The sequence below is a fragment of the Staurois parvus genome, unplaced genomic scaffold, assembly GCF_062004578.1.
Source record: "Staurois parvus isolate SC_StPar_1 unplaced genomic scaffold, SC_StPar_1.0 ptg000124l, whole genome shotgun sequence".
Lineage (NCBI taxonomy): Eukaryota > Metazoa > Chordata > Amphibia > Anura > Ranidae > Staurois > Staurois parvus.
Window position 1 is genome coordinate 1,979,310 of NW_028317920.1, and position 72,089 is coordinate 2,051,398.

Here is a 72,089-nt window from a genome sequence, read left to right on the forward strand (position 1 = left end):
CCCTTCCCTTCATAGGAACATGTTGAGACCAACCCTTTAAGGGCTCCTTCACACCAGTTGCAAGGCATAGCAAAAATCCAGTTCACATCAACGCATTGCCGCATTGGGCACTGAATTAAAAAAAAACTTCATACCGACACCCTTCCTGCTGAGTCAGGCAAATAACTTTGTAATCAGCAAAGCTCATGCTTCCTGATGATTGGATAGGTCTAGCTCTGACTCAGTAGGGGGACCTCTGCAGAGAGACCACTGCTTTCACACAGAGAGCTGGAGTCCTTCTCTACAGCATGCTGGCAGAGAACAGGCATTTCTACTTTTGCTTTCCAAGGCTCAGTTTATACTAGTTCAAGTGGAAGCCACGGCGGGACCTACACCTCATCCCGCAGCTGCAACCACACGCACATTAATCTTAATAGCACCCCGCCCACACTGGAAATCATACCTGCACTGGAAACCGCACTCCAATATGGGCTGCAATTTCTGGAAAGGTGCAGGGACTTTTTTTCTGCATTTTGTGAGGCACGGCATCCCATTGAAATGAATTAAATGAGCCCAGTTGGCTCTGAGGAAGAGGCAAGGCCTCAAATCGCATGAGCCGGTTGGATCTTTGCATGTTCTACCATGTGATGTGATGCAACGTGGATTGTAATTTGCAGTGTTATTATGACAAGTCTGTATACACCTGTTGGCTTGTATGTATAATACTTGAATAGAGAAGAGAGAGAGATGCGCCAGACTAAGTGCAGTAGGATAAAAACAGTTTATTGCACACAAGATATTAAAAACTCACAAGACGTGGGTATACATCAGGCATCAAGTATAAGAAGGAGGACGTCATCTGAACTGCACATCACAGGCGGATGGCTGCAGTGCCAGGGTGTATCCAATGGCTGATGTTCTAGGCGGATCCCAACAGAAGGAGCGAGGATGGCAGGCGCAGTGACCGGGAGTCGCGGTGCAGAAGGGAACCGTGCTCAGTGCGGGCGCTGCTGGTCTCTCACATCAGCATAGTTGATGGGGCCAGCTTGAGACGCATCCAAGATGGCCGCTTAGCGGAAGTGACGTCAAGACGTTGTTAGGAATCGTCCAAAGGGGGTGGTGACGCGTTTCTAGGCAACCAGCCTTTTCATCAGACCTGGTTGGCCACTAGAATGGGCCAATATATAGGGGAATGGAGGGGGCGTGGGGCGACTAAAAGGGGCAGGCTAATGGATCAGATAATACAAGCGGATTAGTAAACAATAATAAAACAACTTGTGAATAATAAACAGCTGCAACATGAGAAGTATATAGAGTATGTGGAAGAGGGAAAGGGGGAAGGGCCAAAGAAATGTCTGAGCAAGATAAGTATAATACTTACCAGGGTTTTAATAATAAAGTTTAGTTTTGAGGACAATGCACTAGGCTGGAGTGCCCTCCATTAAATTTTATGCTTTCTGTGTTCTTAGATGTCCCCAGAGAGGGCAGCAAGGCAAGGCATGTCCAGCAGAGCCAAGAGGGAAATATAGCCAACTCCATCTTTGGGGTCCACTTTCAAGCGCAGGAGACTGTATGGGGTTTATTTACTAAACCTGGAGAGTACAAAGTCAGGCTCACTTCTGCATAGAAACCAATCAGCTTCCAGGTTTCATTGCCAAAGCTTAATTGAACAAGCTGAGGTTAGAAGCTGATTGGTTTCTATCCAGACGTGAGCCTGACTTTGCACTCTCCAGGTTTAGTAAATAAACCCCTATGTGTTTACTCACTTTGGTTTCGGAACTTTCAAATGTATGAACCTAGTGTAAAGGAGAAGAATTGTAAGAATTTGCACATCTATTGTGTTAATGTACCTGGAATGTATTTAGCTGATTTAAGCTGAACGATCAGTTGAGCTTTAAGTAGAAACAAAAATGTATAAGAAATAATATTCTATAAAGTTCAACTTTGATTTTTTTTTTTTACACTTTTTTGGTAAAAGAAGCTTATATCTCATTCATATTCACAAAATTATAAAACGAACTTTAGCAATGGAGAATTTGAAATATTAATAATTTAATCATCATAAAACATACACAGAATTTATTTCACCTTGCCAATTTAATCTTTCTGGATTTAACGTACATTTGTTGAATATGAGGATTTGTTAAATGTTTAAAGAGGCACTATGCCCATGAAAATAATGTAGACTTAAAGGGACATTATATTGAAAAATTACCTTTCCTTCTTTTTCTTAATGAAGTTTTTTTTTTCCTTATGGATTTCTAGCCAAGTAAAAGTGAATTGGGGTCAATAACAAGTTGTCTTGCAGCTCAAAAGGCTTTCAACTACTAACCGTAACTAGAGAGAAATTTACTGTTTCTGCAGGTACTATCAGTAAATATGCAGTAGCTAAAAGAACCAACTGCAGGCAAAAGAAAAGGCAATACGAAAACTGGCAACGCAATAATTTAAGTCAATAGGATCACTTAATTGACCCTAATCTGAATTGTAAAAAAATAATACATGCAGATAGATTTAGCAAGTTCATTACAAAGCTTCTGGATAGGTTTGCTGCTTTGTTAGGCAATTATTTGCTGTACAATATGTCTCAATCTTATGTACTGATCTTCAGCAGTCTCAGACAAGATGAGAAGATGAGAAGAGGTTCACTAATCTGTGCATCTAATAAATGTTGAACAATTTCAGAATAATGTTCCTCAATGTAAAATTTCAAAGACTTTAAGCCCCAGTTCACATTGGATCTGACTTCACTGAAATTGCGCGACTTCACTTGAAATCGCACGATTTCAAAGTTGGATGGCGACTTCGGGTGCAACTTGATAGACATCTGTGTGACTTCATGTACAGAAGTCTATGCAAGTTGCACCCCAAATCAGCAAAAGTAGTGCAGGAACGGTCAAATCGTAAGACAAGTCGCATCCGTGTGAACCGTGGCTCGATATATCATCATCTACAGCACATAATATCATCAAAAGATTTTGAGAATCTGGAGAAATCTCTGTGCTAGGCCAAAACATAATGTTGAATGCCCGTGATCTTCTGACCCTCAGAGAGCACTGTATTAACCACTTCTAGTCCGGGCACTTTTACCTCCTTCCTGTCCAGGCCAATTTTCAGCTTTCAACGCTATCACACTTTTAATGACAATTGCGCGGTCATGCAACACTGTACCCATATGAATTTTTTAGCATTTTTTTTGAGACAGATAAAGCTTTATTTTGGTGGTATTTATTCACCACTGGGATTTTTATTTTTTTGCTATGTAAATGAAAAAGTCCAAAAATTTTGAAAAAAAGTGTTTTTCTTATAAAATTTTGCAAATAAATAATATTTCATCATAAATCTTGGCCAAAATTTATTCCGTTATCTTTTTAGTAAAAAAAAAATAACCCAAATTAGTTTATAACTAAAAATGATAATTTTTAAATATTTTTTTTACATTTTTATTTTATTTTTTTATATTATTATTTATGTGGTTTTTTTAAACATACTGTCACCCTAGCAGAACAGTGTCACCATGGTGACACTGTACTACTTGTGGGGGGTGATGAAGATTTTTTTGGATTTTTTACACTGATTGCTTTTACACCCATAAAGGCTGTAAAAGCAATCATTTCTCCTTCTCTTTGGCTGCATTCTTGCAGCCTTTGAGAACTACTGTGTGAGCTGTGATTGGTCACAGCTTGTCACATGGTACAAGGCTGTTGTGATTAGCCTTGTACCATGTGACTTCTGTGATCATTCACAGATTTCACATGTAGTAAGCAATGATGTCAGAAGTGACATCTTGCTTACTACTCTGCATGTGATCACTGATTGGCCAATCAGTGATCACATGCTTGGGACCTCGCACATAGGTCCCGTCCGACGATCGGTGTTCCACTGTGTCCGGAGGACACAGCGGGCACCGGATCGCGGTGCTGTGCACTCCCAGGGAGCATGCACAAGCAGGGGGGTTTGGTTGAGGGGGGATTATGGTGTTGTTCTTCAAGGATTGGGCTTGGCCTCCTAGTTCCAGTGAAGGGAACTCTTAAGGTGTCAGCATACCAAGACATTTTGAACAATTTCATGCTCCCAACTTTCTGGGAACAGTTTGGGTATGGCCCCTTCCTGTTCCAACAGAAATGGCACTAGTGCACATGTGAGTTCGGGGTGGAGGAACCTGACTGGCCTGCAGAGAGACCTGACCTCAACCCGATAGAACATCTTTGGGATGAATTAGAGCGGAGACTGCAAGCCAGGCCTTCTCGTCCGACATCAGTGCCTGACTTCACAAATGTGCTTCTGGAAGAATGGTCCAACCTTCCCATAGACACCTTCCTAAACCTTGTGGACGGCCTTCCCAGAAGAGCTGAAGCTGTTATAGCTGCTAAGAGTGTGTCAACTCAATATTGAACCCTACGGACTAAGAGTGGGATGCCATTAAAGTTCATGTGCGTGTAAATACTTTTGGCAATATAGTATATATATATATATATATATATATACATATATACATTAAATGCAAAACTCCAGCAACTGGTCTCCTGAGTTCCCAGATGCTTACAGAGTGTTGTTAAATAGGAGGGAATGCTACACCACTGTTAATATGGCTCTGTCCCAACTTTTTGGCAATTGGAGCTGTAAATGCAAGATGTATTGAGCAGGTAGGTTGTTGTCTGTGTGTCTGGAAGTTTAAAATATCCATGCTTGACTAGAGTGTATTTTTAAACCAATGCAGGACAAAGCAACAGGTTCACTATAATGCCTTCCCCAGCAGTGCAAACTTCTTTTTTCTTTTGCTTGGCTCAGCCATTGGGTGGAAAGCACTGTGTAGGCTCTGAACAATCCAGTTTCAAATAGAAAAAGTCCCAGATGAGATCATATGGTCTGAAGGAAGAGGCTTTAAAGCGATGCCATTATTAGTCTTCTGTAAAAGAAGATTGCCAGTGCTCATCTATCCTGCTGCTCAGGCCCTGAGGAGTTCACAAGAAATCACCGCAGGGGAACCAACACTTCTGGGAGTGTTGATCCCCCCCACCCCCTCGTGCTCAATAGTACTTCTTGCTTACCTCCTTGTATCCTGTAGAGGAGCAGGAGGAACCAGTGGAAGCTATATCGGGGGCATGACATGTAGGTCAGCAAGAGGAATCAGTGAGAGTTGTGGGGGACATGATGTGGAGGTCAACAGGAGGAACCAGTGACAGTTGCAGAGGCCGTGGCATGGAGATCAGCGGGAAAAAACAATGAGAGCTGTGTGGGATGTGACATGGAGGTCAGCAGGAGAAACCAGTGAAAGCTGTGTGGGACCTGACGTGGAGATCTGCAGGAAAAAGCAATGATAGCTGTGGGGAATGTGACGTGGAGATAAGTAGCAGGACTTAGTGAGAACTGTGAGGGACATGACATGGATGGCAACAGAAGTAACCAGTCACAGCTGTGGGGGGCTTGACATGGAGATCATCAGGAGGAACCAATGAGAGATGTTGGGGGTAGGGGGGACAAGCACGATGTGTAGATCAACAGGAGGAACCAGTGAGAGCTGTAGTGGATGTGACATAGAAGTAAATGGGAGGAATCAGTGAGAGATGTGGGGGACATTACATGGAGGTCAATAGAAGGATCCAGGGAAACATGAGAGACATGACCAGGATGTTAACATGAAGAACCAGTGAGACGTGTGCAGGAAATGACATGGTAGTCAACAGTAGGAATCAGTGAGATCTGTGGGGGACATGATGTGGGGATCAACAGAAGGAACCAGTTAGGAGCTGCAAGGCATTCAATGCTACTGGAGCTGGTTTTCCTGGAAACTTCACATGAAGATTTCTCATGAATTGAGCAGCATTCTGACATCATGGGCAATGGAAAAGGTAGGTTTTCTTTTACAGGTATGGCTGTTTGAGGAGGTTTTGATTTAATGACAGGGTTGCTTTAAACTACACTGGCACAAACTCAATTCTGTGGGGAAACCCCATAAACCGATTCGACTTCGACTTTCCACAGGTGGCTGTACTTCTAATCCCCAGCAGATTGTTTCCCGATTTTCGGACTTCCTTTCGCACCTCTATGCTGCCCCAGATCCTTTCCCTGTGGCCCAGGCAGAGGCATTCTTTCAAGACCTCCATCTTCCTGGATTAACCGAGGCAGCACAGGCGGCCCTCAACGCTGGTGTCACCGTACCGGAAGTGCTCCAAGCGATCAAATCTTTACGGTCCACGGTGGCCCCAGGTCCCGACGGCTTCTCCGGTCTCTATTATAAAAAATTCTCAGCCCTATTGGCGCCCTTTTTAGCGGCCTATTTCAATGAGTTACGACAGGGCTCTTTGCCCTCTCCGGACGCACTTAGGGCACATATCTCTATGATTCCTAAGACGACCGACGATGTCCAGGAACCGCAAGCCTTCCGGCCCATTTCTCTTCTTAATGAAGACCTGAAGATATTGGGCAAGATCCTTAGTTTTCGCATCAATAAATATTTGTGTAGCCTGGTCCACCGGGACCAAGTAGGGTTCGTCCCCGGGAGGCAGGCGGGTGATAACGTCCGTAAGGTGGTCCATCTTATACATTTTCTGCAACAACGGAAAATCCCAGGATTCCTACTGTCCTTGGACTTATATAAAGCTTTTGATTCTCTATCTTGGGAATATCTGCGGCTTGTGCTGTCTCGTTGGGGTTTCGGGGATTCTATTCTCTCTTGGATTCAGGCCTTGTATTCCTTTCCTTCGGCTTCCGTTAAATACGCTGGGTATTTCTCAGATCCCTTTCCTGTTGAGCGAGGGACGAGGCAGGGTTGCCCGCTGTCCCCGGCGCTCTTTGTCCTGGCGCTCGAGCCACTGGCTTTAGCGCTCCGGACCGATTGCAATATATCGGGGGTTCCATACGCGGGACAGGAGTTTAAGCTGAGCCTCTTTGCGGACGATGCCCTCTTGACCCTTACTAATCCTCTGACGACGCTTCCTAACTTGCAACGAGTTCTTGAGCGCTTCTCCTTGATTTCGGGTCTACGTATCAACTTGGATAAAACCGTCGCTCTCAATATTACTTTGGCTTCAGATTTGGTTTCGCGCCTACAATCCCACTTCCCTTACCGGTGGGCTTCCTCTTTTCTGGAATACTTAGGCATTCGCTTGACCCCCACCTATGACTCCCTTTTTGCTGCAAATTATTATCCTTAGCTTAGCTCTTTATCTTCTCTTATGCATTCCTGGCAATTTCCGCACCTGTCTTGGATAGGACGGGTTCATTCAGTGAAAATGACCATCTTGCCGAAATTGTTATATTATTTTCGCACCCTCCCGGTGCGGGTTCCCCCTCACTTTCTTCGGTTGCTTCAGGCGAAGTTTATGCGTTTTATCTGGGCCGATAAACACCCCAGAGTCTCTAGAAATACGCTCTTTGCTCATAGACTCCAGGGTGGTCTTGGGGTACCCAATGTAGCTAAGTATTATCAGGCGAGCCAGATTGCCCCACTGTCTATGTTGCACGCTTCCTCCGATGTTCCTCTCTGGGTCCTGCTGGAACTACCTAATTGTGCCCCTATTGCACTGTCGACACTCCTATGGCTTCCCCCTGCCCTGCGCCCTATGGCGCTGAGTCCGATGTTGCTCCATGGCCTACAAGTCTGGGACTCGGTACGTTACTCCAGTGGCCTGATGTCACCCTTTTTGCCCTTGCTTCCAATCGTTAACAACCCTCTTTTCCCACCGGGTCTAGATCACCCGAGGGCATTTTCTTGGTGGGTGGCTCATGGTTTCTCACAGGTGCAACACTTTTTGACTTTTCGGTCCTTTCCCGCCTGGAATGTCCTTCGGGAGTCTCGGGATGTTCCCCCCGGCGGAATTTTTTCGGTACCTTCAATTGCGGCACTGGCTACTTTTGCTGAGAGCCACTTCTGCTTTCCCATATCAGAAATCTGCCTTTGAACGGCTTTGCCAGCAGCACCCGGGCGCCCCGGGCCTTATCTCCCTTCTTTACGCAGCTTTGAACAGACGCTCGTCTCACACTTCTCTTTCATATGTTGTTCAGTGGGAACGCGACCTGGGAGTGGCTGTGGATCCGGAGGACTGGAGTAGGGCCTGGTCACTCATAGCTAAATGTTCATTTAATACGACCACGCTGGAAGCAGCCTACAAGGTATTGTTCCGTTGGTACTGGGTTCCGGCCCGTCTGGCCCAGGCTAACCCTGCCTGTAGTGATCGATGTTTTCGGGGTTGTGGCCATCGTGGCGATGTACTGCATATCTGGTGGTCATGCCCGAGGTTGGTTCGTTTTTGGTCTCGTGTGTTTGGCCTCCTTTTCACTTTGTTCCATCTCTCCATACGCCGGGATGCTCGGTATGCTTTGCTTCATTGCCCCATACCGGGCCTCTTGGCTCGTCAGCAGCGGTTGGCTTCCTATTTGTTTTTATCGGCTACTAGGACAATTGCTCAGGCCTGGAAGAGTCCGTTTGTACTTTTCCAGGGGGTGCGGGATCGTATGACTACTATGATGCTCAACGAACAGATGTTGAGTATATGCAACGACTCTCAACATAAATTTTTGAAAGTATGGGAGCCGTGGTTGCAATACGCCTTTCCCATGCTCCCCCCGGCCAGTGTGGGGAGGTAATGGAGTTTGGTATTGGCGCTCGTGGACCCCTGCTCTTTGGTTTTTTTTGTTTTTTTTTCCCCTTTCTTCTCTGTTCTTCTTATCTCCTTTTCTGTTTGTTTTGATGTGACAGTGGACAACTGTCTTTAGTTGCGATAGTCAGAGTCTTACTGATGTTATTGTAACCTATGTGCCATTGATAGCCCCTGCGTGGGCATACGTTTTGCCTTATTGGAATTAGAGCGTTGTCTGCTCTATTATGCCTTTTTTATTGGTGCAATTGATAGCCCCTGCGTGGGTGTGTTTTGTTGCCTCTGTTTTATACTGTTTAAAATTAATAAAAACCATTGAAATACAAACTACACTGGCACAACACCAGATGAAGTCCAGTCTTTCAAAGGAAATGTGTTTTTTTTTTAATTAAAGCACACACATTTAAGGGTTGGTGAAAGAGAAATACCCTGGAACATTCATGTTGCTCTACACTCATATTCCAATAATTAACAGGAATTTTCCTGGGGAAGATTGGGTTTCAGCTGGAGTTTCTTTAGCTCTGGAAAATCCTATTTACTTCTTTGTTACTTATATGTATGTAATTATTAGTTGCATAGCATGAAAATGCAAGGGCCGCTTATCTGGAAGCTACCCTACATAAAGAAAATCTGAACAAAAAGGAAACTACCTGAAGAAAAAACCCCAACTTTCAGATGACTGAAGTCCAGTGACTGATGGGGGTTTATTTACTAAAGCTGGAGAGTCCAAAATCAGACTCCCTTCTGCATAGAAACCAATCAGCTTCTAATCTCAGCTTGTTCAATGAAGCTTTGGCAATGAAACCTGGAAGCTGATTGGTTTCTATGCAGAAGGGAGTCTGATTTTGGACTCTCCAGCTTTAGTAAATAAACCCCATGATGTCACCAGACCTAATTGCTACCTCCTGAGAAATCTGGGTTTTTAAAATGGAGAATACACTAATGCGTTAAGTTGGAGCACATTTTTTCTGCCTTTTAATCTTAGGCCCAACCTGAAAAGTTGAGGGTAAAATTCAGAGTGGGCCGACAAGCAATTCCTTGGATCCTTGAGAATGCTGTTGTCTGAAGTTACAGCCTTTCTCTCTTAGATCTTTCAGATTTAATACACTGTTTTTTTATGCCTTGAAAGCTGAAGTGTATGGAAATTTCAAAGTTAACCTTGCAGTGGGTTTCCCCCTACACTGCAAGGTTTAAATGTTCTTTTTGTCTAGGGTACCATTAAAGAGCAGTTTTACTTACCTTATTGCTCGTTTTCCAGCAGCTGGCACTCTCAAAATCTGTTATTTTATTTTATCTTTTAATGGGATATTATTTTTTTATCTTGCTATTTTTGGCTGAAGATCTGTTTTAAGAAATATGGGATTTCCTTGTTAGAACTTTGATGTCTAACAGTAGATCCCCTCACTGGCGCATCCATAAGCAGCCTTTAAAGCTTACCTCTGGAGCTTCTATCCTAACATTCGCTCTTTTGTTACCACAGCCCTAATTAAATGTTACTTGCTAAAATCTGTCAGGAGTGCTTCTGTAACGGTTTAAAAGTATGAAGAGAAAAAAAAACGCTTGAAACATTTAAAAACCTGGCTTTAACAAACGTCTTTCTTTCAGCGTTCATTAATTAATAACAGTATTTGGGATGCTTGGCTTCAGCAAATTACAGCACTTAAAATATCTACCCTTTCAGTGTGAAAAATGAAAATACCCATCTACCTTGTCTTTCCACTAATGAAGATATTATTAATTAGTTTAGCAAAAACATAGATCTAACCATAATATGCAACAGTTATTAGAGATAATTAACTACGGATCATTGGTTTGAAACATCTAGTCCAAAATAATTTCTGAAGGGCACATTATTCTAGGAGATAAAATAATTACGTTTCTGAACCAAGCGTGTGTTCTGTCTTCACGTCTTTTGTTCTCCTTTTGTTTCTGTTAATTTCGGTATTTTGAAAAGCCACCTATATTTCCAGGGGACATTTAACTGAGAAGGAAATGAAATAGTACAGAGGTAAATAGGTAAATTGGAAAAAAAATAGACACATCAAGTTCTTCCTTGATCTACCCAAAATTCACCAGTAAGTGGACCATGATTTAGTGAGCTGCACCCATACATGCCTTAAAATGGTTGTAAACCTCTGAAATGAAACATGATCAGAGAAAATCCCTCTATAGTGTGTACTTGCCTCAATCCAATGCACCTTGTATGATTCTGTCTTCTCTCTTCTATCTGATTTTGTCATTTCTGACAAGTTATCCCACCACAAAATCTCAGGCGATGGCTCAAAAGATGGCCTAGCAGCACCAGGGTCGTTGATTTGAATCCCAATCATGGCACCACCTGCCTGGAGTTTGCATGTTCTTCCTGTGCCTGCGTGGGTTTCTTCCCACACTCTAAAGACATGCTGGTAGGTTAATTGTCCCTAGTATGTGTATGTATGAATGTAAGTTAGGGACCTCGATTGTACACCCCTTGAGGTTTAGGGACTGATATGAATGTACCATATATATATGTAAAGGACTGTGTAAATTGATGGTGCTAAGTACCTAAGGTAATTCAAAATATCAGTTGTGCATGTTTCCTCATGAGACTCTGTAGAGGGGGGTGTGTCCTTTCCCACCACTCAGGTCTCAGATTACACTAAACTCCCTGTGATCCATATTAAAAGCTTTGAGCGCCACTCAAAGCACTGCAAAATTTCCCTCTATAGTCCAAAGCACAGATTAGGTGCTGATGTTTTACCACTTCATGTCCGGACACTTTTACCCCCTTCCTGTCCAGGCCAATTTTCAGTTTTCAGCGCTATCACACTTTGAATGACAATTGCGTGGTTATGCAACACTGTACCCATATGAATTTTTTAGCATTTTTTTTGAGACAGATAAAATATTATTTTGGTGGTATTTATTCACCGCTGGGATTTTTATTGTTTTTTGCTATATAAATGAAAAAGTCCAAAAAAGTCCTCCCCCCCAGATGTACAGACCCTATTAAAGGGGCACTGGGGCTGGTTGGGAAGGGGTTAACGGAAGCCTGTATGGACAACAATATGGAGACTGCCACTGCCGACCTTCTTGGTACCTGCTTGGCTTTTCCTGACCTGAATACTTTAGAGCCCCTGACTAGCTGAGGGTTGGTTACTCAGAAGACGCTGGATCAGCATGACAACCAAACAACTAGCGTTTACAGAAAAAAAAAGATTAAGAACAGAAACCTCCTTACTTTCTTCAGTACAAGGTAAATCAAATTGTATTGTGTGTAATGGCTAGTTGTAAATAAAATGGTGCTCGTATGTTAAACAGATACCGATAGTCTTCCACTGCAGGAGATCTGTTGATAGGTATGTCACTTAACGTTTTAATAGATTATATGTTGGCAAAATATTCAGCAAGAGTATGGGATTTTTTTTCTAAAGCTACCTACTTTTGGTTTCAAAGCGTATTCAAATCTTTTGCAGTAAAATATAAGAAAACTGCACTATATTTCTCTTATGTGTTCCCATTCACACAGAATACCTAATAAATGTTTTGTTTTTTGTTTTTTTATGCAGCACTACCCCTTAGGGGCCATTGGATTTGAATGGGTTACCCTATGCTCTGCAAAGCAAAACAAAACAAAAAGCGCACCAACCTTGCGCATTACCTCAGTAACCAAATTTTATTAAATTCAAAATGATACTCACAAACAGCGAAATAATTCAAGCATGTAAGCCCTCAGAGGAACTTGAACATTAGGCAGCCTGCACGAGTTCCATCATAGGGTTAGACACTCAGAGTACAGCTGACGTGTTTTGAAGGGCATCCCTTCTTCATCAGAGCTCTGATGAAGAAGGGATGCCCTTCAAAATGCGTCAGTTGTACTCTGAGTGTCTAACCCTTTGCAGTACTGGTCGGGCTTCCCCAGCCTTGTTTGGAGCTGCACTACCCTATATGCACTGGTGGTCGAATTTTTCCAGTTCTGGTTCCATCTATCCGCCACCTATCTGGGTCTCAGAGCGCAGGAGAGTCTGTTTCTGGTTTAATTACCCTATGCTCTGCCAGGAAACACAAATTTTCACACTTTGCACACTAGAGTAAAAAAAAATCTTGGTTTTGTGATTTTATTAAGGGGTTAAAAACTTGGATGGGTTCTAGGAGTATATGGGATGCCCGAAGACCTTCAAGACAACCTTCTTAGCAACTATGTACAAAAATGTGGATAGCAATTATCTCTTTCCTTGAAGAGTCCTGAGTGGAGGAAAGGGAAACACCCATCTCTACACAATCTCATAGGGAAACATGCACAGGTGAGACTGTCAATCACAGGCTGTGCACTGTAGGCCCCCTCCACTTTATGCCAGGATTGCCTGGAGTTGGCATTACCTGTCAGAAGTGACTCATGCAGACCTCAGAGAAAGGATATGGCAGATAGAAATCACACTAGGTGCTTTGGATTGAGGCAAGTACACACTATACAAGAACATGCTTTGTTCATTTTTCTTTGCAGAGGGTTAAGACCACATTATTGCTGTATTCAAAGCAGAGCCGCATTCATTTCTCTCTTTTATATCTGCCTGGAGTTCAGCTTTAAAACAAGTATTGTACAGAGAACAGTTGTCCCCCTTGCCTACCTTTCCCTTGTGATATATGGCTCAAAGTTGCTTCTTGAATAATTTTTTAAGAAAAACAATATATTTTATGTGATTTATTCATACTTTAATATTAGGAAAAAATCAATAACGTATGTAATTGAAAAAAAAAAAACCCCACAGGTGCGATGGTAAATTGATTCAAAAGCAAAGATAAAAAAATACTTTATTCTTGTTGTCACAGATCTTGCCAAAACCTTGATAACTGCTCTAAGAACAAGGAAATAAGGAAGTAAAAGTTTAATAACACAGGTTAAACAACCTGTAATATTTTCTCACAATCCTATCTGCTTGCTGTGACATACACGCAAAATAAATCAGGACTGTTTAAATTTAATTGCTCTTAATAAATTGCAAAATTTTAGTGGCACTTTCCAGAGAAAATTGAAATGATATAATTGAAAATATAGTTTCTAGGTAATGTATTTTTTTTTTTTTTTTTTTAATGAAGGAGTTGCAGATAGATACAGTGAATGATAAGGTGTGCTTAAGCAGGATGAGGCTATATAATCATTCATTACACTTGGTAAAAGTTCACATAATATAGCTATATTTTATTGCACACAGTAGCTTAGAGCACTTAGTATGAATTAGATGTACTAAGTGCTGTGACATACACAAGAACACAAAGTTCAACTTTGGTTAACATTTTAAAATTAAACAATATTTTAGTATTATGCAATATATATATATATATATATACACACACACACTGTACATACACTATATTGCCAAAAGTATTGGAACACCCACTCCAAGTCATTTGATTCAAGTGGTTCCAATAACCTCCATGGCCACAGGTGTATAAAATCAAGCCCCTAGGCGTGCAGACTGCTTCTACAAACATTGGTGAAAGAATGGGTCACTCTCAGGAGCTCAGTGACTCCAAGCGTGGTCCCGTGATAGGTTGTCACCTGTGCAATAAGTCCATCTGTGACATTTCCTGGCTACTAAATATTCCACAGTCAACTGTTAGTGGGATTATAACAAAGTGGAAGCAACTGGGAACAACAGCATCTCAGCCACCAAGTGGTAGGCCACGTAAAATGACAGAGCGGGGTCAGCGCATGCTGAAGCCCACAGTGCGCAGAAGTCGCCAACTGTCTGCAGAGTCAATAGCTAAAGATCTCCAAACTTCATGTGGTCTTCAGATTAGCCCAACAGAGCATAGAGAGCTTCATTGAATGGGTTTCCATGGCCAAGCAGCTGCATCCAAGCCTTACATCACCAAGTGCAATGCAAAGTGTCGGATGCAGTGGTGTAAAGCATGCTGCCACTGGACTCTAGAGTAGTGGAGACGTGTTCTCTGGAGTGACCAATCACGCTTCTCTGTCTGGCAATCTGATGGACGTGTCTGGGTTTGGCGGTTGCCAGGAGAACGGTACTTACCTGTCTGCATTGTGCCAAGTGTAAAGTTTGGTGGAGGGGGGATTATGGTGTGGGGTTGTTTTTCAGGGTTTGGGCTTGGCCCCCTAGTTCCAATGAAGGGAACTTTTAAGGCGGCAGCATACTAAGACAGTTTGGACAATTTAATGCTCCCAACTTTTTGGGAACAGTTTGGGGATTGCCCCTTTCTGTTCCAACATGACTGCACACCAGTGCACAAAGCAAAGTAAATAAAGACATGGATGAGTGAGTTTGGGGTGGAGGAACTTGACTGGCCTGCACAGTTTGCTTGAAAGGGTATGTAGCAGTGTGCAGAGGGTTCTTCCAGAGTTTCTGGTGTTAATATGTGGTTACACCACTTTAGCACCTGATAGATAAATGCATGTACAAGTTACTGGGATTTGAGCACAGGTATATATTGTGTCTATGAGTAATAGGACACACTTGCCCCTTTCTACTGTGTGTAGTACCGACACGCTAGCATCCCTTTTTATACCTGGAAAATTAAAAGTCCTGGTTTGACTTAAATGACCCTCATATATTTATTTACTTATATTTGTAAAATAGATTTTAGAATAGGTTGCTTACGTCAACCTTTGCTTGTCAGTTGAACTATACTGTATATTAGAAGAAAATAACTAAAAAGTGACTTTTAATGAAATTGTTCAAAAATTTTAAATAAATAAAAATAATTAATAAAAATACAGAACACATCTGTGCAAATGTAGTAACCCCTCTGTTCTAATTCACAAGGTAAAAGTAAATTTAATAAACTACATATTATCTTTTCAAGGAAAGAAAAATGTTGTTTTCTAAATATTTTCTTTTATTTGTTTTATTTGCTTTTTTTTCTTATTTTTTAATTTATTAAAATTTTTTTGCATTTGTATTTGTATTTAACATTTTTACTCTATACATTTATTTGTACGTTAATGTAGCATAGTTGCAAAAAAAAAAAAAATTAACTTAACCACCTCCCTTCCGGCCCATGTATATAAACGGCCAGATGGTGGCAGTGCAGGGGCGGGTGGCCGTTTATAAATGGCCTCCCCGCTCCCTGCTTGTGCGCGCTCTCTGGGAGTGCGCAGCACCGCGATGCGGTGCCCGCTGTGTCCTCCGGACGCAGTGGAACACCGATCGTTGTACGGGACCTCTGTGCGAGGTCCCGATAATGTGATCACTGATTGGCCAATCAGTGATCACATGCAGGGTAGTAAGCAAGATGTCACTTGTGACTTCATTGCTTACTATGTGTGAAATCTGTGAATGATCACAGAGGCCACATGGTACAAGGCTATTCACAACATGTACCATGTGACAAGCTGTGACCAATTACAGCTCACACAGTATTTCTCAATGGCTGCAAGAATGCAGCCAGAGAGAAGGAGAAATGATTGCTTTTACAGCCTTTATGGGTGTAAAAGCAATCAGTGTTAAAAAAAAAAAAATCTTCATCACCCCCCACAAGTAGTGACACTGTACTGGTAGGGTGACAGTATGTTAAAAAAAAAACATAAATAATAATACAAAAAATGTAAATAAAAATGTAAAAAGATTTTTTTAAATTATAATTTTTGGTTATAAACTAATTTGGGTTATTTTTTTTCACTAAAAAGATAACTGAATACATTTTGTCCAAGATTTATGATGAAATATTATTTATTTGCAAAATGTTATAAGAAAAACACTTTTTTTTCAAAATTTTTGGACTTTTTCATTTATACAGCAAAAAAAAATAAAAATCCCAGTGGTGAATAAATACCACCAAAATAAAGCTTTATCTGATTAAAAAAAATGCTAAATAATTCATATGGGTACAGTGTTGCACGACCGCGCAATTGTCATTCAAAGTGTGATAGCGCTGAAAGCTGAAAATTGGCCTGGACAGGAAGGGGGTAAAAGTGTCCGGACTTGAAGTGGTTAAAGAAGAGCTCCAGTTATTAACATTTTGAAAATCCTTATCATTTCAGAGAAAAGTCTAATTGAATTTTCATGACCTCATCTCTGTAGTTCCAAAGATAACAGCATCTGCTCTGCCAAGGAGGCAGTGTAACAGCAGCGATTACATCATATCCTCTCCTCTCTACAGAAAAAAGGAAACTACAGTTCCCATCAACTACAGGTAATTGTAGTTAATATGGATGGGTACAAAAGGCCTGTATATGTTGAATGTGTCTGAGAGTCTTGGTCCACCCAAGTGGGATTGAATTAGATCACAGCTTCCTGGAGAAAGAACTATAGAAGGGATGAGCCAAGACCTGTGGCTGGGGGAATAGGATGCTTACAAACTGGAAAATAAAGAGAATTAATGGTTTGATTAAAAAATAAATAGGCTATTTCAGAGCAACTACTGAGTGGACCAGAAGATGGATGACATATTCAGTGAAGATAAGAAATCAGCAACAAGGGCATGTAAAGAAGTTTTTGCCCAGAGTTCTGCTTTAAGGCTACAGCAACAGGGAGAAGGAGACAATGCCCTCTGTTGCTCTACTTTCTAGTGTAATGCTGATATTATGCTGCGTTATACCCTCCAACCAACTAGGGGAGAGCAAAGTCAAACAAGCCCATAGAATCCTATGCAGACAATGGTAAATTATGGGAGTTGTAGCTCGAGACTGTAGCCATGCAATGGGCTGGTGAACACAACACTAGAGTTCCCAATTTACAATGAGCAGAAGGGGGAGGGGCAAGATGGCTTTTACTGAACTGCCCAGGAAAATTTCGGTCTCTTTGCGTCAGGGAGCACACATCTGTAAACAGGGTCAGCTGTTGCCAGGCCTGGAGAGATCTGTCAGGAGGTCTCAGAGAAGAGAGAAACAGATGCCCTTGTTGCACAATACAGACCGCTGTGATTAAGCCATGCCATTGCCGTAGAGGGACTGGAGAGACCTCTCACCCACAGCTTCCCACTGCTAGTCTTCGGAAGGACCTCAGAGGAGAGAGAGATTGTGTGGTGCCTCTTTTCTACTGCAAGTTCCAGTTGTATCGCAGGGACCAGTGAGAGGGCTCATCACCCACTATATGCCTTGTTAGCAGGACCTGAGATATTTGAGGCTGGACATTAGGCACACCACATTGCATCTGTGTCTTACACACTCTGCATTTATACCCCCCTCTTTTGGATATTGCTTCTGTGCCTTACCTGTATAATCTTTACCACCCTGCACTGCAAGCTGGTTTATTACAAATAAGTAGCCCCAATGATAGCTGGCAGAAGAACCACTTAAGGGACTGCCGCTCCCATTGAATCACCCTACACATTCCTCCTTTCCCTTTCCATTGCCACTAGCTTCCCATGGACAGTGTATACCAGTCATTCTAGGCCTAGCATAACTGCATTAATGCACTCTGGAAGTATAGTAATAATAACAAAGTAGTCCGATTCATAACCGGTGCCACATACCCAATATATATAAAATGGAAGGATAATTTGTTTTTGGGGATATTTTAGGCACCAATCTCAATGCCATATATAAAAATACAAAGGCTTTAGTAATCCAAAATGCTTAGCATGTGTTAAAGTGTTACTAAACCGACAACAGTACAATCAGTCTGTATATGCAGTAAAACATGCTTGTTATACTCACTGTGGAAACTAAGGGGTTAATCCTCCACATTGTGTAAAAAGGATGTTTGATCCTCTCTTCTCTAATCCTCCCCTTCTTCCAATGTCTCTCAAATATCTCCTGATAAAATAGAGGCTAGGGGCAAGCTACACATGCTCAGTTTGGTGTGTACAGCTAGAGAGTTTTTTTTTCCTTGGAAAAATGCATGTGTCAGCACAGGGCCAATCAGAATTTTCCAGACAGAGGGTCAGGGGTCCTGCTTGCTGCTACAGGAGAATGAAAACTCCTCCTACAAGCTGTAACCAGTGCTCTGCTAAACACTGATAGAAGTCACATGACTGCTGTAACTGCTTATGAGAAAAGGTATTTAGCAATTTATATTTACTAAAATAATTGCATTTCCATGTTCTGTGTACTGTGGGAGACCAGATATAATGAATGCAGGGCCCGGGGTTTAGTAACACTTTAAAGTTCCCTCACAATAGCTTTGTAGACAGTGCTGGGATAGGTATCAATTGTGAGAAAAAGACCTTATCCTTCTGAAGTGGGACCCAGAGTAGCAAGTAAGCCTTCGGCCATAAGAGGGTGTTGACTCACAAAATACGCGGTACCAGGACTTTATCACTTGTAAACACAGAAGTCTGGCTTCTCTGTTTTCAAGTGACAGCTTGTCTCCCAATGTTTCCCACAGATTGGATATCCTGAGTAGCTCCCCCTGAGTGCAGGATGGGGACAAAGGAGATGCAGGTGCCCGGGGTGCAGTGCTGATGTCAACACCTCCGCTGTATGATCTCCCTGCAAGTTAGAGCGGCGGAACAAACTATAGTGTGCAGGGAGGTACTAGAGCTGGCTGAGTGCATCAACTTAATACAGCAACAAAAGTAAGTAAATGGAAGACAATGGAACTTTTATGGAGGTTGGGAGAAGATGGGGGCAGTAGAGGGGGGGAAAGGGGAGGGGAGAGTGCATGCAGAGGTCAGAGCTGAAGAGGGGTGGAAATGAGATGCATGCAGAGATAAGCAGCTGTGGAAGAAGGCTGAACTCTGCACTCTCTGTGCCCACCCTTGAACTCTTCACTCTATATGCAGAGCCGTCTTTAATATTGATTGTATCCTGGGCAAGCATATTCTTGGGCCCCCCTCATGCAATTTTGCATTCCACCCCAACATCCCAAAAAACAAACATACACACACATAGACTTGTCTCAAAAAACTTTAATAATGTAAATATAAAGAACTGGTGCACACTCACTAATTGGTCCAGGCTCACTGACTGGTTGCTAAAGATTACATCATATCCTTACCGCTCACTGATTGGTTGCTAGACGTTACTATACATGATTACCACTCACCCATTGGTTGCTAGACATTACTGCTAACCCATTGGTTGCTAGAGGTTACTGCTTATAAATATCGCTCACTGATTGATTGCTAGAGGTTACAGCACATCATTACCACTCACTGATTGGTTGCTAGAGGTTACAGAGGTTGGGTGATCATAGGCAATGTACTGTATGTATAGGCAAAAGGAAGAGACCTAACAACGTTTCAGCATTAAAGACAAATATTCTGCCAAATGGCCAACATACTTACTTTGAGCCATGCCCACATCACTACTGGGTGAAAGAGAAGATAGCCAGCTGCAAATGGCGACATAGTGTCTCAGGTAACACAAGCCCTTTCTCTCCCCATGACGACAACCTCGACTCTACAGTGTTTAATACAATCAGTGAAGATTATATACTGGCTCCTTCAATGGAAGACAAAGAATTTATCAGAGTAATGGACAATGAGTTATTTCAAGACGGCTCCAATAACTGAGTAGCACCCCTACCTTTTCTTCTCCCAAGAGAGAGATTGCCCAACAACGTGCAGCAGGCCATCAGTAGATTCTCCTCCTTAAAGCGCAACTTAAGCAGGAAACCAGAGATGCAAAGGCACTTTGTGGACTTTATGCAAAATATATTTGACAGAGATCATGCAGAGCCTGTACCCCCCATTAAAGGAGGGAGAAGAATGCTGGTACCTTCCATCCTTTGGTGTGTATCACCCACGCAAACCAGACCAGGTCAGTTATCTTTGAATCCAGTGCTCAGCATAAATATGTTTCTCTTAACAACATGCTTCTTACTGGACCCAACTTGAAAAACAGTCTAATAGGAGTCCTGATCCGCTTCAGAGAAGACCCCATGGCAGTAATGGCTGACATTCAACAAATGTTTCACTGCTTCCTTATCAAAGAAGACAACAGAGACTACCTCAGGTTTCTATGGCGCAAAGACAATGACATCAACAAGGAAGTAATAGATTATCGAATGAAGGTACAGGTCTTATGTAACAGTCCTTTCCCTGCAGTGGCAACTTATGGACTAAGAAGAATGGCTCAGGCTGAAGAAAAGGAATATGGATCTGATGCCTGCCAATTTGTTGAAAGAAACCTCTATTTTGACGACGCACTCAAATCCTTTCCATCTGCTAAAGAAGCAATCAATCTTTTCACCAGAACAAAGGAAATGCTGTCTGTAGCAAATCGTAGACTTCACAAGATTATATCTAACAGCCAGGAATTTATGAATGCTACTATGCCACTAGTCTAAAAAAACTTGATTTAGGTACAGATGTGCCTTCCATACAATGAAGTTTGGGTTTGCTGTGGAACATCAATCAAGACACATTCACCTTCCAAGTGTCAACTTGTGACAAACCCTTCCCTAAGAGAGGAGTCTTGTTGGTGGTGAACAGCATCTATGATCCACTGGGTTTCATTGCTCCAGTGACCATTCAAGGTAAGATCCTGCTAAGACAGTTATTTACTAAGAACATAGACTGGGATACTCCTTTACCTAGTGAGAAGCAACACAAGTGGGAAAGGTGGAGATGTTCTTTCAGGTCATTAGAAAAACTTCAGATTTCACGTTGCTATGTTCCAATTTCCATTTCAACTGCTGATCATAGAGAGATTCATATTTGCTCCGATGCATCAGTTGAAGCTATTGCTGCAGTAGCCTATTTAAAGACCTCTGGAATTAATGGAGAATCACACTGTAGTTTTGTTCTAGGCAAGGCAAAACTCACTTCCAAACCTGCACATACCATACCAAGACTTGAATTCGTTGTGGCTGTGCTAGTGGTAGAAATTGCCAAAGTCATATGAAGTGATATGGACACTAGAATTGATTCTTTCACCTTTTATACAGACAGTAAGGTAGTACTTGGTTATATATACAACCGAACAAAACACTTTTACATGTACGTCAGCAACAGGGTAGAACATGTGAAGAGGTTCTCTCTACCAAGTCAATGGCATTACATTCCCACTGAACTCAACTCAGCTGACTGTGGGACCAGAACTGTGTCATCAGCAGTTCTTCAGAACAGCTTATGGCTTTCGCCTCCAAGGTTTTTGTGTGAGAACTCCTACTCACTCCTTACTGACGACACCTATGGACTAGTAAGTCCTGAAGATGATAAGGAAATAAGAACTGTGAACATCTCACTCCACACTTCCTTCTGAGTACAAAACGGAAACTGCGGTCAAACCATTTTGAGTGTTTTTCTACCTGGTCATCTGCTGACAGAGCTATTGTTTGCCTGATTCACATTGCTTGTTGCTTTGTAAAGAACTCTACATCAGTGTCATGGCTGGTACAATTGCTCTGGATGCTCCAAAGCAGAAGATATTGTACGATCAGAAGAGGTAATTATCCATTGTGTGCAACAAGAGGTGTATCAGGAGGCATTTGAGAGAATTGTCCAAAAATTGTCCAACTGAATTGTCCAAAAACTGAATTGTCCAAAAACCGTTCACTCTTCAATCTAAACCCTGTAGTTGATGCCAATCAGCTACTGAGAGTTGGTGGTTGTAAAGGGAAATCTAAGCCTAATCTCAAGGTTGGAGATCTCATTCTCCTAAAGGACAAGGAAGTTTGTCGGAATTAATGGCCTATGAGTCTTATTACTAAAGCTATGCCCAGTGATGATGACAAGGTCCAGAAGGTAGAGGTCAAGGTAACCTAGGGAGGATTAACACAAACGTTTTCTCGACCAATTACAGAGTTAGTACTTCCTTTGCCAGGTGACTGATTTATGCAACCACTCTGCCATGCTATTGGCATGGCAGGGAGTACATTGCTGCTAACCATAGTTTTTTTTTTTACTTGAAACATTGGTATTCTCTGAAGATGTCCCATGTTATATTACTACATGTTCTTCCATCCATTTGAACTTATGTTTATGTTTGCTTTTTGCATGTTTCTTGTTACAAGTTCCAAGACATTCATCAGAATTGGACTTATTGAATATATATTTTGAAGTTATGAAATCTAAAGATTTCAGACAGGGACTGTTGTGTTACATTATTTGATTTATTATTATTTCTCTGTGACCATCACTTTTTTATCATTGCTCTGTATCTTTAAGCTGTCTTTTCCTGCCTAAGCTGAGCTCTTTCTCTCACTGTACCTGTGTATACCCCTCTCCCTGTCTCTCTCTGTAGTCATTCCATACCTGTCTACCTGTATACATCTTTCCATGAGGCTTACGACGTTAATGTTTTTCTACCTATGATTATCCTCCATTAAACAGAACATTCAAATGGGTTTCCTCATCTGACTTCCTCAACATGTGAGTTAAACTGTCTGACCAGATGGAAGCGATAAATTCAACACCACGTTGTATAGCTGTATACATCCCTGGAGATAAAGTTTATGGCCTCATAGTTGAGTCAAAACAGTCTCCCCTCTCCCTGTCCTGCAGAACATCACACCTCTCTCCTCTCTCCCTGCAGACCATCACACCTGTCTCCTGTCTTCCTACCCTGCAGAACATTACATTTGTCCCCAGCCCTGAAGAGCATGACACCTTTCTTCCCTCTCCCAACCCTGCAGAACATCACACCTGTCTTCACCCTGCAGAACATCACACCTGTTTTCCCTCTCCGAGCCCTGCAGAGCATCACACCTGTCTCCCTCCTCCCAGCCCTGTAGAGCATCACATATGTCTCCCTCCACCCACCCCTGCCTCCCTCCTCCCAGCCCTGCAGAACATCACACCTGTCTGGTGCCTCCCAGCCCTGCAGAGCATCACACCTGTCTCCTTCCTCCCAGCCCTGCAGAGCATCACACCTGTCTCCCTCCTCCCACCCCTGCCTCCCTCCTCCCTGCCCTTCAGAGCATCACATCTGCCTACCTCCTCCCAGCCCTGCAGAGCATCACACCTGCCTCCCTCCTCCCAGCTCTGCAGAGCATCACACCCACCTACCTCCTCCCAGCCCTGCAGAGAATCACATGAGAACAGAGATATTTTGCAGGGCTGGGAGAGGGGAGACAAAGCACTGTCAGCAAGGAACTTATTTTGCTGCTGGTCCCCCATATCATGGAGCTTTTCAGACCCGCCTCCACATGGCTGGAAAAGCTCTCAGTCGGGGCTGTGTTCTTCAGCAGTGCTACCACCTTCTGCACCCACAGGACAAGGTAGGAATTGCAGCAAACGAGAAGTACAGGACAAGGCAGACTCCGGAGCAGGATTATGTTAACAGGCAGATCAGAGGATCGAGCTGGCCTCCACCTTGTCAGCCCGACCACGCTGACACACCGCATGTGCTCTCTGTAGCATGGTGCCAGAATTATACCCCCACCCATCCCTGCTCCAGACATTCCCAGGCAGCACTGGCTGAAGCGGCAACTGCTCTGGGCCCCACAACAATGACAGGGCCCAGGGCAGCTGTGCCTTTTGCCTCGCATTAAAGACAGCCCTGTCTGTATGCAGTGCACCCCTGAACTCTGCACTCTGTATGCAGTGCACCCCTGAACTCTGCATTATGTATGTAGCAAACCCCTGAACTCTGCACTCTGTATGCAGTACACCCCTGAACTCTGCACTCTGTATGCAGTGTACCCCTGAACTCTGCATTATGTATGTAGTGCACCCCTGAACTCTGCCCTGTGTATGCAGTGCACCTCTGAACTCTGCACTCTGTATGCAGTGCACTCCTGAACTATGCACTCTGTATGCAGTGCACTCTTGAACTCTGCATTATGTATGCAGTGCACCCCTGAACGCTGCACTGTATGCAGTGCACCCCTGAACTCTGCATTATGTATGCAGTGCACCCCTGAACGCTGCACTGTATGCAGTGCACCCCTGAACTCTGCATTATGTATGCAGTTCACCCCTGCACTCTGCATGTTGTGCACCCCTGAACTCTGCATTATGTATGTAGCGCACTCCAAAACATCACACTCTCTGTGTAACCCCCCCCCCAGCTCTATTGGCTTGACCTCAAGTGTCCCCAACTTTAAAAAACAAGTCATAAACAGAAACTCCTATGTGTTTTCATTGACTGGTTCCCTTTAACGTCTCTGGTTGTATTTAGCTCGACAGCTCTTGTTTTTAAAACAACCTGCACAAGCCAGCCTTTCCAATTAAATCAGAGTTCCTCTTTAATAAAAGAACAATTCAAATGTATGCAATAATTGCCCTTTAGGTTGGTGATAATTAAACATTTCAGAGGCTCACCTACACCGACCCGAAACGTCACCCGCCTACACCATCTCCGGTGCCCATCAGTGACCATGCCACATTTACGTTATCTCTATGTACAGAATTTTTCCACTTCTTGCGGCGATCACATTTCCTTTTTTATGTTAAATGCCAACAAAACAGGTTGTTTAATTGATTTGACCTTTTGCGGTATATATATGTATATATATATATTTTTTTTTTTTCAATTTTCAATTTTAGATTCATTATTCCATCTGGCGTGCTAATACGACATCTGGCAGACTGTACTTAACCAGCTGATCACTGTATAGTTATTTTTAAAAGTAATGTATGCTTAAGCAGATGTTACTTTTTTATTGCCGCGGATCAGAAACAGGGACTTGTATACGTGCTGTGTCTACTGAAGGAGCCTCTGCAATTCAAATGTTGACATCGAAAATTAGCAGCCAGAATGCTTACGATCCATCCTATTCTGTTGCGGCAATTTTTTTTGTGGCTTGTTAGGTAAACATCGGATTGGTTCATTTTCCCTCTCCAATGCACATAAATAATACATTAGCATTTCGTTTATAGAGCGATGAACATGTCTCAACGCTGGATTTGTCTTTATAAATACAACGGCTGTCAAGAAGAAAAAAAAAGGGATTTATTGAATAAATAATAGAGGCATTAAGAGAAGATGAAAAAGTATATGTACGTATTATGCAAAATGTAGTGTCTTTCAACAGGTCATTTCAGGTCATTAAACACTATTTACTGAATATTTTAATCTCCCGCGATAAAGAGTTTCACGGGAGAAGTATTATGCTTCCAATAGAAAAGTGTGTTTGTGTTGATTTTTTTCGTTGTTTGCATTTAATGTACTATATAGAGGTGGCGTCTCCTATTGTTTGCAAATATTGTGGTGAATGGGATGGATTTGCAGAGTGATGTAAGCGTTACTGAAAAAAGTCTTTAGCTCTGATTCACACTGATACGGTGCGGAATTCACAGCGTTTTCTGTGCGAATTCCGCAACGCATCATAATCGTACCCCGTGCGGGTGTGTATGTTATTATTATTATTATAATACAGTATTTATATAGCGCCAAAAAGTTTGTTCAGCGCTGTACATTATAGTGGGGGACAGTACATGAGACAATACAGTAACAATACAATACAAGAGGGGTTCGAGGGCCCTGCTCCTTGGAGCTTACAATCTAGGAGGGAGGGGATAGTGGTACAGGAGGAAGTGGCTGTGGGGGATGGAGTGGTAGGAGGAGTGGAGGAGATCGGCAGTTAGGTGAGGGCGGGGTAGGCTTCCCTGAAGAGGTGGGTTTTCAGGTTGCGCCAAAAGGTGAGGAGGGTAGGTGACAGTCTGATGGAATGGGGTAGGGAGTTCCAGAGGTTGGGGGAAGACCTGGAGAAGTCCTGGAGTCGGGCATGGGAGGAGGAGACCAGGGAACTGGAGAGTAGGAGGTCTTGTGAGGAGCGAAGAGTACGTGTTGGGTGGTATATGGAAATCAGGTCGGTGAGATAGTTTGGGGCAGTATTATGAATGGCTTTGTACGTCAATGTTAGTAGTTTGAATTTTATGCGTTGGGCAATTGGAAGCCAGTGGAGGGAATGACAGAGGGGGGTGGCAGAAGCAGAGCGGTTGGTAAGGTGGATGAGTCTGGCCGCTGAGTTCAGGATAGATTGAAGTGGGGATAGCCTGTGATGAGGTAGGCCGGTGAGGACGGAGTTGCAGTAGTCGAGTCGTGAGATAATAAGGGAGAGAACGAGTTGTTTAGTAGTGTCTGAGGTTAGGAAGGAACGTATTTTGGAGATGTTGCGGAGGTGGAGCCTGCATGAGTTTGCCAGCGCTTGGACATGGGGCTGGAAGGATAGATTGGAGTCTAGAGTGACACCTAGGACTTTGGCTTGCGAGGTGGGGCTGATGGTGGCGTTGGTCGTGATGGAGAGGTTGGGGGGGGGGGATCGCAGGCTGGGGGGAAAACTAGGAGCTCGGTTTTGGAAAGGTTTAATTTGAAGAAGTGGAGTGACATCCAGTCTGATATGTCGTTCAGTAGGCAGGTCATACGGGCGGAGACTGAACTTAACAACACCCTGAAAGCAGTCCTCAAAACACGGTGTGATGTACAGAATCGGATCGCATAAGTGTCTATATCCATTCGATCCGATTTTAGTGTGGACCAAAAAAAAGGTCCTGCACGTTTTTGGTGCGGGTGCGGTGCAATTAGAGCCATGCAAAATGTACGGCTCTGATTGCACTGCACACAAATCGCATGTGATTTGCACAGGAATGCAGTGTGGTTCCTGTACGAATCACATGCGATGTACCGTACAGCATATGTGAACCCGGGCTCAGGCTAGGTTCATATCTATGCGTGCCGGGTATGCGCACAAAATCGGGAGCGTTCCCGACATGCTGAGAACTGCACTGCACTTTAGCAAACACAGGGGTGGGTGGAATTAATTGTTAATTGCACCCCCGCATATCTGCAAACGTGCACGCTAAACTCATGATGCTGCAGGACCATGCATTTCGGTGCACTGCATATTTGGAAAAGACTCACCCTAGGTTCACACCTAGGCGTTTTTTTCAGCGTTTTGCAGAAATGCAGTACAGTCCATTTAACATGATTTCCTATGGGACATGTTCACATCTGCACATTTTCACCCGGTGCGTTTTTTGGAAAGGGGTCAGGGACTTTATTTGAATGCAAAAAGTTGTGTTTTTGGCTCTATAGATTTCAATGGCAACACTGCAGAAAGGCATGTAGTGCATTTTTCTGTGTTTTTGATGCTTTTTAAATCTGCCTAGCAAAAAAATTAAAAAATAAATGCATCAAAAACATGGCAAAAACGCAAATCAAAACGCAACGCAGAAACGCCTCAAACGCAACCTGCATATGTGAACCTAGCCTTAAGCTGGCCGTAGATGGATTGATCTTGGTTGGTTCAGCCCATTAATGGGCTGAGATTCGATCCATCAATGGGCAGGTTGGTTGTACTGAAGTCGATCCATCCAGCCTGTTGGATTTCTTTCATGCAATCACAGCCAGTGGCTATAGTCACCAGCAGTGATCATTGTATTCTGCTGGCAGGGAAGGATTATCTTCCTTCCTGATTACCTGATTGGTGTTTATGGGGGAATCAAGCAACTTTGTTTCCCTGCATGATCTATGGGCTGCTTCATGGACTTCTTTTCCATGTTTTTTGCATGTAGGGCAGTCCATTGAAATGATTGGATTGCCCTACATGTGATGCATGGGCATGTGGTAAAAACATATGGAGTGTGAACTAAGGCTTAGATGGGGAAGGGGGTCTTGTTTTATATCAGTTTAAAGATAACCAGTCAGCTTTGGACGTATATATGAACCTGGATATTCAGTTTTAGGGATCATTCATGCAGCAGCCATTGGGCAGTAAAACAGGCAGTTGAGTTATGATTTTACCATCCCCCCCAACCGCCTACATAAATAAAGAAATGAAACTGCTCAGGGCTGTACACGTGCCGTGGCCACAATGCACAGCATCACAGCCGTGGCATATGTACAGCCGTAAGTGGAAAAAATTCAGGAGGTCAGTATTTTCAACATGAAATCAAAATCAAGAACACGGGGACAGGACCTTAAACTAGTTGGAGGAAAGTTCAAAACTAATCTCAGAAAGTATTATTTTACTGAAAGAGTAGTTGATGCTTGGAATAAACTTCGAGCAGAGGTAGTGAGCCAGTCAACAGAAAATAGCTTTGGATCTATACAAAAAAGTTAACAAAAACAAACAAAAAAGCTAAACAAAACAAAAAAACAACAACCCCCCCCCCCCAAAAAAAAGAAAAGGGCATACTTGATGGACCACCCAATCTTTTTTTGCCATCACTTTTCTATGTTTCTAAAAACATGGGCAATCTCAAGAAGTTTACAGCCCATGGCACTGTAGGTTATCTCCCGAGACGCTGATAAAAGAGAAAAATTGATCAAAGTTTGTAACAAAGGATTGTTCGAATGGTGGATAAAGAACTTCGATCAACTTCCAGATAAATTCAAGCTGACCCTCAGGCACAGGGTACAACTGTGTCAGCTCGCGCTATATTCTTCTGAATAAAAAGGGACACTATGGTAGGAGACCCAGGAGAACCCCACTGCTGACACAGGAAAATAAAAGAGCCAGATTGGAGTGTTCCAAACTTAAATGACATGTCCTATTTGGCAGGTTATACTGCCACCGAAAGCAATGACTGCAATTCACGTGGTTGCAGCTCAGTGGGCGGGCACTTTTAGAAAGGCAATATATATCGCCTCCTTAAGGCCTGTCAAATGCCCTCTGAAAATGAATCCAACGTGGAATGCATTTCAGAGGGGAGGCAATATTAGCCACGGTGAGCAGGCCCTTAAACGTGAACTGCTAGCAAATAGAAAACATATTAATCAATGCAGCTGTGTATCAATTAACTGGCCATATGTACATATGTATGTCACAGCACAGAAGACGGGATCTATTGGAATCTGGAAGGGAGCCCCATATACAAGGCCTGCCCCAGAGGACTGAGTACAGGATATATTAGGACTCCCATAGGCATGCGCACATGGTGCACCAGATGTGCTTGGGCAGACCCTAATCACCCCATTTGCTGGATGTGCTTGGGCAGACCCTAATCACCCCATTTGCTGGATGTGCTTGGGCACACCCTAACCACCCCATTCGCTGGATGTGCTTCGGCACACCCTAATCACCCCGTTCCCTGGATGTGCTTGGGCACACCCTAATCACCCCGTTCCCTGGATGTGCTTGGGCACACCCTAATCACCCCGTTCCCTGGATGTGCTTGGGCACACCCTAATCACCCCGTTCCCTGGATGTGCTTGGGCACACCCTAATCACCCTGTTCCCTGGATGTGCTTGGGCACGCCTTAATCACCCCGTTCCCTGGATGTGCTTGGGCACACCCTAATCACCGCGTTCCCTGGATGTGCTTGGGCACACCCTAATCACCGCGTTCCCTGGATGTGCTTGGGCACGCCCTAATCACCCCGTTCGCTGGATGTGCTCGGGCATGCCCTAATCACCCCGTTCCCTGGATGTGTTTGGGCACGCCCTAATCACCCCGTTCCCTGGATGTGCTTGGGCACGCCCTAATCACCCCGTTCGCTGGATGTGCTTGGGCACGCCCTAATCACCCCGTTTCCTGGATGTGCTTGGGCACGCCCTAATCACCCCATTCGCTGGATGTGCTTGGGCACACCCTAATCACCCTGTTCGCATTACCATTATTGCTCTGTGTGCTGATGGGCAGATGGAAAAGATCTCCTACTGAGCGGCTCTGCTCATACGTGTGGAAGAATTTCTCCCTCACTTTGAATCTTCAGGCAGGGATATAATGTACCAGCGGGGCAGAGTGCCGTAAGGCTGATTGTGTATATATATATTTTTTTATATATATATATATATATATATATATATATATATATATATGCATGTGTGTTTGCTATAGGCTGTGCACACCTATGAGTGCTCCTTGTTACTCAAAAGTGCCCTACAGTGTAAATCCAGCATCAGTCAAATCATCAATTGTTACAGCTAGCAATCTAATGTTACATAGACAATAGCTCCAGATTTTGGTAACCAGCTGAATATTAGCATAAAGCCTGCAAGATATAAAAAAAAAAGAGAATCTGATTTTATAATGTACACCTGCATTGCATAGAGAAGAACAGAGACTCTGATTATGTCACTGGACCTAAAATAAGGCATGTAATGAAAATGTAAAAATGTGAAATGTACTATATAAAAATGTCATTAGCATGTTGGGGGGATGAGGGAAACCAAAATTTAGGCAGAATAAACTGTACCTTCAACAGCAGCATGTCCAGCATTCCTAATGTTTGAACGTGGAAAAGAGATGATTGGGTGGTAAAAAATAAATGTTTTTTCTTTGTTTCTTTTATTTAAATAAACAGCCAATCACAATTCATCTTTCACTTGCCTGATTACACATACCCAATTTGACTTGTTGCTGTGGGATATTGCACCTAGTTTATTATTCTTGCTCTTTGTGAACGCTTAATTGCATAAGCAAATGTTTGTATGATTTGTCTGTCAGGACCAGAGTGCTTTAATAAGTAACTTTGATGCATAAATGATAAGAAACATGCATCATATAAATAATAAATGAAATGATAATCCATAATAAACACATAACAGCAAGGCTTTAGCTTTATTCCATGGCAAGACTGAAAAATAAAGTATTTAAAACTGGTTGTTATACTGGAAATCTATTTAATGGTTTATGACACAGCGATGTAAAAGGCGTTGTCTGCATATTTTCTTAAAGCTGAACTCTGACAAAACAGTCAAATAGATAAAGGGTTCTGGATTTTTTTCATCCACTCTTCATCCATTTTTCATCAGTGTACATCCGTTTTTCATCAGTTTTCATCCATTTTTTTACCAGTTTACATCTGTTTTTCATTTTTTTTTTATCAGTTTACATCTGTTTTTCATCCGTTTTTTCATCAGTTTACATCCATTTTTCATCAGTTTACATCCATTTTCTCATCAGTTTACATCCACTTTTTTCATCCGTTTTTTTATCAGTTTATATCCGTTCTTCATCAGTTTACATCTGTTTTTCATTCTCTTTTTTTATCAGTTTACATCTTTTTGTATCAGTTTACATCTTTTTTTCATCAGTTTACACCCGTCTTTCATCCGTTTTTTCATCAGTTTACATCCATTTTTTATATCAGTTTACATCTGTTTTTCATCCATTTTTTCCATCAGTTTACAGCCGTTTTCCATCGTTTACATCCTTTTTTCATCAGTTTACATCTGTTTTTCATTCATTTTTTTTATCAGTTTACATCCATTTTTCATCAATTTACATCTGTTTTTCATCCATTTTTTTAATCAGTTTACATCCGTTCTTCATCAGTTTACATCGGTTTTTTATATCAGTTTACATCTGTTTTTCATCCGTTTTTACATCAGTTTACATCCATTTTTTATATCAGTTTACATCGGTTTTTCATCCGTTTTTTCACCAATTTACATCCGTTTTTTCATTAATTTTTTATTAGTTTACATCCATTTTTCATCAATTTACATCTGTTTTTCATCCGTTTTTTTAATCAGTTTACATACATTTTTCATCAGTTTACATACGTTTTTCAGCAGTTTACATACGTTTTTCATCAGTTTACATCTGTTTTTTCATCAGTTTACATCCATTTTTCATCCGTTTTAAATCACACTACATCCAATTTATTATCAGTTTACATCTTTTTTTTTTTTTTTTTTTTTTTTATCAGTTTACATCCGTTTTTCATCAGTTTGCATCCATTTTTCATCTGTACTTTCATCAGTTTACAACCGTTTTTCTTCCACTTTTTTATCTGTTTTATTATTAGTTTACATCCATTTTTCATCAATTTACATCTGTTTTTCATCCGTTTTTTTATCAGTTTACATCCGTTTTTTCATTACTTTAAATCCATTTTTCATCCGTTTTACATCAGTTTCCATCCGTTTTTCCATCAGTTTCCATCTGTTTTCCATCGTTTACATCCGTTTTTCATTAGTTTACATCTGTTTTTCGTTAGTTTTTTTTCAGTTTACATCAGTTTACATCCATTTTTCATCAATTTTAATCCGTTTTTTATCAGTTTACATCCGTTTTTTATCAGTTTACATCTGTTTATCATTAGTTTTTTCATGAGTTTACATCTGTTTTTTGTGAGTTTGCATCCAGTTCTTATCAGTTTGCATCCATTTTTCATGTTTTTTTTCATCAGTTTACATCCGTTTTTATCAGTGTACATCCATTTTTCATCTATTTACATCTGTTTTTCATCATTTTACATCCTTTTTTACATTATTTACCAATGCAAAAATAGACCGTATGTCCGTTTACATCTGTTTACATCTTTTTTAATCCGTTTACATCCATCTACATCCTTTTTTTCTTCCATTCCGTCTGGTGCCTGAAAGCCCTGCTTGCGCCATTGAATGAACCTTTTCCAGATTTTAACATGGATGTGCAATGGTCATTAGTGTGGCTAGCCCCCATGTACTGTGTGTAGGAAGTATAATGAAAGTTGTATTAAATCCAAAACCATAAATGTATTATATTGCAACTTGCCAATCATTAGATGTGGCAGCTGTATTAGTTTTCTTTTTATTAGCCCAGGTTCACACTGATGTGGTGCGGCACATCGCATGTGATTCACAGAGGAACTGCAACTTGTTTCTCTACATATCACATGCGATTTCTGTGCGGTGCAATTTGAGCCATACATACATACATCCGCACCAAAATAGTGCAGGGCCATTTTTTTTGTTCGCACCAGAATCAGACTGCATGGGTATTCACACCCATGCGATCTGATTCTGCACATTGCACCGCGTTTTGCGAACCGATTTTGGGGTGTTGATAACATACACACCCGTAGCGGTTCACATGAACGGGGTGCGAATATGATGTGGTGCTGAAATAACACAGAAACTGGTGCGAATTCTGCACCGCATCAGTGTGAACCCAGGCTTAGACTTTTTTCCCCTCTGATTTCACCTGGTGATCTGGCCAGTAACATACATTCTTTATTGGAGTTCCTCCACTTTGGGTGAAGTTGGGGGGGGGTGTTTGATTTGCTAGCAGATTTAAATAAATACATTATCAAACTTCAGCCAAACTCCACCTCACACTGCAGTTACAGCAAACGTTTTTTGGGGGAGAAATAGAAGCTGATCATTGTAAGTACCCTTTCAGTGGTAAACGACTTGTCTCAGCACTCTTAACTGATATGTTTTTTAGAAAACAACAGATGTATTGACTAAATCACCAGGTGAAAATAAGGGAAAGAAAGCTGAAAAAAAGAAAACTAATACAGCCATGACGTCTAAGAATTGATAAGCTACAATATATAGTATAAACTGTCTATGTTACACAAACAATAGCTCACCAGAATATTAGCATATAGTCTGCAGGATACAAAAAAGAGTATCTGATTTATATTCTACACTGTTGTAGTGTGGATTATAAAATATAAACCAGCATTTTATTAGTTGCTAAGCTCACAATGCAGTATTTCTGAATCTTACACTTCCTAGCATCCCATTGAACTTCTCTTATCAGTTTGGATAGATTTTGAGGCTGACTTGTAATGCAGGGCAGGTATAGCTATTCTGTCTCTGTTATACTCATGTAGTGCTACCCCTATAGGAGCTGCTGGTTAGGATGGGTCTTCTGTTCTTCACCTCAACTTCTTTAAGCACTTCAGCCCCTCTGCTACACTAAGTTGAGTGTACATAGCATGCAGTATCACTAAAGTAATACTTATCGCCAAGTAGTAGTACCATATTAAAGAAAACAGGCACCCAACCATGTAGTAAAGGCAAACATAATATATTTTGTCACCTGGTATGGTTGGTAAGGAAATAAGCAAATAAATGAATTGACATAAGTTAGAATACAGGGGGATTAGTAAAAAGGACTAGAGGTAAGATGACACTTGGTGTCAAGGTTAGCATAAACAGTAGCAAGGTCACTGCCAATATGCATTAATAACAACTATGCTAGGCCTAGACCGGCTGGATGTGTACTGTCCATAGAAATTAAGGAAATGGGAGATGGGAACCAAGGGGACTTGCAGGATGATTTTACAGAAGGGACAGTCCTTTATGTTGTTCTTCTGCCGGCTATCGTTGGGGTTCATTAAGACATGTTGATGCACTTAACGACAGTTTTAGTAGACCAGCATGTAGCATGAGTGTGGTAAAGATGCAGAAAAGGTGTGACAAAGATGCAGAAAAAGGTGCCGTATAGGTGTGGTGCAAGTGCAGTATAGGTGCAGTATACTTAATCTGCAGCCTCCAATAACTCAGTCCCTACTAGCAGTGTGAACAATGGGCAGTGAGCACTCTCACCAGTCCCTGTGGTGCAGCTGTGAACTTTCACTGTAGAAGGGGTCTCCAAAAATCTCTCCACAGAATGCCTCTGGTGATCTGTGGTGGAAAGTAGAGGGTGAGAAGATGTTTCATTCTCTCTGTGGCAACTGTGCAGATGTGATTGCTGTGGTCTGTGCTGTGCTGCCCCCAGTGTCTCTGACCCCAGGTCTCAGTCTCAGGCTCTGGTCACTCGTGCCATAGATGATCCTTGTGAATCAGGACCAATATGCACATCTCGGCTCCCACGCTGCAAAGAGGAAGAGGTTTCCAGTGCAGTTTGGTGAAATCTGTTCCACCACTCTCCTTCCTCCTCAATGTCCTATGGTAACTGTATTTTAAAGGTTAATAAATCCCATTCTGTGATTGATGTTTCAGGTTACAATTTCCATGATCCTCAGCATTCTGCATAGAAATCCATAGGCTTTCCTGGCTATAGTTCTCCCTCTACTAACTGGAGGGGATAGTGCAACACAACATTCAGAATAACAGCAGAAAATCAAAATAAACTGACTGTAAAGAGGGAAATTTCCCCTTCTACATGTTTCCGTAGTCCAGCACCTGGCTACATACTCACCAAGATAAATCTCACACTACAGGCTGCATTTTACATCCCATTCAAATCAACAAAGTCTGTGACTGGTGGAGAATTGGTTACATGACTTAGATAGGACTCCACCCAGATTTTTGTTTTTTCAAACACTCCATTAATTGTAATGGCATTCCTACAGCTTCAGGATTCTGCACATTTATTAATATGTCAATTTTTACATGGTTACATTGATTCAGTTTGGATCAATGTAATCATGTATGCACTGTACCTGTGGGATCCATGTGTAATTATACAAATCACTGCAGTAGGCACCACTATTACATTTATCTTCAATAGCTCCTGGGTTCTATGCTGAGCAGTTGCCCTGCTGTTTGCTGAATACAGGAGGTTGTCCACTCTGCATGGGCAACATTCAGAGAGCACTTTTCATTTTCTCAATGAATGCACAGTGTTTGCTGATGGGACAAGGTGGAGATTGTGATGATACCTCTGCACCTCTCCTCATCCAATCAGAAAAGGCTTTGCATTCATTGAGAAGGTGTTCCCTGAATGGTGCCCAAGCTGAGCCAGTGACCTTCTGCATTCACAATACAGCAGGGCATCCACACAATACAGGACCAGGAAGCTAATTGAGATCACTGGAAAAGCAGTGCTTCCTACATTGATTTCCAGCTTCTCTGAAAATCCTACAGATATAGCACATACATACTCATATTGGTCCAAGCCTGGCCAATGTAACTATGTCAAAATTGTCATACCTGGAATTCAACTTTAAGCATCTCACCAAATTATGAGCTCCAATTTCTTTGGAAGGCTTCTAGGTAAGCTGCTGCTACCCAAATGGCATAGGAAGCCCCCACAACTCCCCAGAGAATGTTTTTATGTTTGGTTTGGGTGTGTTTTGTTGTCACATAAAATGCTTTAAACAATAGGTTTGACAAAAAGGTATGGAAACAGAACCTTAAAAAACATAAAGATATGGAATTGGGTCTTTGTTGGGAATATCTTTGGGATACAGTATTTTATTGTTATTTGAGTCATTGATGTTTCCTAACATGTGATAGTAAAATACACCAAAAAAATGGTCCTCCAAAGAGAATGTGACCACCAATAACAATTCCCTATTGACTTAAAACTCAATAAAACTCAATAAAACTCAAATTTGAAAAATTCACTTGAAATCAAATTCTGTAAATTTGGGTTGAATTTGAATTGAATCCTTATTGGGATTCCACCAGAAGTCGTAATGTGAGGAGATTTTTCCTACCACTTGCTGTCCTGTTAGTTTTATTTGTCATGACGTGTTATGGATCCTTTCACCGCTTGATTGCTCTGTACAAAAAAAAAAAACAGTTTTATGGTCCCCTTACAAAAAAACAGCCTCATTTCACAGTCCTTTAAGTTGCAATACAGATTTGTTTGAAAAAAATATTAGATTTCAGTGGAATTATGCCACTAATAGAAGAAAGAAGCCTCGTTCTTTATTCCACTTGCCAAGCAAGTAAAAAAATAAATAAATCAGTAAGCTCAAGTATCGTTTTTCAAGGTTAAAAATTCTAGTAAAACCTACTATCATAGTCACTGACAGACATTTTGCCTCTCCAGAGTCCATTTTGTGTGAAAAACACCACATAACATCTGTTCATAAACAGGCCTTCTGTGAGAACACTGACACAGGTCTTGAGCCTCTACCAGCTCAATTCCCTCACCACACGCAGATGGCACGGCGTATTTATACAGCTGAATTCTTTGTAATACAAGGCCGGCTCTATCACTAGGTAACAGTGGAGCAACACACGCATGTTTTCCAAAGGGTTCATCTCTACTATCCTCCACTCAGTCTCTTCCATGACACTAAGACAAATGTAACTGTGGAACGACGCCTTGGAAAATGTCAGACCATTGCCTTCCACTGTCCCTTGAGAACGAAGCACTGTGTGTTTTCCATTATTGGAAAGGCAATGATAAGATCGCATTTAAAGAAACAAACTGGTTGAATGCACAGTCACTTTTTTTTTATAAAAGAGGCCCTGTTTCTTTTTACCAAACAGCATGAGTAGACTGTAGGCCAGAGCTCTCCAACCTTTTGACTTTCCTGGGCGACATTGGAAGAAGAGGAATTGTTTTGGGCCACATATAAACTACATTAACAATAAGGATAGCTGCTGAGCAGAAAAGGTCCGGCAGATAACACGTTAACAATCACTAATATAGATAATGTACCTAGCTGAGTAATAAAACTTTATTTTTTTGTAATTTTTTTTTTTATTATAAAAGTAAGAGAGCAACATAAAGCTAGTGCAATATTTGACACTGTTTTTGATAAACTAACACATCAATATCTAGTTCGATGGATGTAGCAGCAATTCTCAAGGTGCTCATCAGATATTTTGGTTCTAATTTTGCTCTTCATATGCTTCATCCTTCAAAAATAAGTGCTCACAAATATAGGTGCTGCCAAAAACAAATGACAGAAATAAGGCGTGATTGTAAACCGTTGACCTTCTGCATTCACAATTTGGGAAGATAAAACCTATAAAAGTTCAGTAAAATGACTGTCAAATTTTTCTTTGGCCACGTGTCCATAAAACCATTTTAACAAAAAATACCCCCCAAAAAAACAAAGTCAACATTTTTAAGTCAACAAAAATAATGAAGATCTCCTGCGCTACTATTACGTGATAAATTAGGTGAGTGGGAGCTGCTAGCACCTAACCATATACCATGTGGAAATAAAAACTAACGAAACCAAAATGATGCAGCGCTACCCTAATAATAAAATAATACAATATGGCAAAAACAAACAAAGTGACATAAATATATATATGTAACAAAAAAATCAGTGGATTGATCCTCTCTGGGGATTTCAATATAAAGTGACATAAAATATATATACATGCCAATAAATCAGTGGATTGATCCTCTCTGGGATCTCAAGTGAAAAAGTGATCACACCTTGTATAAAAAACCTGGAACCAATACCCCCACTATCCAAAATAGGATCATACACAAAAGAAAATAAAACACAAATAAGCGTGAATCCCTAAATAGGGATCAATAAATTCATGCAAATGATGGTGAAAATGACAAAGTGAACCCCTAACAGGGATCAACAATATCATGCAGATCGTGACAAATAATGGATAAATTAAGCAAAAAGTAAATAGTGACATAAAATGGATCCCTTAATGTGGAATTAATTAAATACGATGGTGCCAAAAAACACACATACAAAAAGTATATTTATGAGCAAACACATAAAAAAAAAAAAAATAAGTGAACATATAACAGTCCGTAAAAATAAAAAAAAAACGAAAAATGAAAAAATAAAAGAACTTAAAAAAGTCCAAATAGGTATATACACCAAAAACTTTCCAATTACTCCTAAGTGCAGGTGATATTGTGGATGTGCATCACCACCGATGGAAATAATCCGTATGTGACTAAAATGCCCCCTCACCTCCTTGATGCGACCCTCAAAGGGCCAAAACGCTTTTGTTATTTGAAGCCAGGAATCTTCACTGGTAATAGACACCTGCTCAGGTAGATGATATCCCCCTCATTAGGAACAGCCAGGTCTCCTCCAGTATAAAGCAACCAGCCACCAACTCACAGGATAAGGATAAAAAGAAACCTCCCATAGTGTAAATCCATTTTAATAGGGACTCTAAAATCACAGCACAGCCAAATGACCACTCATATTTGTTAATATTATAACAAGCTTTTCAAAAGACCTCATGCTAAAGGTGTACTTGCATGGGAACTCATTGGGTGCAGCAAGATGGCATCTGCGCTGGAAGTACGTCACCACACTCGAGTACTACGCATTACGTCACACTATCACATGACTTTTTCAAGGCCTTATCGTGTGTACGGGGCAATAGATGTCTTGGGTCGCATGCGGTCTGTGGGCTGCTGGTTGGACAAGCCTGCTGTAGGCCATGCAATTTGAAATAGTCTTGTTGTCAATTTGACTCTCCTGGAACCAGCTGCTGAGCAATGTAAACATGCAGGACAGATACTCCAAAGCCTCACCAGAGGTTAGAAGCCTGTTCAGAAGCAAATCAGGAAGAGAGGAACTCCTAAAATGTGGCTGCAATGGTAGCTTGCCAGCCCTCAAATGTAAAAAAAACAGAACGATTTTCTAAGCTTTTAGAATCCTCATGCACACAAAGCATTTGAATTTACATATAATCTTACTGCCAATAAGACCTTACCTAAATTATTGTCCATACAATGGACACATGTAACAATTGTCCAAATGTTTACATGCGCACAGCATACTGTATGAATGCACCTCATTCACCCCTGCCACTGCTCAGGGCTGACATGTATATATGAACAATATGTAGTGCGCCATGCCTGTACCATCGATTATATCCTACTGATAGGCCCCTGCCACCTAGCATCCTTGGTTGCTGGGATGCAGGCAGGTCCTTTACTCACACAGCCAAATGATCATTGGTTGTCTACTGACGATATCCACCAGACTCTTCCTAGTGAAAGAGATTCACACACCATAGGACAGCTGGACTCTTTCCTGCTAACTTCCCCTGGCTCTCTCCAGTGAGCTTCTCCAGATCCAACATGATTCCTGGATTTGGGCTTGTGAATAGGTCCCCCAGCTAAGTATAGCTGGGACCTTGGTGTCTTCTTGAAAGCTTCTTCTGAAGTCTTGCACCAGGGTGAGATCCTCTACACAGGGGTAACCATCTGCAGGACTGGACCCAGGAACACTGCACTCTGTTGCTCAAGCCTCAAACTAATTATGGAGTCTCCCACCACCTACTGGGCACACCCAAGTATTGGGTGGAGTTCCGTACATATTCAGGCTGCCCACTCTATTCTTCCTCCCATTATGATTCTAGAATCCTCTAGAAGACAGGGTGAAGCAATCAGAGCAACAGCCTGTAAAACATTAAGAATTCCTAAATAATCAACCCCTGCTCCTCTGATTACAGTAAAGCCAAAAAAATTACCTAGTAGCTAACTGTACACAAGGAAGGGTGCTACACATACCAGGGGCGGACTGACCATTCGAGCACTCGGGCACTGCCCGAGGGCCCGGGGTCAGTAGGGGGCCCCATGAAATGCCCCTGGTACCTTTTTATAGGCTTTTTTGAGTGTGGGCAAGGACACAGGGGCCCCATGATCCCCTATTGCCCCATGAGTTGTCAGTCCGCCCCTGACACATACTGTATATATATCAGGATAAAGATTACAGCCATTTAGCTGGTTGAGTTAGTTTCAATACAAAGGTTTCATGTTTGACCTAAAAGTGCTTAAAATTAATTATGCATTCCAATATATCTCATTATTCCAACAAAAATAAATACCCGCAGGAAAAGTGCATGTTTAACTTGCTATGTGTTAGGTTTCTGTTATAAAATGTATCCTTGTAAAACCCTTAATACAGGTTGTTTCAGGATCTGTGCGGCTGCCATGAGTGTAATGATTTAATCACAGCATTTCATGTGTTTCGCTTAGTCCTGGTAATGAGGACATTGAGCAATTGACTCTCACGATGGACCAGAGTGGGCGCTCCTCTTAATCCCCCTAAGTGATGGCCAGTGAGTCATTTTCTGTAAATACACACAGTTGCCATAGACTGACATTGTTGTTTGTTAGTTAGGTTGCTGTTCGGTGGTATGATGTACTTTAATAGTCCTCTTCCCCTGTGGTGCTCTTCTGTGCTGTCATTGTTGTGTACAGCGGCTTCTCCAGCGTCTCAGCTCCAAGCTATAATGAAAACACACTTGAGATTCGAGACACTGACCAGAAGCATTTGGGGATTGTTAGGAATTCAGGTGGATACAGCCCAGCAGGAGAACAAGAATCTCCACATCTAGTTAAAAGCCCTTGCTGGGAAAAGTTTTACAGATGAATGCAAACGCACCGTCGTGTTCCATTCTGTACAGTGTGTATTTTTTTGTTCTGTCATAAAAGGACAAGGTGAGAGGGCTGGAGAAGCAATATCTCTTCAAAGCTTTTGTTTTTCGATTTTCACTGGTACGTTGGGTTTCAACTTTTCATGTTTGTTTTCTTCAAAAGATTTATTTTAAAGGTACACCCCAGTCAAAAATGGCATTTAAAGGATGTCCGTGACAACAGAAGTATGTAGGCTACTATTACTGAGCTTTTTATGACAAAGACTAGTTTCCTGTACTAATACAACAGTTTATAGGGTCTGTCAGCCCATAACTTATATTCCATTTTTTTGTAGATGCTAGAGAATTAGGCCTCATGTACACAGGATGTTTTTTTCCTCCCCTTGAAAACCTATGCTCCATGGGAGAAAAAGCAGCGCTAAAATGCACCCAAAGCCACGATTCTCAAATGTATTTAGCTGCGTTAAAGTGGATCTTCGCCCACTCCCACCTTTTTTTCCCTGTTTACTGGGTGGCCCATTGTGCATATTTTCAATGCTTACCCATCCAGAGGATCCAGTGTTGTCCTGCTGAGATCCTTTTGTATTATGCCACCTCTCCGTTCCACGCTGCCATGTTAATTTTGACATCATCAAGAGGCCCATCTTCTCTTCCTGGTTTAGCTGGTACATCTCCTGATGATGTGGCACTAGGCATGCCTCCTTCCTTGTTCCTGAATCAAGCACAATGCCTCCTGGGATATGTGACATGCATATCCCAGGAGGCAAAGGAAGGACAGTGCATGTCATTCGCCAAGGCAAATGACATGCAAGGGGGAAGGGTCGCACTTAAAAAAAAGACAGCCCTATTCTGATACTGGAGATTAGGGGGGTGGATAAGAGGGAAGTTTTTCCTGAGGGAGAAGATCCGCTTTAAGGTGCTTTTAGGCGTGTCAAGCACTTGGTAATTTAGTCAATTCATTGGCCAGAATATTAATTTATTCTGGCCATTGGAATGAATGAACACTCAAGCTTCAACGTTTTAGGTGGAGATTCGGTCCCCGCCGCCTCCAAAAATAAAAAAATTAAAAGTCAGCAGCTGCAAATACTGAAGCTGCTGACTTAATATTATGGTGTTTACCTGTCCAGGCATCCAGCGGTGTCCTCACCTTGAGAGGATTCTTCAATCGGCTCTCGGGTGCTGGTTCCGCCATTTTGACTAAGGAAAACTGGTAGTGAATCCTTGAGGCTTCACCACCAGTTTCCTACTGCCCATGCACGAAGCAAGCTGCTCTTTGTGACTGGTCCTCAGTCCTCTTGTCCCAGAGGGCTGCGGGGGGTCGAACTTCTGGCAATGGTGAATTGAGCTAGAAGTGGGAGCGGGTACCTGTCAAAACCAGGTACCCGCTCCCTTCTCCCCTTTCTTCCTCAAAAGGTGCCAAATGTGGCAGCCGAGGGGAGGGGAGGCAGAAAATCAGAACTTCCACTTTTGGATGGAACTCCACTTTAAGCTCATTTTGACATATTTACATTCAGTTAGACGCATCAGGCTTTTTTTTCCCAGCAAAACGCTCCTCTCCTGAACATGCTGGCTGTGGAATTTTTTTGCCTCTAAATGCTTGTAAACACCTATGTGTGCCAGGACACATAGGCCAACATAGAGGCGCATTCAGAGGCAGAAAAAAATAATAAAAGGTTTTTGACAGTGTTTAGGCAGGTGGTACGTGTCAAGTAACATCCACATGAGTGGCAGGACCCAAGGTTTCCCAGCAGAACATTGCCCTAAGCATCACGCTGTTGGCTTGCCTTCTTCCCAACTGCATCCTGGCGCCATCTCTTCCCCAGGTATGTCTCGCACCCAGCCATCTACATTATGTAATAGAAAGGGTAAATCTGCAGACCAGGCCACCTTTTTCCTTTGCTCTGTGGTCCAGTTCTGATGCTCACATGACCATTGTAGGTGCTTTTCGCTGTGGGCAAGGATTAGCATGGGCAATCTGACCGGTCTGTGGAGACACAGCCTCATATGTAACCAACTGAGATGCCCATTTTTTCTGCTTTCAACACATCAACCTCATGAACAACCTGTATACTTGTTGTCTATCATATCCCACCAATTTGCAGATGCCATTGTAATGAGATAATCAATGGTATCTACTTTACCTCTCAGTTATCTTAATATTATGGCTGATCGGTGTATTTATTTCAACTGTGTTTTTAGGTGGTTCCCTGGAGTTCAGCCTTAAGTGCTAACTGAAAACAACAATCTAGTTTCTCTTTAAATGCATTTATTTCAAAATGTTGTATCAGCTCTGCATTGTGTTGGGGAGAGCGATGTATCTGAAAGCTGCCGATATTAAATTACCATTACATTAACTTTTAAAGGCTGCGAGCTGGCCAAGTCATAATGCACAACATCTTACAAGAATCCTGCAGAAATTCACATGGCTGGCATAAAACAGACTGTTGATTAAGGCGAAAGTAATAGCTAAACAAATTATTTAAAACCTTTGCTGTGGTTCTTGAGGGGAAAATTAAGAAAATAAAAAAGAATTATGGAAGCGGCCGAGGTGACACAACACAGCCTAACGGCCATCTAACTTCTGCACAATGTAGCCGGGAACGGATTAGACACTCAGCAGGTACACAAAGGGCACTTTATATTGAAGGTAACAGTATTGTCATTTTTTTACGTCTATAATTTCACTCCGAATATTGTATTAATGTCATCAAGTGCACGTGTGTTCTCAATCAGATGGATCCAAATTTTTTTTTTTTAGGGTCCAAAAACAATTATCAAGCAAAATCCGCAAGTTATAGAAAATTTATGTCTAAGACATTGCTCATTTCCAAATAAATGACATGTGAAATGTGTTTAATATACGATCGGTTAGAACCAATTTTGTACTTTAGATAGGGCTCCTAAAATGATGTAAGCAGAATGAGTATCATTTGGTCTCAAAGCAAAATGAGGTCAACACTTATGAAAATGTTTAGTTACAACTGTGACAATACGAGTTATTGTTTATGATGTATCTTTCTTTAACATGGGACAAATACGTCCCTTGGTCCTCAAAGGGTTAAAGTGATTGTAAACATTTAAAAAAAAAATGTAAATAATAAACATATTATACTTACCTGCTCTGTGCACAGAGCAGCCCTGATTTTCCTCTTCTGGGATCCCCTGCCAGTGCTCCTGGCCCCTCTTCTTTGGTGAGTACTCCCATAGAAAGCTACTTCCTATGGGGGGCACTCATGCAGGCTCAATCCCAAGATGCCCTGCCTACGTCTATAGGCACAGACAGCACAGCTCGGCCCCATCCTCTGATCACAGGATGATCTGGATGAGTGTCTTTCCCCTTCAGGAAGAGTTCCAGTTTCCTGGGAGGGGAAGGGGGAGGGTACTGCCCCTAGGAGAGAGTTTCTGAAACAGGAGATTGCAATCTGGGTCTCAGCAGCAGCTGTGCTGAGGGCCCGGAGAAGGATACTGAAGGAGTATTTGCTGGAGGGCACTGTTCAGAAGTCCTGGGTCTGGAGAAAAATCTTCTTATCTTCCTCACTGAGGATCTACCTGTGGATGCTGAGTGGCAGACAGCTCTGGGGACATTGTGAGTAAAGACCTTGCTGTGGACCTTGGGCGCTAGAAGTGCCAGATGCTACTACATGGACTAGGACTGCTCTGATAGAGTTCTAGATATACTGCCCATTCTCTCTTATCTCCAGGAAAGGCTGCTGTAAGAAGACTAGTGAGACGTTTGTCCTCTCATTATTGTTATGGATCATTCTGGAGTATCCTGTGACCCTAAAGAAGACTAGTGAGAGGTTTGTCCTCTCATTATTGTTATGGATCATTCTGGAGTATCCTGTGACCCTAAACCCCTCTCCTGGTAAAGTTTCTTCAAGCAATAAATACTAAAGAGACATCCCCTGGACTGTGGTATTAGGGGTGGTGTGAATGGACTGGTGCTAGCGGTGGCGGGCAGTTGCTGAACTTTTAGGGAAGAACCAGTTATTACTAGTGGCTCCTAAAAGGGTAGTGCTACACTGGTTAAAGTGACATTGTCTGCAAAGTTCCCCCTCCCCACCTTCATTGCTTTTGGGTTTGGGGAGTGTGAAACCTGCTGCTGCTGACAGTGCTCAGCTCTAAATCACTAGTCCCAAGTACTGCACATCACCAAGAGGGAGATGCAACTGCTCCCCTAGATCACTGACAGCACAGATTTAAGTGTTGGCTTCAATAGATTAAGAAGCAGCAAGGGAGAGCAGGCAACGTGAGTACAAGGGCTTGGAGTTGCCCTATGCAGAGATATGAATAGCCAAGATGACAAAATCCCTGACGGTGTGAGTGGCGGCATACAGAGGAACTGATCTCTCCATTTTCCTCCTGCAGCCGATGAATGCTTGCGGGAGGGAGAGGAGGAGAAGCAGGCATTCAGCGGCTACAGAAGGAAAATGAAGAGGTCAGTTTCTCTGCATGCAGTCGCCCCTGCCACTCCTCCTATCCAGGTGTACAGGGGGGGCACGCAGGATAACTGGGCCAGGTCACAATTACAACCCCTGCGACTCCTGTAGGTATGTCCATGCTACAGTACTCTACTCTATACTACACTGCAGTAAAACTACTCTACACTACACTACTGTTATCTACACTGCACTACACTACTATACTCTACACTACACTATACTACTCTACACTACACTAATCTACAACACATCGCACTACTCTAAATTACACTACTCTACACTAATCTACATCACACTGCTCTACTCTAAACTACACTACTCTTCACTGTGCTAAACTACTCGACACTACTCTTCACTGTGCTACACTACTCTACACTACTCTTCACTGTGCTACACTACTCTACTCTACATTACACTATTCTACACTACACTACAATTATCTACACTTTGCTTCAATATTTTCCACTAAAATACACTACATTACACTACACTAATCTATATCACACTGCTCTACTCTACACTACAATACTCTTCAGTACACTACACTTCTCTGCACTACATTACATTGCTCTACACTACACTGCAGTATTCTACAATACACTGCACAACTCTCTTCAATACTCTATACTATTCTGCTCTACGCTACTCTACTCTATACTGATCTGCTTTACCCAGGTGCTAAAGGGGTGTGACCACATGAAAACCAACAAAATCTGAATCAACCCTTTCCACACTATTCTATACTTTTACACATTTCTAGCAAACTTCGGTCAAATACAGGTTTTTTTGGTTCACATACATTACAATGCATATTTAAGCTGGCCAGCTGTGTCAAAATAAGGCCCTCTGACCAGACCCTACACTACACTACTCTATCCTACAGTACACTACTCCATGCTACGCCATTCTACCCTACACTACAATACACTACACTAATCTACACTACTCTACGCTGCACTACTCTACACTACACTATGCTACATTACTCTGCTCTACACTATGCTACACTATTCTACACAACAGTACTCTACGCTACTCTACTCTGTACCACATTACACCTCATTACACTACACTACTCTATCCTACACTACACTACTCCATGCTACGCCATTCTACCCTACACTACAATACACTACACTAATCTACACTACTCTACACTGCACTACTCTACACTATGCTACATTACTCTGCTCTACACTATGCTATACTTTTCTACACAACAGTACTCTACGCTACTCTACTCTGTACCACATTACACCTCATTACACTACACTACTCTATCCTACACTACACTATTCTACACTTCACTAATCTACACTACTGTACCCTACACTACGCTACTCTACTCTACACTACTGTACACTACTGTACTCTACACTACGCTACTCTACTCTACACTACTGTACACTACTGTACTCTACACTACGCTACTCTACTCTACACTTTGCTACACTACTGTACACTACTCTACAGTACTCTACACTGAACTACTCTACACTACACTACTCTACTCTGCTCTACACTGTATGATGATACACTACTTTACCCTACTCTGCACAATATTACACTACACTACTCTACAGTACTGTACACTATGCTACACTACACTATATTACCCTACTCTACTTTATACTCTTCTGTACTACTCTACTTTACCCAGGTGCTAAAGGGCTGTGACCGCATGAAAACCAAAAAATCTGAATCAATCCTCTCCACACTACTCTACACTTTTGCTCATTTCTACCAAGTTTTTGCAAACACAGGGTTTTTTTTACAGTGCAATACATGTTTCAGCTGGCCAACATTGTGCTGCTATATGCGATCATCTGAAGGTGTGTTGGGGGGGTGTTTCAAAATGAGTAGCACCACATTCTACCCTACACTACACTAATCTACACTGCTCTACTTTAACCAGGTGCTAAAGGGGTGTGACCACATGAAAAAAAAAAATCGGAATCAACCCTTTCCACAGTACTCTACACCTTTACACATTTCTAGCAAACTTTGCGTAAAAAAAGGGAGGTCTTGGGTAACATACAGTGCAATGCGTTGTTAAGCTGGCCAACATTGTGCTGCTACACACGATCATCTAAAGGTGCATATGGGGTGTAACTCAAAATGAATAGCACCACATTGCAACAGCATACTTAATGCATGTGGCAGCAAAGCATGCAATAATGCAGGCACTACTGCAAAAGCATGGTGTGAATGGGCCCTGGCTATAATATTCTAAACCATCTGTGTTCAGGGTAATGAAGAGGATATCTGTCACAGGTGGCTGGACAGTCAGCATTGCTAGCCCAATACTGACATGAATGTTAGCAGAGTCCAATGACATTTAAAATTATGGTCATGTGATGAAAAGTGAAGACCCTTATACATTGTGAATTGAGCCTAGAGCATCTGAGAATGTATGGTGATGTACAGGAGTTAAAGTGGAACTAAATTATCAAATTAAAAAACTGAGCAGGCACGCTCTTCATTGAAAAAGGGACATGCTATGTCTCTTCTGCAATAAATCAAACTTACTTGTCAGTTTGCAGTTATCTGTAGAATGTACACTGAGACACACGTGTGCAGCTCCATTTACATTCCAGCATAACACCCGTTTACCAGAATGACTGACTCCTGTGTATGTGCCGGAGTGATATTATCCCACACTGGCCCATGAAGATGGCAGAAGACCGGCACCCAGAAGAAGCCAAGGAGAAGACACTGGCAATGGCAAAGGACTTCTTGGGCATCAGACCATCGAAGAAGAAAGTATTGCAGACTATAGTTCTGGTTAAAAACATTCCACCTCTGTTCAGATGATGGACATTAAAGTATTGACATATTTTTAAGATACACTATCACGGGGTCACACTTTTTCAGGTTTCTACCATTCTGTACATAAAATGTTGAAAATTAGCACATACTGGGCCTCTCTTCTGACAATAACACAAGTTAAGCAAAAAATGGTTTTGTACCTCTTTCACAAAAAATGGCAGCAATGCTTAAAATGTGTACATTATGAACTGCACTGCTAGTATACACATGCAAACATTAAGAAACCAATATTTAGATGAATGCTCAAAACATTAAATAATTATAAATTATAAATTCTAGTAAATACCCCACTGTGCTGAAAACACACAAGAAGTGTAAATCACAAAGAAAAGGCTAAACAATAGTTTTAAAAAAAGTAAACATCCACTCTATACAGATATACTGTAAAGCAGGGACGGACAGACCATTTGGAAACTCGGGCACTGCCCGAGGGCCCGGGGTCAGTAGGAGGCCCAATGAGATGCCCCTGGTACCTTTTTCATAGGGCTTTTTTGAGTTTGGGCAAGGACACAGGGGCCCCATGATCCCCTATTGCCCAGGGGCCCCATGAGTTGTCAGTCCGCCCCTGCTGTAAAGTCCAAAACAAATATGAATGTCAAAAAAAGAGTGCTAGAAAAGTCCCTCGGAAACATGCAGCATGAAAATTCTCAATTCAAGTGTGTAGTGCACCAAAGTTTTCCACCACCATCTGTTATGCATGCTCACCTTATTTTCAGACCCATATAACATACAGGTCAAAAGCGCTTTAGTGATGTCAGTATGCAACAAGTTAAAATTTCAGGTCATGTTAAAGGGGGGGGCATCTCATGGTGTAATATTCTTTGTTACATGATTATAGGTTAAAAATACACTCACATTCCATTAAGAGATAAAAAGAACCATAAAGATGTATATGGGGTGTACCAATATGGCGTCTTCTGAATAGAGATGTAATTTCCGGTTCGACGAAAGATGCCATATTGGTACACCCTATACACATCCCTATGGGCATGTTTATATGAATGTGAGTGTATTTGTAACTTTTTTTAATAACCTGTTCTATAATGGGGTGAATCTCCAAGATGTATATTAACGAGATGCTGTATTTTCAAAGGCAGTAGTGTAGAGAACAACCTCAGTCTTAAAGGGTAACTTCACTTTCGCGAGAAAAAATTTTGCAAAGAATAAGAAAACAGCATATACAATTGCGACACAAGTCATATTGTAATTGAAATTTATTAAAAAGTACTTTTCAATCTGCAGCTCTGTAAAATACAATGCAATATGACTACCTGAAGGCATACTGTACACAGATGGAGTACAGGATGCTCCCCAGAAATGTAATTTCCTGTTTGTGTGATTGGCTCGCTGATTTTCCCAGAAGTCTGCACCAAGATACAAGTCAGATTTTGAGCATCCCCTGAAATGTCATTTTTGGTGTGATACTCTCAAAGGAAAATCACATCTAAAAGAATGCAGACCCTGCCACTTTCCTCATTAGAGCTCTGCAGGTGCAGCAGCTGATCTCTTGTATTATGTCCACAGTCTCTGACCATCTCTTACATCATGTTTGCAGTCTCTGACCATTTCCTGTATCATGTCCATAGTTTCTGACCATCTCTTGCATCATGTCCACAGTCTCTGATCATCTCCTGTGTATGTCTGCATTTTCTGACCATCTCTTGCATCATGCCTGAAGTCTCCGACCATCTCTTGTATCATGTCTGCAGTCTCTGATTATATCTTGGATCATCTCTACAGTCTCTGACCAATTCCTGTATCATGTCCACAATCTCTGACCATCTCTTGTACTATGTCCATAGCCTCTGACCACCTCTTACATCATGTCTGCAGTCTTCTGACCATCTCCTGTGTCATGTTTGCAGCCTCTGACCATCTCCTTTATCATACTAATATTCTTTTTCTTTCTTTTCTATAGCTATTTGTGTGACAGTAGGGGGGAGGGGACATTTTTAAGGCTAGATAGATGTAAACTGGAATTCTAATTTAATTCTTAATAGCACCCCCAAAAGTGGGTACGTTCTCAGCTACAGCCGCCAAAACACATGGTACAGCTCTACTGTGCGGTGTTGGTATGGCACAATTGTAAAAGTCATGCCTGCACAATTTTCACGTGTTTCACAAGCATAGGAATGAATGGACTATCCAAAACGAGATGCAGGAGAATGCACAAAAAATGCGTGCTCAGATACACCTCGTAGTATGAAGGGGCCCTTATTCATACTTGCAACATCAGTCTCTAACTAAAATTGGAGCTATATATTCCGATGTAATAGCGCTCGAAGGCCAGGAAAAAATGTGCGGGGTAAAGGGATAATACAGCAGATGCTGCCCTTATTTTTTTAGTTGATGAAGACTTTATGAAACTCTGCTGACCCAACTCTTCAAATCTGACTCTTCTTCCCTCTTAAGAAGAGCTTTTCTCTGTTTCCGAATGGCAGTTCTTGGCGATTTCCTTGTAGTGGGTTAGGTTTCATTTACACTGATGATCAAAAGTGAAAGAAAGAACAATCTCAAGAGAGAAAACTTAAGGGAATAGAAATGCTGAGGAGAGATATGTCAAGTATTGCTCGGTCCTTCTGTCTTTCAGCTTTGTCTTCATTTTTCTCTCTTTTAATTTTTTTTTTGCAATGCCATCTCCCATCCCAGCATACCAGCTGTGCCTGTCTCACCTGACCTTCCCTTAAACTGGACCTTTCAGTATTTTTCTTTATCGTATCTTTTCAGTATGCATGAATACATTTATGATGCTTCACAATAAAAGGCAGCAATATAAATTACAAGTAAAAAATAAGCCCTTGCAGCAGAGCTGTGCCCACACTATGAAGGTTAATTGCTCCCCTCCCCCCAGCAGAAAGACCGCCCTGCAACGCTCCAATGGTCTAGAGTCCTGACCTCATCAAGACCAGAGCAGGGTCCAAAGCCCTGCTCTGGAAATGAGGACACCAAGGGACAGTCTACTGCCACATCCTGGGGGAGTACCTTCTGCCAGGGGGAGCGGAGGATCAGGTATGTAACAGTGTTTCTCCTCTCCCCTAGACAGCCCAAGCTATTAACCCTTGTAGTGCAGGCACAGCCCCACTGCAAGGGTTAACTTTTTTATTTATCCAGAATTGGGCTTCAAAAATGGTCCTTTAGTTTTATCCTAGTGCCTTTTCTACGCTGCGATAATGTCCTCAATTAGCTGATCCCCCCATGGTTGCATAGTTAGTCAACTTGAAGAAAGACACAAGTCCATCTAGTTCAACAAATATAATAAATAAATAAATTGATAACCTCCATATCCAGAACCCTAGATGAAGGCCAAAAAAACTCCTATAAATCATGGTCCAATTTGTTCCAGTGGCATAAAAAAAGTTCTTTCCTGATCCCCCAAGGCAATCGGATCAACAGTTCCTGGATCAGCATTATTATAGGCTTACCTGTAGGCACCTATAGGTAAAAAAAAAGACTTTACTGCCAATTTAAGCGCCTTGTAGAGTTGGAAAGATTTGGTTCTTGGTTTTTGCATGAGGTAAAAGACAAAACTAAACATTAACTTTAATGCATTAGTTGCTAAAAGAACTGAGGAGGAAACTATAGCATGTGTAATTGTTGGACATTGCGTGCAAAGTAATGAGTATGCTTCCCATTGCCCAACGAACAAAATTTAAAACATTAACATATAAAGCCATTTATAACTCTGCCCCAAATTACATCACCAATCTTGTCTCCAAATATCACCCAAACTGTCCTCTCCACTCCTCGCACAACTTCCTGCTCTATAGCTCCCTTGTGTCCGCCTCCCATGCCCGTCTCCAGGACTTCTCCAGAGCCTCCCCCATCCTCTGGAATGCTCTATCCCAATCTATCCTATATCGCCTACGTTACTCATCGTGTCCAGATGCAGGTGCAGGCCCCATTAAATTATCTGTCCACAACTTCATGGGTTCCTGGATATGCCTAATAAAGATACGTTTTCCTGACTCCCTTCTTCACCAGCTGAGAGAGGCCACACCTGATGAGGCAGAGGTAGCATGTGATCTTCAGCTAGGTGAGCGGCTCTCCACTGTCAGAGCCGGTGTGCCAGTGGTCGAATATCTCGCAGTTTCTCCAGAGACACAGCTACCCTGAGGAGCACCCCAACCCACCAGTTAAATATTCCAGCTCCAGTGGGATGCCCCACTTTGTTTTCAGACCTTTGATCCCTCCAGCCATTCACTTGTGTTACCAGAGCTACCCTGCACTTCACTAAGAGGAACGTTGTTTATGAGGATAGTCACAATTAGCTAGTGGAAATAGAAACAACACCTGCGCTAAGGGACCCAGATCAAGGGTGGGTGGGTGGATGGACTACTTATGGAAGTTCATCCACCAATAGTTCAAAGGTTGTGCAGCTCTTAACAAGGCTGGGGAAGCCCGACCAGTACTGCAAAGTGAAACAAAAAGAAAGCACACCAACCTTGCGCATTACTGCCATGCAAAACTTGATTTTATTAAAATGAGATATATACTCACAAACAAAACAGTAAACCAAGCGTGCAAGATCCTCAAAGGAGCATTAAAGTGCAAGACCAGTGCGAGTCACATCAAGGGGGGAGACTCTCAAAAGTTGAAATGCATTTTTTATATACTACAAAATATATGACACATATTTTTATAAATATGTTTTTTAAATATATGCTTCAGAGCTTTTTTAACATAATCCTGGCAATGCCCATGACAGGAGGTGAAGTGAAATCTCTCTATTGAAGCTCCAAATAGCTTTATAAATCCTTCTACACTCTATCCAAAACTAAGAAATGTTTTGGCTTGACATACACTTTAACCTCCTAGAACTGCAAAAACAAGCAAGCAAGAAAGGAGGCAATCCTTGAGCATCACACCCTGAAATCGCACAAAGCCTTAGTCACAAAAAAGACCAAAGGACCTCAATTGCCTTCACTAGACTCCACTTATTATGTTTCCAATGAAAGGATGCATGCTCTTTAAAGTGGAACTCAACTGTATGTGACCACCACAAACCGAAAGCGCTATTTAATACAAAAAATGTATTATTTAATATGTTACTAAACCCAGGACATTGCATTCACTATATCTGGTCTCCTACGGTACACAGAACATGGAAATGCAAATATTTTATTAAATATAAACTGCTAAATGCCTTTTTCCATCAGCTGTATATAGCAGTCTTATGACTTCTACCAGTGTCCAGCTGAGCATTGGTTAAAGCTTGTAGGAGGAGTTTTTATTCTCCCCTGATTGTCCTATGAGGTTGCATGACCCCTGACCCTCTGTCTGGACAGTGCTGTTTGGCCGTGCTGATCACATGCACTCACCCAAGAAAAAAAAACTCTCTAGCAATACACACCAAAATGAACATGTGCAGCTTGCACCTAAGGCTCTGTCCTATCAGCAGATGGGTTGGGGATAGTAGAAGACAGGATCAAACAGCCTTTTTACACAATGCAGAGGATAACCCCTTGAGTTCCACAGTGAGTATAACAAGCATGCTTTACTGCATATACAGACTGATTTCACTGTTGTGGGTTTAGTAGTACTTTAAAGCAAACTCCCCGATCCACCCATGTCTCCATGCTTTATGTTGCTGAGAAACCTCTTTGAAAAACACCTCCCTGGTATTTCTAGCAACAGCCATCTTGAGTAAGGGCAGATGATTCGTGTAGCCTTTACTTCCTGGAAACCATCTTCCCTTAGCTCAGGCACACAGACAGACACAGACTTAGCTGAGAAAACCCCTCCTCCCGTGAAAAATCCCAGGATGTACGACATCATTTTGACCCAGGAAGCAACTGAAGAAATAAGAAAAAAAAAGTTTAAAACAAGAAAATATATCTTTTTACTAATGGTAAGGGTTAGACCGTGTTGATTGAGAGAATTTAGTTCTGCTTTAAATAAGCAACCATTTTGTGTGTTTGTTAATGATAAGATTAGCGTAAAAAAGGCTAACCGCCGAGCAAATGAAATGATTTCTAAAAGCTTCTCGTCTAATCTAAATGAAAATAAGATGGCACTAATTTGAGTCATGAAACAATTATTAACAGTGCAATTACGGTCCTCTGTTTTCCAGGTAAATCCAAATTATTTATCCAAAGTGTTAATTGAAATGGTGTATTAAACCAGGTAGGGGGCTAACACTCTTTTGATAACCCAGATCTTCACCAAACAGGTAGCAGAGTGGTGATGCTAAAAACATGCCTACAGAACAGTCCATAGTACGCTTGGAATTTATATCAAGCGGTGAAAACATCATATAATAATGTACAATTACCAGGAAGCCTGTGATTATTTCACAGTAAATGTCCCCTAAATTAGGCCCATTATAATGAAAAAGAAACCTCTTTAAAGCATATTTTCACTGCTGGAAAGCTATCTGCTGGTTGAGTTTTCTCTCTTATTATTTTTTTTTTTATTTTTGTTGCAATTTAAAGTTTCTTTTTTTAGGTAGGATCTTTTTTGAAGGTTCGGTATTGAAATTGGAATTAAATGACTAAGCTAGAGCTTGATATAATTTTTTGAAAGTGCTTTGCAGTGCAACGTGCATTGTTTATTAAAACTTGAGTAGCGTCATCCAGACACCCCGTGAGGTTAATTTTCCAGCTCTAAATAATGGAGGAAAGAAGGAAAAAAATAAAATAAAAATAATTTGTCATTGTATGATAACACTCTTTTAAAGGTAAATATAGTCATCAAATATTTAGCTTTAATAGCATCATTATATTATTTTTCTCCTGAGATGTAAGTGAAGTCCCCCACCTGAGAGACAGATGATTTCAAAAGAATAGTTTGTGGCTATATATTATGTTTTTTTATCTTCTCATTGCGTGATATCTATAGATATTCAACAAAGAGTTTGTGATACAATAGACATTGTTTCAATGGTCTTTTTAAAAATATGTAACATTATCTGATTTATACAAATATCCTTGGGCATTAATAAAGAAACATCATATGAATATATTATATACACATCAATTGGTGATTTCAGTACATGAAAAAGCAAAGCAATTTTAGAGAATGGTTACTTTCCATAAAATTATAGGCTTTATTTTATTGCTTGGCATGAACTGCAAAATACACATTATTAGCAAAATATAACAATTCTGAAGGAATATTTACAGTTTTTAAAAAGTTATTATGGGATTTTTATAAAATTCTTTGTAAAATTTCCAAAATGTTTTACTTTCAATTTGCTATATATGCCTATCTGCTGAATTGATTTTAAAGGATAAGTTCACCTTTGGTAACATGTTACATGTTCCACCCATATTTAGGGTGGAACTTGCAACATGTTCCCATAGCCGCAACTGCCGCCCCCTGCCCCCCTCCCTCTGACAGATATTACGGAGAGAAGTCTATCTGTGAAACTTGAAAACAGCACAGCCGTGCAAGGCTCCACCCACAAGGCCGCATCATCCATTCACGGACTTCCAAGTCCGTGAATGCAAGTCCCGACAGCCTTAGTGGCTGTTGGCTTGTAGTTTTCAATGAACTTCCACGGCGCTGTGGAGCACTGTGGTAGTTCATTGAAGTTTCCTGTCAGAATATCTGCTTGCTCGTACATCCCGTACGCAGATATTCTGACAGGTCTGCAGGAGACCTGCATGGCACCAGTGATCTACTGATCGCTGGTGAAATGCTTTCCAGGCTTCTGCAGACAAAATAATAAATGCAGATTTTTTTATCTGCAAAAAAATGTTTATTTATTATTTTTGTTTAAAAGGTGAACTTATCCTTTAAGTTTGTTTCATCATCAAACTACATGTTTCAACGAATTCTGTAAATATTCTTTACTACCATCCTATTTATTTGATGTCTATGCAGCTATCCACTGTCAGTCAGCAACAGTTAGAAGATATGTTGGTTAGTTTATGGATGGATTTTATATATTGGGTTACTTTTTGCTGTTTGTGCCTTGTTGAGGAGATTTCCCTTTACTTCCAGTCTGTAAGATGCAACCGGAAATTAGAGGAATTCTCCTCAAGATAAAGGCCCCATTGGAAGATTTCTTCTTATCTCTTGCTCTCAGAACAACTCTCTTCGGGAGAGCACCTTACCTACTACTCATTATTCGACTGATCTTGAGTAGAGGGGTCCACCTGGCCGTTTTGCTAGGTGAATCTGAGTATGCCTTACCCCCATCAGGAATATTGCACCCAGGGAGACAGGGAAGGATCCTTCTTCTTCAAGAGGAGTCACTTGACACATTCTAAGGGCATTTTTTTGTGTATGTTGCATACACTTTTTTGTTCATTTAGGGTTTCTAGTTTTTTTTATAACTGCACCTTGGGCTTGATAAGGTAAATAAAAAAAGGAAAAACTATCAGGTTAAATCCCCTTTCAGGTTACCTTTTGCTGTCTGCATCTTATTAAGCGGATTTCCTTTTACTTCCGGTCTGGGAAAAGCAACAGGAAATTAGAAGTTAGACTTACCATCTTAGACGGCTGTCTCATACCAACTCTAAAATTGAGGATTGCTCCTCACATTCTGCCCTAAAGGCAATGATTACCAGTACCAATATAGGGGTGAATCTTCACAACAGGGACAAAGACCACAATAAAAACTTGACAGTTGACACCAGAACAGGTGTCCTCATGTACAGATTTCCCTTCACTTTTTGTTTTGGTGATGACTAAAATTTTGTATCTCCTAGTGCTTTTTTGTTAGAAGTAAAATGGTCACCAGGGAAAATAAAAAGAGTAGATGCTCTTAATTGAGACAAAGACATCAACAGAAACCTTACAAAGGTTTAGAATTTTTCATTCTTGATCCCAAAAAGGAAAATGTTTGGGCCAGGAATACACTTTAATTTCCCACATTGAGAATCAAAATCTGCAGAAGAATTAATTCATTTATATGGTTTAATTCTTAAAGTAGACCTTTCAGCAAAATAATAGGTTTGAGTCATGCCCTTCCTCCTGCCAACACTTTACGAAAATAGCAGCATGTTTAATAAATTATAATTCTGAAATATCTTTATTTTCTACTCTCTCATTGCCCACTTCCCCATTCTTCTCCTAGGTGAGATGGTGTTACTGTAAAAGGTCCTGATGCTACCTCCTAGGATCCTGAAGTCACATATCCAAAAAGAGTGTAATCTCCACACATGTGGCTCTACATGTGCACAATCTGTGGGCTGGCTGCAAGAATGCAGAAGATACAGCTGATTCCCAATGACATTAAAAAAAAAACATGGTGGTGTGGGATGGACTATACATTAGGAGAGCAGCTGGTCAAAGGAGGACATCAGTGGACTCACTAGACCGATAAGTATGTTTACTCAGTAGAGAAAGACAGCAAACTTAGTTTACCTCTGCTTGTTTTATTTAATTGGGGGGTTCATGGTCCACTTTAATATCCATTCTTAAAATGTATTTTATATTTTCAACATCATGCCTTGTGGATATCACAAAAAGAAAATAAGAAGAAAGAACAAATATAAAGCTAGCACAATATAATTTCCCCACTCCCACAAACAAATAAGGCAGTGCCCAAAATAAAATTAAAAATAAATTTAATAAAGTGACAAGGTAGATAGCTTTTCATCAACAGCCTTGAAACTAAGTTCAGAAAACATAAAAAATAACAAAACCTCAAGGTTTGACCTCGCTTTCATAAACTTTTTCAGAAAAAATTGTGTTATCAAATATGTCAAAATCAGTAAGGAATTATAAATACACAAATAAAATGTTTATATAATACATAGTTGAGTCCAAATGTAGTGCTCAGTGCAAAACACAATCCACACAAAAAAATGATGAATCTGTGACACCATAAACATGCTCTTCCTCGCCACCAAGTAGAAACACATCGCACTCACTTGAGACTATTCACCCCTTTAGCTTAAAAGGAAGTCAAAAGCCGCATTGTTTTGTACCAACTGGTCATCTCCCAAATGCAGTGAAAAAAAGGGCATCCAAGAGATGCTGGGACTTTGATACTACAAGGTAGTAAGAGGGCAAAAAACATTTGAGGAGCTCACTGGACCAGGTCAGGCAAGGCCGCTCTACTGTGGGCACTCCACCAGATCACCAGATCACCAGGAAAAAGTGTGCATATATGGAAGGAGCACCAGACCAAAAGATAAGAGCCTAAATGTATTTACTGATGTTATGTTAAAAGACAGCCAACGTGTTTCGGGGGTCAAAGGAGCCCCTCCCCCCTTCATCAAGCCTACAATAAAACATAATATAATGAAAAATAATTGTAACTGATAAAATCATGAACTTTACAATCGTAAAATGTATTCATTAATGATATCAGCATCTACTAACCATGTAGAATATCATATCATAGATTTTGAAAATGAATCCATTGCACCTTGTCACTTAATATCTGATATTATCTCATCATCTTCATTTCATTGCATGTATGCATGTTTGTGAATATGTGGGCATTTTTAGATGCATGCATGTGCACGCACATGTCTATGTATGTTATCCATGATGTTTTACAGTTGTTAGGCTCGTGATTTTATCTGTCACAATTCTTTTTACATTATATTATGTTTTATTGTAGCCCTGATGAAGGGGGAGTTCCTTTGACCCCCAAAATGCGTTGGATTTTAACACAACATCAATAAATTAATTTGGACTCTTATCTTTTGGTCCATAAATGCACACATCTCCTACATACAGCTCCTGCTCTGCAATCAGTCTCTAATCCATTTCCTTATGCATCTTGTACATATGGTAAATGAGTGGCCAAAACACCTTAGTATCTGCATCTTTAAGTAACCCATTGGCATATGCCATTCACATAGAAAGAGAGACAAGGAAGCCTCTCACAGTGTAGTACTGCCAGTGTAATAAGAAAAGCGAATAAAATGCACTTACATATAGTAAAAGCACATAGGCATATAGTTGCAACATAGGAACACCGGTTTGCGCTCAACCTGCATTCCAATAAGCAGAAGTAACGTGTCCCGGAAGTCCCACCCTACATGTCAGCAAATGTTTGACATCATCAGGACCCAGGCACACAGGGAAGTGTTCAGGATTGAGTGCTGGGTATGGGGCCTGTAAATATGTAAGTTACTGCCCCCTTCCTTTTCTAAATGAACACAATGAGTGATTGGTACCGACTCATTGTGTTAATTCATAACTGAAACATAGTAAACTGTGCTTGCTATGCTTCAGTTTATGAATAACAGGAACCTCACTCTCCTGTTCATCCTTCTGCAGTGCAGCTGAGGCTGCAGAAAGGAACTGGGGAATGTGTTTCCTCAGTCCCTTTCTGTCTCAAAATTGACATTTCAGAGGTCTCACCAAAGATCCACCCTTGCTACCACCACCACAGCATTGTGAAAAAAAGTAAAAAATATTTTTTAAAATTGTAAAAAAAAAACAAAAAACTAATTGTACAAAATCAGACTAAACTTTCTCATCAGACTTAAAAGTCACACCCAATATGTAGCATACTTTAGCCACACCCATTGCTTGCCGTGGCGCATGAAGTGCACCACAGGTCATCATCTCCTTGGTAAGGGGCCCAGTGCATTACTTTTCCCAGGGGCCTATGATGCTCGTGTAAGATGACTGTCCATCTAACTGGTGATAAGAGCAGCACAAGTTTTCCATCTATCTTGTTTCAATAAATGAGGACACCAGAAAATTAGCTGCATCTTCACAATACTAGCGTGTACCATTCTTTTGAACGTCTTGTTAAATTTTATTACCTGCCTGGCACAGAGTATTCTGAAGATAGAATGACATTCCATAGACCACAGGATGTCCTAATTATTTTAATATGATACCAATACAAACCTAAACACTGAATCAGCAGGTTCACCTCAGTTCAATATATGTAGAAAGTTAGAAAGTGAAAGTTTTTGAAGGTCATTTAAGTTAATTCCTTAACTAATTTATGATGCTGCAGACCAGATGAGATGCATGCATGTGGAACCATAGGCATTTTTAGGAGAACAAAAATAAATAGTTTAAATATATACTGATTTTTTTTGTACAAAAATAAATATATTTGCAGAAAAGGGCACAGATGGAAGATGACTTGTGTGCATATTTTAGAGTTCTAGAATCAAATTTAAAATGTACAATGTGTAAGATTTTAACACATTAAAGGGTAGTAGTGGCATTACAGATATTTCCAGATTGCTTATTTATGTTATTCACATTTTAAAATACATTTTTTTTGAAAGAATATATGTGGGTCACCAAAGGTCTTTGTAATTTTGTACATTATCTCCTAATAATATTTCAATAAATAAAAATATACTTTAAATACAATAATTGGTAACATAAAATTATTATTGGTGCTTTTTCCAGCCATCATGGTTATAACTCTAGCTTGTTTCCTAGATTCTTATATTTGTCTACAGCCTGCCCAGACTTTAGCCTGTATTGTAACACTGCCTGAATGCTGCCTGGCCAACCTAGGGAACCTGTTGGTTGAATATAGACAATCTAGTACTTACATATGCTTAACAAGCAGTAAATGAGCTTTAACCACTTCAAGTTTGGACACTTGCACCCCCTTCCGGTCCAGGACAATTTTCAGCTTTCAGCAATATCACACTTTGAGTGACAATTGCTCAGTCATGCAACACTAAATGTTTATAATTGTTTTCAGACAAAGTTTTCTTTTGGTGGTATTTGATCACTGCTGCGTTTTTTATTTTTTGCTATATAAATGAAAAAATACCAAAAATTTGATCAAAAAAATGTTTTCTTAGTTTTTGTTTTACAATTTTGCAAATAAATAATTATTTTCATAAATTTAGGCCAAGATGTATTCTGCTACATTTTTGAGGTAAAATAAGCTAAAACAGTGTAGATTTTTTTGTCTGTGTGAAAGCTATAGAGTCTACAAACTGTGGAATATATATTTGAAAATTGATCATTTGAGACCCTAAAATGCTGTTATGACATATGGCAGTGATCAGGATGCTGGTATGGCAGTGATCAAGACATTAGCATGAGGTATGGTGGTGATCAGGACGCTGGTATGGCAGTGATCAGTATGCTGTTATTGGGTAATCAGGACACTGGTATGGGGTATAGCTGTGATCAGGATGCTGGTATGGGGTATGGTGGTAATCAGAATGCTGGCATGGGGTATGGCGGTGCTCAGAACACTGGTATGAAGTTAGGTGGTGATCAAGACACTGATATGGTTTATGGTGGTGATCAGGACCCTAGTATGGTAAATAGGGTGATTAGAATGCTATTGGTGGGCATGGTGTTGATCATGATGCTGGTATGGGGTATTTCGGTGATCAGGGCACTTGTATGGGGTATGGAGTTGATCAGGACACTGATATGGGTTATGGGGGTGATAAGACTGCTGGTATGGAGTATGGCAGTGGTCAGGACCCTAGTATGGCAAATGAGGTGATTAGGATGTTAATAGTATGCATGGCGTTGATCAGGATTCTGGTATGGGGTATGGCGACAATCAGGGCACTGGTATGGGTATGTTGGTGATCAGGGTGCTGGTATGGGGTATGGTGGTTATCAGGGTGCTGGTATGGGGTATGGTGGTGATCAGGGCGCTTGTATGGGGTATGGAGTTGATCAGGACACTGATATGGGGTATGGGGGTGATAAGACTGCTGGTATAGGGTATGGACTCTAGTATGACAAATGGGGTGATTAGGATGCTAATGGTGGGCATGGCATTGCTCAGGATGCTGGTGGGGGATATGGCGGTGATCAGGGCACTGGTATGGGGTACGGTGGTGATCCGGGAGCTGGTAGGGAGTATGGTGGTGATCAGGGCACTGGTATGGAGTATGGCGTTAATCAGGATGCTGGTACAGGGTATTCCGGTGATCAGGGCACTTGTATGGGGTATGGAGTTGATCAGGGTGCTGGTAATGGGTATGCTGGTGATCAGAGCACTGGTATGGGGTATGACGGTGATCAGGACGCAGGTATGACAGTAATCAGGACATTGGTACGGTATACGGCCATGTTATTGTGAGTACTGGGACAGGTGACAGGGATTGGCTACATGTTATTATTATATTCTACAGGATTTATATACTGCCAACAGTTTACGCAATGCATTACAACATAATGGCAGACAGTATAATTACAATACAATTTACCAGAGGGATCAGACAACCTTGCTCGTTGGAGCTTACAATCTAAGAATGTTTATGCATGTTTATTATTGACGGCAATGGGCAGTAATCAGGGACACTGGGGTGGCTGGCACTGGTATGTGAGAGTGTACAAGCAGCCTGACAGGTACATATTTATGTAGGATGATTTGTTTCATCTCTGTGTATCACTTCACTGCATATAGTGAGGGTTTACAACCATTTAACGTTGGCTTGAAAAGGGCCACTTGATGTCTACTGTCACATATTACTACTAAACATAAAAATACTTCTAAATGAAAACAATGTATTTCATTAATTTACTATAGTTATATTGCACAGACAAGGCACATGAACTCATCAATCCCTGCCCAAAGGAGATTGCAAACGATCGTCTCTACAGGAGCTCATGAAAGTGTACGTAAAGGCATAACTTCTTTTTTCAGCTTTGGATTGGGGAGGGAAGGGACAAAACTCTTGTCAATTTTTTTGCTTCTCGTTGGGAAGATTTTTCTTCACTTCCTATCCTGCAGACATAATAGGAAGTGGGAAAAAAATCAAGTGAGGTGAAATACCCTTTTAGACAGTTTAATCAGAAAAGGCATACCACCAAGACAATCGGAGAGGGTGAACCTACATAGCAGGGAAAAGAGCAGCAGTAAAAACCTATCAGGGGTTATAATCCTTTCCTATTCTGTTCAAACAAAAAAAAAACTGGGCTGTGCTTACTAGACATGTGCGATTCCTTTAGACAAATGTCATTTAGACATTTCAGATGAAAATTTCACTTTTGGAGTATTGTATGTATCCAAATCTCTGAATGGACACAGAAACGAGTGGTAATGAATCCGAAAAAAGTTATAACAAAATTAACAAATGCATTTGTTTCATTTGGATGATGTCACATGATACAATAGTAGTTCGTGCCCATGGAGAAATGAATTACATTTTTTAAATTCATTCGATAATTTGGATTTGCATAAGAAATGGATGGACTTCTTGTCTTTTTCAACCAGACTAACTATGTAACTATGAATTTAATTCCATTTGTTAATTCGGATGCTCATGCCATCTCTCTTGGTGGGTTGGGCTAGCGTCCAAAAATAATGAATCTGTCCAGTTCGATAATATATCGAATATATTGCAATCTTCTGGAAAAACTGCCTGATCTAATGAACATATGAAACGGATTCTGAAGATACAAAATGAGTTCTGAATACAAATTGGTTCAACATAACAAATATTATGAAAAGTAATTCTTCAATGAACAAATGCATCCAAAGGAAAGGAAACTTTCTGGTGTGCAGGTCTAGTACTCACACTTTGACCTATAAAAATGTTTTGGGGTTGGGGGAAAATGCTACAGAAGTAACTTTGTTTACATATAAATAGGGCCCCTTATGTTGTCTAGACTTATGGTAGTCATGTTGGTTGCACTGCATGCAGTTAAGAAAAGGATAAAGAGACTTTGAATCAGCTTACTAAGAAACACTAACATTAAGAAGACATCCATGAAACACTTGAAAAATTACAGTAAAGACTTTATCATTTTCTCATAATTTGACCAGCAATTTGTTTACTCGCATTAACTAAATAAAGTAAAATCGCACCGGCAAATTAATTGCAGACCTATGGCAAATGAGCCATTGTGCACGAAGAGCAGAGACCGAGGTCTAGCTAAGAATTCAGGGGGCACTGTGCCACAGGCTGAGATGTATATCTTAGTTCTTTCTGTTCCTATCCTTGACCTTGTTTGTCAAGACTAATGAGAAGACTCTCAGGGAACTTGTTCAGGATACAGTTGGCTGATCTATTGCTCAGCAGAAGAAAAATTGTTGTATCGGAGAAAGTTTATCACAAGCATTAAAGTTATTCTTTGTAGAACTTCTATGGCAAAGGTGACAGGGCTTTTCTCAACTTAAAACATGACTGTTCAAGATAAGTTTCAAGTTTCATATGGGTGTGCTTTCTTTAGGGAAATGGCACTTATTCTACAAGACAATAAATACTATCTATCTATCTATCTATCTATCTATCTATATATATGTGTGTGTGTGTGTGTGTGTGTGTGTGTGTGTGTGTGTGTGTGTGTGTGTACCTCGGTTTACGAATTTAATGTGTTCTGTGGGACTTTTCGTATTGCGAAAAATTCGTAAACCGAAACGCGGTTTCCCATAGGAATGCATTGAAAACCAATTAATCCGTTTCGGAGGTCAGAAAAAAGTAAAAAAAAAGGTTTTTATCTGTTCGAAACTCTTTATAAAGTGCACTTTAAACGCATAAATACTGTACAGGGATGTGGTTAAAAATTAATTCATAAATGCACTGAAAACCAATTAATCCGTTTGTATTGCGAAAAACAATTTGTAAACAGAGGCATTATTTTCAATGGATTTTCATTCATAAACCGAAAATTATGTTAACCGAGGCATTCGTAAACCATATATATATACTATATTGCCAATAGTATTGGGACACCCCTCCAAATCATTGGATTCAGGTGTTCCAATCACCCCCATTGCCACAGGTGTATAAAAGTAAGCACCTAGTCATTCATGCAGACTGCTTCTACAAACATTTGTGAAAGAATGGGTCGCTCTCAGGAGCTCAGTGACTCCAAGTGTGGTCCCGTGATAGGTTGTCACCTGTGCAATAAGTCCATCCGTGACATTTCCTGGCTACTAAATATTCCACGGTCAACTGTTAGTGGGATTATAACAAAGTGGAAGCAACTGGCAACAACAGCAACTCAGCCACCAAGTGGTAGGCCACGTAAAATGACAGAGTGGAGTCAGAACAAGCTGAAGCGCACATTGGGCAGAAGTCACCAACTGTCTGCAGAGTCAATAGCTAAAGACCTCCAAACTTCATGTGGCCTTCAGATTAGCACAACAACAGTTCAGAGAGAGCTTCATGGGATGAGTTTCCATGGCTGAGAAGCTGCATCCAAGCCAGGAGAACGGTACTTGCCTGACTTAAATGTGCCAAGTGTAAAGTTTGGTGGAGGGGGGATTATGGTGTGGGGTTGTTTTTCAGGGGTTGGGCTTGGCCCCCTAGTTCCAGTGAAGGGAACTCTTAAGGCATCAGCATACCAAGACTGTCAGGGCTCCGGGAATGACCAGAGGTGTGTGGACCGACACAGGGAAACACAGACTTCAGGTATAGCGTGTAAACAAGATAATTTATTAAGGACAACACAAACATAAACGCAGTGCAACAAACCAAACCCAAAACTAACACAAATACATAGAACAAGGTGAAACAAACCCAAACCTAAACTGATATATATATATATATGTATATATATATGGAGCACAACGTAGTCAGGCGGGCCGGGTCGGTAGATAACGGGCAAACAGGGTACCAGGAGTGAGTGGAAGAGTGGTCAGGAATAGCCGAGGTAAGGACAGGCGGAGTTCGTTCAGAGTCAGGTTCAGAGTCAGGATCAAAGCAGGATCAGGCAGGAAGCAGACAGGATGCAGGTACATCTCATGGGAAACATACACCAAGGCACTGATCACAGGCCTGGTCCTGCTTAAATACACCTCCTGCAATCAGCCTCAGGTGATGGCCTGATTGCAGGAGTGAGATTCAGCCTTGGTACTGCAGCCCACAAGGCAGGTGAGTCCCACCACCATTGGCGAGTCCATTCCTGACAAAGACATTTTGGACAATTTCATGCTCCCAACTTTGTGGGTACAGTTTGGGGATGGCCCCTTCCTGTTGCAACATGACCAGTGCACAAAGCAAGGTCCATAAAGATATGGATGAGTGAGTATGGGGTGAAGGAACTTGACTGGCCTGCACAAAGTCCTGACCTCAACCCCATAGAACACCTTTGGGATGAATTAAAGTGGAGAATGCAAGCCAGGCCTCCTTGTCTGACATCAGTGCCTGACCTCACAAATGCACTTCTGGAAGAATGGTCAAACATTCCCATAGACACACTTTTAGGTTTAGACCTTGTGTACAGCCTTGGGACTCCTGCCTTTACACGCACATGACATTTAATGGCATCCCAGTCTTAGTCCGTAGGGTTCAATATTGAGTTGGCCCCGCCCTTTGCAGCTATAACAGCTTCAACTCTTCTGGGAAGGCCGTCCACAAGGTTTAGGAGGGTGTCAATGGGAAGGTTTGACTATTCTTCCAGAAGCACATTTGTGAGGTCATACTGAACCTATTTTTCCTACATACTGAGTCAATGGCCAGGAATTAGCATACATGACAGGTGATAATACTGTTCAAACACTGTCTGCACACTTTTTCCAGATCAATGACTCAATAGGATGGCTGCCTCTGAGCCTACATCCTTACAGCTAAACTGCAGGCAAACAGCTAAAACAGATGAAATGTATATATGGGAACAGTCTCACCTGCCAAAGTATTTTTTTTATCTATCAATTCAGTCCTGTGATTTACAAAGCTCTGCCACACAGCACACTCCTGCAGAACAGGGAAAGGGACCTGAGCTTTGTCTGCTGCAGTTTCACTTTCACTTACAGATTTTTTTCTCCCACCCAGTGACTAGACAGTGAAACGAGGATGAGATGATCTCATCTCTTTCTCATTGTGCTCTCTCCTCTTATCAGCTTGCTTTTTGTACAGCAGCAAATCTGATTGGCTCTTTGTTCTGCTTCTACCTTTTACTTTGAGCCCTTTTTTGAGCACTGTTGCAAGAGGCTGATACCATGTCGAATTCAGGTAACGCTTGCATTTCAATAATGTATGTAAAGGATGTATTCATGATTACAGAACTGCATCAATTCATGCTCTTTTTATTTGCCTGGAGTTCAGCTCTAGTTCAGTAGCAGCTCCCATTTTTATCTTTACCAGTTCACATTAAAGACGGTCTCTGCCCCAAATTTAGCAAAGTCTAATAGGGGAAGAGAACATGTAAAATTATAATAAAGTTAATTGTGTCTCGGAATAAAAGCTCCCACTGAAGGATGACAATACAAGGCACGGCAGTATATATTCTCAGCCCATACAAGTGAACTCTGAATTACCCTCAGCCTTTCATATATTCCAGCTAACATGCATGACATGTAATCAACTGATTGTTACACAAGCATTTTCCCAAGGTGCGACAAAGCAAGATTTATAAGGTCGGCCAGCGCAGACATAATCCGTTCAATCGCCTCAATTTATTGTCTGATTATAATTGTATACACAAACATTGTGGTGATTTAGGTGACATAGAGTAAAGATGAAATCCGTTTATTTTAAAAGGGGTTCTAACCTTGAGAATAACTTACCGCCAACACCTTCCCGTGTCCCCTTTTAGCAACATTGTTATTTTTTTCATATTGATTAGGATTTTATCACTGTGATGACACTTATATTTCATGTTAATCGAAGAAGATGTAATTTTCCTACATGTTTTTTTTTTCCTGGAGAATATGACTGCTATTAATTATAATGCTATTAGGCACCTAACTTGGTTCAAATGTTTCGTTTTAGGGAGAAATAATCAAGCATAGATAGAAACCCAAGAACAAAAATGTCATATATTGTACCTTACCAGTCCTTAGATATGAAGGCTCTATTAGATTTCTGTGTTCAGGCCTTTTGTTCTTTTATTTTCACCAGGTAATCCTGCCTGTAACACACATCTGGTCCAGAGAGCAAAGTCACTGAACTGTATCTATCGAGGAACACGGCTGTCATCATAGGACATTACTACAGATCATCTCCCACTCTTATCTTCTCCATAACATAGACATGTTCTGTAATCAACAGAGATAATTGGCAACTGATCACAGGCAAAGAGTACAGGAAGACATAAGCTCACAGGATTTTTGGCAGAAACAACATGTATTTTTGTGCACTTATCAAATATTTATAGTGTAGCCTGGTGTGGTGACGGCTGCATGTGCCTCTCTCCTTTCACTTCCCTCACCCCATCGTCACTGTGCTGGAGCATCTGCCTTTCACCCTGAGCTTCCCTTCTGTGTAAGCATTGGAGTGGCTGTGTGTGGTCCCACACTCACTCCTTCCTCTATTCCCCCCTGGCTACAGTGGACCTGAACCTATCAGAGATGGAGAGAGGGCTTGCTTTGCAAACACTGAGGATCATGGGAAATGTAGTCTTAAAGGAGCACTGTGCAAGAGAAGTGAATGGTGAAATGGGGGCTTGGACAACAATTGATACAAATTCATACACACAGAGGAGGAGAGACACAGGATAGTTTTTTGGGGCATTCTGAGGAGATCAGATTTCTTTGCCGAGGGGTAGCCTAGCTGAATTGACTTGTTGCTGGACCTGCCACAGCTGCACCAGAGGGATGGTTCATAAGAGAGAGGACCTATATATATATATATATATATATATATATATATATATATATTGTATATATATATATAGTATGTTGAAATACGTAAATATATTACAAAATATATGAAAAATATATTTTTTAATATTTTTTTTTAACATATAAAAAGTCATTTTAACATATATTTTTACATATATTTGTCAATGCATTCCAAAAATGTAGATTAGTATTTTTAAAGACATACAATATATTTGGAAATGTATTTTTAAAAATATTTTTCATATATTTTGTAATAAAAACACATTTCAACATACAGTATATATATATATTTGTTGAGATATATTTTGAAATACATTGAATATGGCCAAAATTGTAGCATTTCAAATATATGTCAATATATTTGGGAAGAATATTTTTTAAATATATTCTAAATATTTTTTTCTTCCATGTGGGTGGTGGGCCACTGCACACACTTGTGGGGATAGTAAGGTCATTTAATATATGTGAATGTTTTGGCGGGGCACAACCTGCCTTTCTTAAGACAGTACTGTGTGTGTGTCTATATATATATATATATATATACATGAATATAAAAAGTCTGTTTTTGCAAAATTTAGCCTGGCTTGGATATTTTTCTTTATAAGAAAGGCCCCAAGGCCCAGAAATATGAAGAATACGGGGAGATTGTTGTCACATGTACTACGCAGCCAGTACTTGCCAGATATTCCTGCAGCTCCTTTAATGTTACTGTAGGCCTCTTGTCGGCCTCCCAGATGATTTTGATTGCTTAATTCTGAACACAGCTACATCCCCAGTTATAAGAGGGTGTCCACACTTATGCAACCATATTATTTTAGTTTTTATGTTTACTTCCCCCTAAAAGATTTCAGTTTGTTTTTCAACTGAGTTGCACAGTTTATAGGTTACATTAAAGGTGGAGAAAGTTCTGAAATAATTTTTCTTTATCTATTTTTTTTACATCACAGAAACCTGACATTTTAACAGGGGTGTGTAGACTTTGTATACCCAATATATATATATACACTGCTCAAAAAAAGTAAAGGAACACTTTGAAAACACATCAGATCTCAATGGGAAAAAGTATTATGTTGGATATCTATACTGATATGGACTGGGTAATGTGTTAGGAATGTAAGGATGCCCCATCGTTTGATGGAAAATTAAAATTATCGACCTAAAGAGCACTCAATTCAAAGACAACCGGAAAATCATGAAAAAATCATGCAGCAGGCTAGTCCATTTTGCTGAAATTTCACTGCAGCAACTCAAAATGGTACTCAGTAGTTTGTATGGCCCCCACATGCTTGTATGCATGCCTGACAATGTTGGGGCATGCGCCTAATGAGACAACAGATGGTGTCCTGGGGTATTTCCTCCCAGATCTGGACCAGGGCATCACTGAGCTCCTGGACAGTCTGAGGTGCAACCTGGCAGCGTCAGATGGACCAAAACATGATATCCCAGAGGTGTTTTATTGGATTTAGATTAGGTGAGCGTGGGGGCCATTCAGTGGTATCAATTCCTTCATCCTTCAGGAACTGCCTGCATACTCTCGCCACATTAGGCCAGGCATTGTTGTGCACCAGGAGGAACCCAGGACCCACTGCACCAGCGTAGGGTCTGACAATTTCATCTCGATGAATAATGGCAGTCAGGGTTGCATTGTCTAGCCTGTAGAGGTCTGTGCGTCCCTCCATGGATATGCCTCCCTAGACCATCACTGACCCACCACCAAAATGGTCATGCTTAATGATGTTACAGGCAGCAGAACATTCTCCATGGCTTCTCCAGACCCTTTCACATCTGTCACATGTGCTTAGGGTGAAACTGCTCTCATCTGTGAAAAGCACAGGGTGCCAGTGGTGGACCTTTCAATTCTGGTTTTCAATGGAAAATGCCAATTGAGCTCTATGGTGCCAGGCAGTGAGCACAGGGCCCGCTAGAGGATGTCGGGCCCTCAGGCCACCCTCATGAAGTCTGTTTCTGATTGTTTGGTCAGAGTAATTCACACCGGTGGACTGCTGGAGGTAATTTTGTAGGGCTCTGGCAGTGCTCATCCTGTACCTCCTTGCACAAAGCAGCAGATACCAGTCTTGCTGATGGGTTAAGGACCTTCTACGGCCCTGTCCAGCTCTCCTAGAGTAACTGCCTGTCTCCTGGAATCTCCTCCATGCTCGTGAGACTGTGCTGGAAGAAACAGCAAACCTTTTGGCAATGGCACATATTGATGTACCATCCTGGAGGAGTTGGACTGCCTATGCAACCTCTGTAAGGTCCAGGTGACACTGACCCAGGGGCGGACTGACCATTTGGAAACTCAGGCACTGCCCGAGTGCCCCATGAGATGCCCCGGGTCCTTTTTCATAGGCTTTTTTGAGTTTGGGCAAGGACAGAGGGGCCCCATGATCCCCTATTCCCCGGGGGCCCCATGAGTTGTCAGTCCACCCCTGCACTGACCCTAGCCAAATGCAAAACTAGTGAAAAACAGTCAGAAAAGATGAGAAGGGAAAAAAATGTCAGTGGCCTCCACCTGTGAAACCTTTCCTGTTTGGGGGTCATCTTGTGTTACCCATCTAGTGCACCTGTTGTTAATTTCATTAACACCAAAGCAGCTGATATTGATTAACAACCGCCTCTGCTACTTAACTGACCAGATCAATATTCCAGGAGTTTAATTGACTTGATGCTATATTCTGATTAAAAAGTGTTCCTTTAATTTTTTTTGAGCAGTGTATATTTTTTTTTATTTCTTCTTTTTTTCCCTATTCTATTGGAAAGGGTTCAAATTCTATTTCTTGAAACAGAAAAACTATGGATAAACTGAATGCTATGTTTCTGAGATTAGCACATGGATAAGAGTACACAACTTTAGAAAGCTGTGCCTACAATACCCCACTGCAACCTTCGAACATTTTTTATGGGGTATCATAGATAATTTATTAGTTGGTATAGACATAAGTAAAAAGCCAATAGCCATAAAACTGAGATCTCCACTTTTGCTAGACCCTAGAGAGTTAAAACCCAAATCCATTCAAAACATTTTATTATGCATAGAGCGTGGGAGTGTAAGATCCTGTTTTGGGTTATTATTACTGTGTGTATCCCTAATGTGCTAGTTATGTCCCTATTTCCCTTTACTTCTCACAAGAGCTTTTGAAATAAGCCGTCTCAATAGCTAGAGAACCAAAGTGGGTATTGATCAGTAATAAAGATTTAAAAAACCCTCATGATGTATGTAGTTGACGTGTTTTATTCTTCATCAAAACTAGTTTTGCTACAAATTGCGAAAATTCCAGCCTGCAAAGGAAAGGCAATATTGGTGAATTATGGGTAACAACCATCAATGCATTTGCATTAATCATCTTAAACTTGCTAAGTTTCACAGATTCATCAGGAGCACTCCTCATGTGTGGCTGTGTGCAGCCCTTCGCTATCAATC